Source organism: Bidens hawaiensis, unplaced genomic scaffold, assembly GCF_021521415.1.
Source record: "Bidens hawaiensis isolate Kalapana, Puna unplaced genomic scaffold, B.hawaiensis_p1.1 tig00021674_1, whole genome shotgun sequence".
NCBI classification, from domain to species: Eukaryota; Viridiplantae; Streptophyta; class Magnoliopsida; order Asterales; family Asteraceae; genus Bidens; species Bidens hawaiensis.
This window is the reverse complement of record NW_027493365.1, coordinates 193450-265538: the sequence shown is the minus strand read 5'-3', so window position 1 is coordinate 265538 and position 72089 is coordinate 193450. Positions and strand designations below refer to the sequence as shown.

Below are 72089 nucleotides of genomic sequence, written 5' to 3'. Positions count from 1 at the left end.
TGACTGACCTATTTAGCGATTGATGGTATCGGATAGAATGATGTACGAAAATTGTAGGTTAAATCAGAATAAGGAAATTGATTATTACTGAAAAAATACTTCATGCGTAACTGAGATTAATCGATCTCTTCAACTACAAATAAAACATAGCTTTTATATGCCAAAGATTCGGACTAGCCTAACTACCAGGGACTAAGTCTTTTATATAAAAATTAAAAACTTAAAAGATAAGTACGCAACTAATCAACCAATTTCCAACTATGTGGACTTGAATTATATTTCTTCACACTCCCTTGATTCAAGCTCAGTGACACCAAGCCAATGTCTGTAATACATGAACTTCTCACAAATTAGCGCCTTTGTTAAAACATTAGCAAGTTGTTCATTTGTGTGTGCAGTACTCTAAGTGCACTTGATCTTGGTTAACTATCTCCCTTATGAAGTGATGCTTGAGCTCTATATGCTTGGGGCGACTGTGCATAACACAATTTTTGCTTAAATTGAATGTAGAACGATTGTCATAATATATAACAATGAATTTTTCTTGTAAGAGACCCAAATCCTTTAACACCCTTCCTAGTCATATTGTTAGGCAGGTAGCTGAGGTAGATGCTATGTATTTGGCCTCAATACTTGAAAGTGCCACTATAGATTGCTTCTTGGAGCTCCAAGTCACAACTCCATTTCCAAGTGAGAAAACACATACCACCCAATCACTATGCGTGTATCCAATAAGCTCCACACCTTTTCCTTTTGCATACCATAGACCAAAAGTAACAGTTCTACCACATATTTGAAAACTCGACGGGTTGCCTTAAAGCGCAACTTAGATGGAGCCTGCATAAACCGAGAAACCACGCAAACTGAATAGGCCAAGTCTGGCATTGGGCGAGTAAGGTAAATAAGTCCACCAACCGAACTTCTGTATGTAGTTTCATTCACTTTATTTGATTGATAATTAAGTAAGAGCTTTTCACATGTATTCGTGGGAGTCACCTTAGTTGTGCAGTTTAGTAAACTAAACTTGGTTAGAAGATTCCAAACCTAAGAACTACTTTACTAATCCCATATTAGTCATTTCAAAGACTTATCTCACTCTTTGTATAAAATCTGCAACAATATTAGGACAAGATCTTGTACGGATTATGTCATCCACATACAAACACACATATATCACATCATGACTTGCAATTAGGGGTGCAAACGAGCCGAGCCGAGCTGAGCCCGAGCTCGACTAGGCTCGTTTAACTTACACAGAGCTCGAGCTCGGCTCGTTTCGAGCTCTATTTTCAAAGCTCGAGCTCGGCTCATGAATGGATTTTGAAGCTCGAGCTCGGCTCGTTTACTATTTATCAATTATTTTTTTATATAATTATAATTATTTTATATATTTTTATATAATTATAATTTAATGTATAAAAGAATATATATTATTTAGTTATTTTTATTTATTTTTACATAACATTATATCAATTAATTAATAATTATTAAATATATATTTTAAAAAATATATATAATTGGCAGGCTCGTTTAGGCTTGCGAGCCGGCTCGAGCTCGATAAGTAAAGCTCGGGCTCGGGCTCGTTTATTAAACGAGCTTAGTTTTAGGCTTGAGCTCGGGCTCAGGCTCGATAAAGCTCGGCTCGAACGAGCTTTTTAACGATGTAAGGCCCCGTTCCCGGTAGCCCTACTTTAGCGTCGGATTTACTCATAAACACAGTTCTTACAAATCAGAGTTAATTAAAACTTTTCGCGGAATATAAAACATCAACCATTCGTTACAAAACATTAAATCTTTTCTTTGATACCATAACACAAACATTATATTTAAAACATCTTTACTTCTATCTTCAGATGCCAGCCGTTCAATCCATGCCATGTGCCGTCCTCCTGCTAACTCTATAATCAGCTCACCTGCGTGCATACTAAAAGCCAGCTACGCTGAGTGAGTTCTAGTTAATCAAGCAACTTATCATACAACCACTACATGCAATATATACGTATCCGAAGACATGTAGTCCACTATCTGACCTGCTCACCTTACCACTTAACCTCTTATTTATCCCTACCACTTAACCACTTTAATAACTAGTTAACGTTATGCCACTTTGCCACTTTAATAACGTATAACGTTATGCCACTTTGCCACTTTAATAACGAAGTCACGTATAGGCTTACCCTACCACGTACTACCGTCATGCCACTAATACTCTTACTAGACTCTTGCCACTTCTAGCACACTCTACCTCTACTTGTCTACAACACACTTCATATCATTACATCATTTACAAAATAAACAAGTCACATCATGGCATTTATACACACTAACAACCTCTTGGAAATCACTATCCTTGGCGATACGTGCAATATCCGAAGACCGTTCACGCACCGACAAGCATTATATAATAACTACCTCGTATGACTTCTATAGCATACGCTTACCACTTAAGGTAAGTGTATTCAGACTTCACATCAAGTATACACACAGCCCCGAAAACATAATAAGGACATGGGACTAGAAACTCACCTAATTTCGGTTACTTCTTTTGCTACTGGTTATTCCTTCTCGAGCTATGCGCGTCTAACTGTTTAATAATTACAATATCAATTACTATTGCTAATCATATCGTCTTTCTAGTCTCAATTATTACCCACAACGAACGGGGGTTCGGGGGCAGCGCCCCTGACAACAAAGTTCTAGGGGCAGCAGCCCCTAGCGGGGCAGAGCCCCTGGCTGGGGTCGAGCTGCCAGGTCAGCTTGGAAAAATTTTATTTACATTATCTGTCTTATCACATTTTCCACTACGATTTAAATTATTATTTAATTCGCCCATTTGTTTGCTATAACGAATTAAGCCTAATTCGTTATTATAACACTGTGTAATTCGTTATAAAAACACCGCCTAGTTCGTTAGCTTGACTTAGCGAACTTAGTGGGCTAATTCGTTATCTTGCCATGACAAATGGACGAGTAACGAATCAGCTAACATGGTCTGATTCGCTATCCTCATACGTTATTTATCCTTAACGAATCACTTAGCAAGCTGCTTCTAGTTCGTCCTCCCATCTTAACGAATTGTCATAACGAACTGGCTACCCTTCCGTTAACGAATCACTGGTAATTCGTTAGAATTCCGTAACGAATTAGGGTTAGGGTTTTGTCAGACGTCAGACGTCACATCTGATGTGACACAACCTCCGGCGCCGCCTTTCTAGCGCCGCCGTTGCCGGAAAAACGTGAATCTCGCCGGAAAAGCGAGATCTCATTTGTTTGGCCACCGTTTTCACCGTTTTTCGTCCCGTTCGATCCAGATCTGAGCTAGGGTGATCCCTAAGCTCATCTTAGGTTTGGTTTATACCCGATTCCACCCGGATCTCGTGACTTCAACGGTTTAACGGTGTCGGCTCGTTGTTTCGTGACTAAATCTAACGTGCTTGTATCTCTACAATATCATACTATCATTACCTCGGGTTGATGCTCGGTTTCTTCTTCTATTTCGGCTAGAGAGAAAGTAGGATGAGAGAGAGCTAAGTGTGTGTTTTGTGTGGTGTATGGAATATGTGAAAATGAAAATGATTAAAGGGTGATTTAAGGCTTAAATATTATGGATCATGGGCTTGAGCCCATGGTCCATCTTCCTTCCTTAATAACCCAAGTCCATAACCCATGTCCATTACCAAACACTAGTCCGACTCATGCTAACTCCTACTCTATTTATTATTTCTCCGCTAACCCGAGTAAACTTTCTCACCAAAAATAAATAGTATAATTAATATTAATTTAGAAATTTCGGGATGTTACAAACGAGCCGATCTCGAGTAGCTCGCGAGCAGCTCGGCTCATTTGCACCCCTACTTGCAATCTTCTTGACATACAAGGTGGGCTCATTATCACTTCGAATGTATCCATTATTGTTGAAAAAAACTATAAATCTTGGAGTACCAAGCCCTTGGTGCATGTTTTAGCCCATAGAGAGCTTTCTTTAACTTATACACCATGTATTCTTTCCATTGAACTTCAAACCCTCTTAGTTGTTCTACATAAATCTCCTAAGTTAAGTCTCCATCAAGAAACGCATACTTAACATCAAGCAGATAAATCTTCCATCCTCTTTAGGCTGCAACATTTAAGACAACCCTAATAGTTTCAAAATGAGCCAATGGAGCAAAAGTTTCCACATAATCAATCCATATGGTTGTGAATATCCCTTAGCAACAAGCCTTGATTTAGGACTAAGGATGTTCCCACCAACCCCCAATTTGGTTTTGTATAGCCATTTTACACCAACCATGTTCTTTCCAAGAAGCATCTTCACTAACTCCCATGCATTGTTTCTTTCTATAGCCCTTAATTATTTCACCATGGCATATTTCCATTATTCTTTGCCAAAAGCATCATTATACGTAGTGCGCAGGGTCTGTAACATTTAAGGCAAAATGGTTGGAGTAATATCTTTATCCACGTCTGTTATTTTGGATTTGTCAAAAACATCTTGAAGGTCCTTTGTTCTAGGTGGAGGTGAGAACGATAAGTGTAACGGTATGCATCTTGTTGGGAAGAGGAAGATGCAGTGTGGCTTGTAGGCTATGGTGTAGCTTATGGAGTATTGGTGTGTCGTGAAGAGCTGGTTCGGCTTGGTGTTTATATGGGAGAGGAGAGAGTTGGCAAGGCTCATTTTGGATAGGTGATTGAATTAGTTCATTAGGATGATTGGGAAAAGAATCAATATAGGTTGCAACATAGGCTTGGAGAGCATTTGCACTACTTGAGTGCTGTAACACCATGACTTTGGGCGGAATACGCCGGGCGGTACTTACAAGTTGCTAATAAGCTCGTAACACTATTTAAATTGACAATAATTTTATTTATTTCATTTCAAAAGTTGCAAGTACACTATAGTCTAAAAGGGCAATTAACATTACATCGGAAAAACAAATAAAGTTCAAAATTTTAACTTCTAAGGTCAACTAGTTGTATTCATCCTTAGCACTTCGTCGAATTAACTTCTAGCACGTTTAAAATAATATATATTTATCAACAATAATGTTGGTAAGAATTCATAAGTTTGAAAACATGTATAATAGATAAACTAAATCACAATATGTAACTCTTAACCATAAAGTAAATGAATAACAAATAGATAGATCATCTCGTTTTCCCAGCGGAAGTCAAAATACTAGGGGAATGAGAACGGCCATGCATTCCAACAAAAGTTGAAGAATAGGCGGGTGTGAGTACGTCCCGTCGGACCCTCCCACTCAAGTTTGTGTACCAATCACCATAAAAACAATAAACGTTTTGCATATAACTCACATAGTTCATAAACAATTATGTATAGATGAAACATGCGTGACAAATATGTGAATTGGTTTATAAACATGACTCAATAAATAACAATGAAATCGTAACGTGCTACACTCCCCCCCCCCAACCACCCACCAAACATTGTAAAAAAAATACGGAAATAAGGTTATGAAAACTAACTTCTAAAATACAAGTAAATAATTGTAATATGAGTTAATTGTAAGCACTAGTCAAAATACTAGCCTTTAGCCATAATAATGATGAAAACAATTGGTTTGATCTCAATTGATGATATTATAATATTTGAATATGGTATAGGTACAAAATACATGAAATAAAGTTTGCAAACGAAAATGTTACATCATAAATATAAATCATAACTACAAACCATTGACACGAACTATAAATGACATGTAGTTCAATAGTTTTGAATAATAAATGAAAATGTAACATCATAAAAATGTGTTATTAGTAGCAAAGATAATTATTTAATTACTAAAGTGTTTAGGTACAAAATTTTAATAATTATTTAGTTGCTATATTATTAACAAAATCATTTAATTACTTAAATAATTATTTGAGTATTTGAGAAGTGAAATAAGGTTGTATGTGATAGAGATGGTATAGTAGCGTTGGGATAAATGTGCATGTTGGATAATGAGTGGAAAGATTATATGACATGTCTTCATGTGTATACTAGGGTTGTTAGATTTGCGAATGGTATTATATTATAATTATAAATATGCTAAAAAGAACAATGGCTTGGTGTCACAGTCGTTATAATTGGTCAATGTGACCAAATCCCATGTTTCCACGTCATAATTTTTTTATTATTCTTTTAGGGCTTATTAATTATGTTTACGATTAGTGCTGTAACCGTAGATAGCAGTCAAATTATATGTTTATTGTTTAATGTTGTTGCCATCGATACCGGTTGAATTCGCATCCATTCACCGACGCAAAGTGCGGTTTGTTTTTGTTACCGTCGATACCATCTAATTTTGGTTTGGCACCACAACGTGCGAATTCTTTTTGTTTTAAAAAGTATATTTATGATTTAGTTCCATGCCGTCGATAATGGCCAAATTTGCGTTTGTTTGCCGACGTAAAGAGCGAGGTCTTTTTTTATAGCTGATAGGTCTAATTCCTGTTTGATTGACACGACAACTAACTGATTTATATTTTGTTGTTTTAAATATGATATTTTGTTGTATACGAGTGTTGATAAACTTTAACTTTTTTATTTAGTTATGATGAAATAACACGATATCGATTAAATTCGCATCGGCTCGTTTAATATTGAGTATTTTGGGGGCATACTTATTTTAATTTCATGATTTGTTGTCGGTAACGATGATTCTGATCGAATTCTATATTTGCAATGAAGTAAATGTACCGTCAATACTAGGGGTGGCAATCTTGACCCATGAGTTGAATGAGTTGTATCAAAATGTATGAGATGGGTCAGAATGGGTCAAACTAAAAAAAGAAAATGATTGAAACGGGTCAAAACGGGTTGACATTTCTCGAGTTTTATTTATTTATTTATTTTTTATGAAACGAGAAAAACAGAGAAAACTTTTTGGTATTTTACTTTTTAAGTTTTTGATTTATATTTCGAGTTATAATTTTTTAATTATTTTTTTGAATTTTTTTAGTGAGGGGTTTTGAAATGGGATTTCAAACCCTCACCAAAAAATTCAAAAAAAATAATTAAAAAATTATAACTCTAAATATAAATCAAACTTAAAAAGAAAAAAACACCAAAAAGTTTCATCCGTTTTTCTCGTTACACAAAAAAAAACCTTTAGAAATGTCAACCTGTTTTGACCCGTTTCAATCATTTTTTTTTTTTATTTTGACACAGTCTGACCCATCTTATATATTTTAATACAACTCATTCAACCCATGGGTCAAGATTGCCACCCCTAGTCAATACCAACCAAGCATGCATTGATCGATGGGACAACTCGGCGAATTACTTATAAGTACTCTATTGGGATAGCTCCAATTAACCAAATCAACTTACAAATATGGACATGAAAATTATGGGTTTACAATTTAGGGGATGTTTGGGATTCTTTATTTTATCTTCTTATAACTTTTCATTAAGTTAATAAGTTACAACATTGTAATTTATGAAACTTTCCTTTCACAATATAAGCAATCTCAAACACCTTATTACTATTTAAAAAATTTATAAGTTATAAGTTGGTAGATATAAGCAATCCCAAACACCCCTTAATTTCACAAATAACATTCATCAAGTGTAATATTTACGCTTATATGACGTGATAAACAGAGAATTTCACACCAAAAATATAAGAGGAAAAAAAATGATATTTTAATAGATTCACATTGTCCAAACTTGAAATTATGGGTGTTTCAGGCTTATAAAAAACTATTATATTATTGTTTAACGCTTTATTTAAAAAAAATCAAAATGATTGTTTTTCAATTTTAAAAAATTAAAAATCTTAATTATAAATAAAAAAATGATATTTAAAAATTTTAAAATTGGCTAAAATAATGTTTTAAAAAATAGTTTTAAATTTCGTATAAGGTTATTAAAAATATAACTCTTTTTTTAAAAGGTAATATATATTTATTAAAACATATCTTTAATACTTTTAAAAAATATATAACAAAAATTAGAAATTATTAAAACTTTCCGAAGGAAATGCATTAGTCTCACGATGTAGTTAGTTTTAAATCTTTAAAAAAATAAACATTTATATTAACAATTTTAACTTGATAAACATTAAGATATATCTTGCTGAAAAAATAGTACACAAATAAATAAAAATGGAAAAATAAGATTACGGGTTCACGTCCAAGCGTGAAAGTGTATGCCAAGTGAGCTTGAAAATTATGGGCTTTCACAGATTTCTATTTTCTTTTTCTAAAAAAAAAAGAGAAAAAAAACGCAACGACCATTTTGGGGGTTCGGTCAAAATGTAATTTACCCTATCAAACTTTTTAAAAACTTTTCTATTCCATCCAACGAGGCAAAATCACACTTTTCGAATAGCAAATCCTTCTTGTCGTCTGAGGGTTTTCACATTTTCAGCAGCCATGTTAACCGAACGACTCACCATCCAAAACCATCATCAACCCTTACGGCATCGAACTGCACTCCAAAACAACCCAACCCAGAGACCAATCCATGATGGACATGGAGTATTCTGTTGCAGCAGTCGAGTCCATAATAAAGTACACGTTTAAAGATAAGAAGCTTCTAGAACAAGCCCTCACACATCCTACTTTCACTGACGGTCCGTCGTACGTACGGCTCGAGTTCCTTGGCGACTCTGCTCTCGGACTTGCGATCTCTAGTTTCTTCTTCTTGACGTACCCTGACATTGACTCGGGTAAACTGTCTGATCTCCGAGCTGCTAATGTTAGCAATGAGAAACTTGTTGGGGTTGCGGTTCATCATGGGCTTTATAAATACATCCGTCATAGCAACTTGACTAATAAGGTATTACGTTACATTATATTATATTCCTATTTTTTATTTTTAATATTTATTAATTTTTTAAAATATTTTAATTTGATTTTTTATTGGTTGTTGTTATTATTATTTATTATGTAATATACATTTTGTGACATGGGATGAACAAATGGTGCCAGATACATGTAGTACCGAATATCGTACCGTCGGTCCCAAATCGGTATTGATATTTTGAGGTTTCGGGAACGGTATAGTATTGTCTCGGTTTGGTAGTACCGGTATTTTCCCAAATTTGGCCTCCGGTGTGCTGGGTATTTTTGTTACCGGTATTGGTACTCATTTTTGGGGATTTTCGGTACCGATGCAGAACTCATCCCTAGTTTTGACATACCATCACTAATGCACCGGATAACCTCATACTCTTGGTAATTTCACTCCAAGTTATAATGCGGTTGAAGAGGTAGGTCCCAGCAGAGCCCAGTTGGACCCGCAAGACTCACCTTGAACAGGGACGTCTGCGCAATGACCAATTGCTCCAGCAGGACCCACCATGCTCAAAGAACCTTACGCGCAGTACGCCAGCTGTACCCGCAGGGAAAGCCTCCCAATGGTGAAGTACCCCGCCTGTTCCCGCAGCTGCGGATACAAGCCATCAGGGAAGGCTACCCGCACTAACAGCAAGGCTACACGCACAAGGCATTAGCTACTTCAGTAGTCACATGAAGGAATGAGCAAGGCGGGAATACTCCCGCCTAAATGAGCCAGTCCGTATGCTTCTTGAAGGTCTTTCGTACTATACCTACTAAGGTATGGGCGGAACAGACAATTTGACCAGAGCAGCCCATGAACCAATCACAGGGTGACAGCTCACCGACAACAATACGAGGAGGAGCACCCTCTAGTACTGTTTGTCACTATTAGCCGCTGCCTACTCACCAACCCTTACGATGGGACGTGCACAGCCTATAGTTGGTGGAACAGTGCGTAGCCGGCAGTAACGGAACAGTATACAGCCGACCTTTACTGTTGGCCGTAGCCTATCCACCAACCAGCATGGCCTGTGCGTAGTCCACTGTTGGTGGAACAGGAATACTATTCAGCCGGCTGTACCTTCTAGGAAACCTACCTTCGGCTATAAATACTCCAACACCTTGGAATGGTAAGGACATCATCTGATATCTCAATCTTATCTAGCAATCTCTTAATATACACTTATATTCAGAGCAATCTAGTCTGATTCTCACGCCGGAGGGTGATCACAAGGAGGAACCCCCCTTCTCAGTGACGAGCTTACGGTGTCTGTTTTGCAGGTCCCCTGAAGAACAACTCTCTGCTAGACCTCATCCTCGTGGGAAACATTACTTAACCCCCAGATTATCTATAATCTGTCCAGGGTTCACTTAGTGTTTCTTCATTGGCGCCATCCGTGGGACAAAAGCTAGAACTAATTCTTAGTTTTTTCAAAGTTTCTGAAGAAATGGTTAACGTTACTCCGGTCCCAAGACCAGTAAGTGACCAAGAAACCCCGGTGACCACAACCCCAGTAACTGGGAACACCGGCGGTTATACAAATCTTACGAACACTACCCCGGCTACCCAAGCAGGGGCAAGTGCAGTAAATATTCCACTGGGGTTCACTGATGCCCAGTTGGAAAAACGAACGAGGGTCCCTCGCCAAACACTAGATCAAGTGAAGGCGTAGGCCGAAGCACGTCAGAGAGAGTTCCAAGCAAAATTGGATGAACGCTTGCGTTCAGTTCAACAGGCTGACGAATTCGGCAGTACTCGCCAACATCTCAATATGAACAGTGAGTGCGAGTACTCAGACGACGAGAGGGAAGAATCCGATACCGACGCAAACCCTCGCCATAAGGCGAAAGGGAAGCGTAAGGAAACGGACTTCCAACCAAAAAGGAATTTTGGGGAAGCTTTTAAACCAACAAATGCGGAGTGAAACCCTCGTGACTTCTCCAAAACCTTTAGACCAACTGCTACAAATGCAGGAAAGTCAAAGTTCGCAAGGGACATTGCGGAAGCAATCGCCCCGAGAAGTGCCAAACAAATGTCCAACATTGGCACTTATGATGGTCTATCCGACCCGGACGACCACTTGAACAGATTTATTGCGGGGGCAACCGTCAGTAACTGGACGGAACCCACGTGGTGTTATATGTTCCAGATGACTCTGGTTGGAGCGGCCAGGGTATGGTTCGACCGTTTACCGGTCCACCACATTTATGATTGGGCGGACTTTCAGAATAAGTTCAGCCAGCACTTCAGCCAGCAGAGAAAATATACTGAAGAACAGTGGACGATCCTCAACTGCGTTAGAGAGGAGGATGAATCTTTACTAGACTTCATCACCCGCTTCAACTCCAAAAAGCTAAGTCTCGGCAACATAAGTGAAGATCTTGTTCGCGCCGCTTTCATCCAAGGCGCCGAATACCCAGAGCTTATCCGCACATTGACGGGTAAGGATGGCATGCCATCAACATGGGATGCCATCATGATGGCGGCAAAGCGCTTTGCCGAGACGGAGAAGCAACTGGGAAGGGATCTTCCCCAGAGTACACACCTCTACACGCAGAGGACAAGAGAGAACAATGTTCGGATCGCCCGACAGAACAAAAAGAGGAAGCTAGGTATCTGGCAGTCAAGGGTAAACTTTGACACCTCATCCAGCTCTCACCCTCTTGTTGGTGGAAGAAATCAAACACACCCTTCAAGCCAAAAGCACCGGTGGACGCCACTCACCAAAAGTGTCAGGGAGATATTTGCCACTGAAAAGCTACCATGGCCAAAGGCTCCAATGATCCGGCAGCGACCTAATGCGGATCAGAGTAAATCCTGTGACTTCCACGGGACAAAAGGTCATAGTACGGAAGAGTGTACATCCTTGAAGGATATTATTGAAGCATTCGTCAAGGATGGAAGACTGGCACACCTGGTGGCATCAATCAAGAAGGGAGGAAGAAACGACAACCGGTACCGAGGCAACGGACGAAAGCCCGTTGACATCAGCATCAACATGGTTCATGGTAAGATCAGAGGAAGAAAAAGGAGAACGACAGAACCATGTGCGTGGAAGGAAGCTGAGGTGCGCTTCCCGCGAGTGCCAGGAGGACCCAGCAAAGAAGGCCCTATCGTCATCAAAAGCCAGCTGGGGCACTACATCACTTCTCGCACTCTTGCTGACAACGGCGCCTCGTCAACGGTGATGTACAGGCAGTTCTTTGACAAGCTAGATGACGAAGACAAGGAACGCCTGGAAACGATCTGCGCCTCGATGGAAGGGTTTGATGGCAGCACAAACACCCCCTGGGTATCCTATCGTTCCCCGTCACTCTTACAGATGGGAAACACTCCCGCACAGAAGATGTGGACTTTGTCGTGATGAGGAAGCCACACCACACATACGACATTCTCTTCGGGAGAGACGGGATGGCAAGATTCAACGCCGTGGTATCCTCAGTCCACGGCATGATGGGATGGCCAACAGCTGAGGGTGTAGCGATGATCACCGGCATTCCCCAGGTATGCATCGCATCTGTCTCATCTAAACCCAAACCAAAGATGGCTAAACCAACCATCACTGAACCAGAAAGATGGGCCTTCAATGGCAAGTACCCTGACCAGGCCGTCACCATTGGCCCGACAATTGTTGATCCCACACGCACCCTACTCAAGCGCTTATTACAAAAAAACGCTGACATCTTCGCGTGGACACCAGCTGACATGACTGGTGTACCCCGAAGTAAGGCAGAGCATAAGCTCAAATGCGATCCGGCTGTTACGCCGATCGTACAAAAGCGCAGAGTAATGGGGCCAAAACAAACTAACGCGTGTAGAACCCAAGTCAAGGAACTCCTTGACGCAGGCATCGTACGCGTTAGTAGATATCAAACTTGGGTTGCAAATCCCGTTATGGTACCGAAGAATAACAAACAATGGCGCATGTGCATAGATTTCAAGGACTTGAACAAAGCATGCCCCAAAGATTGTTATCCGTTACCCGAAATTGATCTTAAGGTGGACTCATTGGCACCGTTCCGCCTTAAATGCTTCCTGGACGCGTATAAGGGGTACCATCAAATCCACATGGCCGTTGATGATCAGGACAAAACCGCATTTCGGACGCCCGATGGCACATTTTGTTACCAAATGATGCCATTCGGACTTAAGAATGCCGGGTCCAAATACCAACGCCTGATGGACAACCAGTTTCATGCCCAAATTGGGAGGAACTTGGAAGTCTACATGGATGACTTGGTCATCAAAAGCCCTGACCCAGAAGCGATGTTGAAAGACATCGAAGAGACTTTCAACACGCTCAGGAAGATAAACATGAAGCTCAACCCGAGCAAGTGTGCCTTTGGAATGGAAGAAGGGAAGTTCTTGGGGGTCATCGTCACTAAAGATGGCTTTAGAGCGAACCCTGAAAAGGTCGAAGCCATTATCAAAATGGAATCACCTACTACCATCAAACAGGCTCAGACACTGAATGGACGACTAGTGGCACTTAATCGCTTTTTGGCAAACCACGCAGAAAAGTCGTTTCCTTTCGTGTCAACGTTGAAAAACTGTTTAAAGAAAACGCACTTCCGCTGGACACCAGAAGCGGAAGCAGCTTTTCAGGAGATTCGGTCACGCTTGATCGAACTCCCAACGCTCACAGCGCCTAAAGCGGGAGAGGAGTTAATCCTATACCTTTCCGCAACAGATAGAGCAACCGGGGCAGTACTGCTAGTAGAGCGAAAAGGCATCCAGATGCCAATCTATTATGTCAGCCGTATCCTAACAGACGTAGAAACCCGGTACTCTACCCTCGAAAAATTAGTCTTAGCACTTATACATGCTTCACGCAGGTTAAGACGATATTTCCAGGGTCACCCAATCACCATTCTCTCCAACTTCAAACTTGCAAACGTCCTAGGCAAACCTGAGTTATCGGGACGCCTAGCCAAATGGGCAATCGAGTTGGGGGAATACGCGATAAAGTATAAGCCAAGACCAGCCATGAAAGGCCAGGTTCTGGCCGACTTTATTGCAGAAGTGCCTGCATCGCGGGAAAAAGATTGCCAGGAAGAGGCTCAACCCTCTCCAGCACAAGGCATCAATGACGTCTGGCGACTCTACACTGATGGAGCAGCCAGTAACGAGGGTTCAGGCGCAGGGCTGAAACTAACCAACCCAGCAGGCCAAGAATACACTTACGCTATTCGACTGAATTTTCCAAGTACGAATAACGAAGCCGAGTATGAGGCATTCTTGGCTGCGCTGAGAATTGCGCGTAAGATGGGTGTGAAAAACTTGGAAGCCCACGTGGATTCCATGTTGGTAGCCAATCAAATCAACGGGACGTACACGGCCGTGAACGACACAATGGCCCTGTACCTAGCACAAGCAAAATCCCTTATGCGCGATTTCAACGACTGCAAAGTCATACACGTCAAGCGAAGTGAAAACAAATCTGCGGATGCGTTAAGCAAGCTTGCATCATTAGCCTTCACCCACTTAGGAAAAGATATCCGCATTGAACTCCTCGAGGCACCTTCGGTCCCGCACAAGGAAATTTGTGTCATCCAAACCGGCACGGAAACGTGGATGACACCAATAATAAAATACCTTGCGACAGGTACACTACCAGAATCAAAAGCACAGGCAAGAAAACTACGCTGTAAAGCACTAAATTATCAACTCATCAATGACATCCTTTACAAACGTAACTTTCTTGGCCCACTCTTAAGATGCGTGGACAACCAAGATGCTGACTACCTCCTAAGGGAAGTACACGAAGGCATCTGTGGAGTACACGCAGGTCCCCGTGCTGTCGTAGCTAAGCTAAACAACGCGGGATACTTTTGGCCGGGGATGCATACGGATGCACTGGCGTACATCAGAAAATGCAGGTCTTGCCAGCTTTACGCACCCAACACGCACCGCCCGAAGAATGAACTTGTTCCAGTCACTTCTTCATGGCCATTTCATAAGTGGGCCATCGATGTGACAGGTCCATTTCCTACAGCAGCAGGAAATGTTCAGTTCTTAGTAGTAGCCATCGACTACTTCACCAAGTGGATAGAAGCAAAACCCTTAGCCCAAACAACCGCAAAACATATCAAAAAATTTATTTGGGAATTTATTATTTGTCTTTTTGGACTTCCACAGAATTTGGTGAGCGATAACGGCACCAACTTTGCTGACAAGAAGCTACAACAGTGGCTCAAAGAACTTCAAATCACCCACACCTTTACCTCAGTGGCACACCCGCAAGGTAATGGTGAGGTGGAAAGATCAAATAAGAGCATCGTCGAAGGCATCAAGAGAAGACTCTTGGAACACAGATCCGGCTGGGTGGACGAGCTTCCGCACGTCCTTTGGGCAAACAGAACGCTAAAGAAGGCCAGTACAGGAGAAACCCCGTTCAGTCTCACTTATGGCACTGAAGCCATGGTCCCGGTCGAAATTGGTTTACCCTCACCAAGGGTTTTGATTCAGCCAGAAGACAATGATGCGGAAAGACGGTTAGACCTTAGCTAATCGAGGAACGCAGAGACTTAGCCGCAGTGCGTGAAGAGAACTACAAGCGACAAATGCAAAAGTACTACAACACGCGGGTAAAACTCTGCAACTTCAAAGTAGGAGACTACATACTGCGTAACAACGAGGCTTCGAACCAAGAACGCCCAGGAAAGTTGGCCCCGGTCTGGGAAGGGCCATACATCATCAAAGAAGTCCTGGGAAAGGGCGCATACCGGCTCGAAAGGCTCGATGGCACTCCCATCCCAAGAACATGGAATGGAGCTCAATTACGCAAATGTTATATGTAGATCAATTCCAAACTTGTAAAGAAAAGGCCTAGAGCCACTTCTAATGGAAATGATTCTCCTTTCACAATGTGTGATAGCCTTACCTTTATACTTATGAACTTCCCACACTATTGTGCCGGTATTCACCGCATAAATGGGGGAAGAAGTAAGTCGTTACGTGTGGAAGGCGGCAAAACCCGCATAAACACAACGCTAAAAATGTTAAAAGTTTTAAGGAAAACCTACACGCAGGTCAGATGTAAGTAAAGTTTAGCCATCCTTGTAAGTGCAAGTGACGGTCTTACCCGCACAATCACGAACAAGGAAGCAAAACTTCAACCTATCATCTACCACGTTCAAAGGTTAACTTATTCTGAACACTTAGAAAATTTCAAAGGAAAAGATGAGGAAAACTTCCACGCAGGTCAGATATAAGTAAAGTTAAGCCATCCTACTAAGTGTAAGTGACGGTCATACCCGCACAATCATGAAGGAGGAAGCGAAACAAACTTATAATTTACCACGTTAAAAAGTTAACTTATCTAAGTACTAAAGAAATTGCTAAGATAGATCAAAACATGCGTAAAATAAACAAGGCAAAGAACAAACACAATCTTTATTTCATCAAAATTCAAATATTACAAAGAGCTATACAAAAGCAAAAATCTACGCTAGTGGTGGAAAGGGATCTTCAGAATCAAGCTTCAGGACCACTTCCACTAGGACCCGCTCCATCAGTAGAGCGTGGTGTTTCAAGGAAAGCTCTAAGGATAGCAAGCCCATCATCAGCAGCAGCGACTTCGTTCACCTTCTCCACCACCGGATGCGGGAAGGCGGCATACTGATTCACTGCTTGGTCGTAAACAGCTTCAGTATCAACATTGTACAAAGGAAAGTTGGAAGGCGGGATGCCTTTCTCAACGAACCCTAGACCAAGCAGGAAGCCGGCCTTTTCCCCATCCTCATGAGAAGCGTTGAGGCTGCGCTCATAGCATCGTCATAAGACGTCTCTGAGAAGACCCGATGCACAACCTACAAGAAAATATACAAGTATCAGAACCCTTTCTATTTACAAAGAAAAGCGTAAAGACATGAAAGCTTACCTGAGACAACGCTTCTCGAATAAGCCATTCCTTGGCAACCAGAGCTTCTTGGAGGGCAGCTTGAGTTTCGTTACGGGCGCGTTCGGCTTCACTCTTGTTGAGGTTGGCAAGCAACACTTCCTTTGCAGCAGCCTCTTCGACGCCCTTTAACTTCCGCTCAGTATGGTCAAGCAACCCCCTCTGGTCCAAGATCTCCTGGAGCTTTTTGGCGTCTTCCATCGCCAAGGCATCATGAGCCTGCTGGAGAGCCTCTAATTTGGCTTTAAGCTCTTCATTCTCCACGCGTAGAGGCTCAGCAACGGCTTCAGCCTTGGTGGCCCTCTCAGTTGCGTTCCTCGCAGTTTCCTTAGCCAGCCGAAGCTGTTCATTAACAGCTTGGGCAGCCTTGGAACGGGCCTCGAGTCGAGCCTGAACTTCAACCTCGAGGGCCTTGAAGGCCTTCTCCTTTTCCGCAGCCACTGCGGAAAGCCTTTGGTTCTCCTCCCGGACAGCCCGCGCCTGAGCCACTTCTTTAAGGCGAGCTGCTTTTAACTTGTCGTTTTCACGACAAAGCAGCTCGACGCGCGGCTGCATCCGGGCCAGGAGAACCCGAAGCTCATTGGTTAGCCTACCCTCCTGGTAGCTAGCCATGGCTTCCCCCAACGCACCACTGGGAGCAGCGTGACGAGCCCATTCCACGCACTCCACAGGGGTGCGAAGGGTTGTTCCTCGGCGAATGTTCCATCGTGGAACATACACTTCATTGGAATCCGACACTGCAAAAAACATAAAGCAGTTAGGAAAAGATGATAAAATATATATATATATATATATGAAAAGGGCCAAAAGAACCCTACGCAGGTGTAGGGTCAATAACAGGCCGATAGCCGCCGAACCCATCACCTGAACCCAAGGGAAATCCATCCAAGAGGTCAGGCAGATGGGAAGGTGGCAGAGATTGGCGAGAAACCCCATGCGTACCTGATGGATCGGCCGTCGTTGCCGATGACGGGGGCATGGTAGCAGCCGCCGCGGTCGCCGCCGCGGAATCCGCAACAATACTAACCGCCGGCTCGGTGAAAGATGCTGTAAAAATCGCACTCACAGCCGGCGGTGACGTCATCTCAGCTGGAACAGTCGGCTCAAAGGAGTGAGCAACTGAACCAGCGGAAGCAGGCGCAGGCGCCTGGGTCGACGCCTCAGGTAGGCTGACCAAGCCTACCTTCATTGGCGGAGAGGTACTCCTCTACGCTCCACCCTGGAATGCGTCAACATTCACGCCTGCGTAAAGAAGATAAGTGTTAAATGATAAAGCTATGAAGTTAAAAAACAAGAAGTTTGTACTTACGGGTTTTCTTGAGCCTAAAGGTACGGAGAGGCGGGGACGAACCCGATGGAGCCGGCCTCTTTGCGCCGGTTACCGTCGTCTTCTTGGGCTCTCCGGAGGTGACAGTCGCAGCCTCCGGAGCGGTGGTCTTATCACCACCGGGATTCCCCGCCACCTCTTCGCTCTTGGTCTCCGAATCAGACCGACGCGCCGGATCGGCAGTGGAGGCCACCTCCTTTCCCTTCCCGCCGGCAGCCTTCTTCTTCCGCACCAACGGAGGACCATCTGCGGATTCCTCATCAGAACATACGATTAGAGGAATTCCAGCAGAGGTTTCAACATTGAGGGGTCGAGGGTTGAAGAGCGCCTTACCTGGCCGCCTGGCGCTCAGGATCTCATGGCCTAGCGGGTAGACCTCCACGAACCGATCCGCAGTTTGTTCTAGGATGGGCAACTCGTTCTCGTCTAGAGCGCGAGTACCCATCCGAGCGGGACCGTCAGCCTCCCGCGGGTTCAGGAGCGACTGCAGGTCGTTCCCCTCTGAAATAAACAGGAAAAAAGTTAGAAGAAATTCAGAATCAACAAAAAGAAACAAAGCATACCGTAAGGAACAGAGTTCGAACCGTATTCGAGGACGATCGGAACCTTTTGCGCATCCGCCGCCTTCCACACCCGGCTCATCCCCAACATCACCATCCCGGACTCCGCAAACCGGTAAACCGGAGATTGGACCCGGGAAATCCTCGAAAACCATTCCGCCTCCTCGTAGTTGGAGGCGTGAAGGCTGGGAAGAGCTTGCCCGTTCTTAAACTTCATGGCAAGGGGGATGGCGCGAGCGGATATGAAGAAGAACTCCCGCTTCCACGCGCGAAGACTGCGCTCGGTCGGGCAAATCTTCAAACCCTTGATTCGGGTTATCAGGGTATACCACCCCTGGATGCACCTCCAAGTGTAGAAGGTCATCAGGCGGTCAACATAGGGCTCAATGCCCAAAATCCGGCACACCCACTCAAAGTGGCGAATCTTGGCGATCGCCATGGGGTGCAACTCGGTCAAATGAACACCGTGCCTCTCAAGGACACGGTAAACAAACTTTGTCAATGGGAACCTAAGATTCCCATAAACAAAGAATGCAGCATAAACCCCGATCTTGCCTCTGGGGGCATCGTACATCGTCTGATGGGGTTCAGGAAACTCAGGCTCGAGAGACTCGAGCATGAACTTCCTGACGACGTACCGATACAGATCGCCAGGCAGAGCACACTGGCACTCGCCAGCAGTACTCTTGTCATCAGCTGTAGAATCGAGATCACGAGACATCTTGTAAAAGAAGAAGAAAACGATTTCGGGAGAATGCTTGCCTGAAAAGGTGAGTATTCGCCGGAAATCGCTTAGAAGATGAAGAGATGAGTGAAAGTGTGGATTACAAAGAACCCTCTCCCCCTTTATATACTAATCGCAATTAATGCGATGCATTTAATGCGGAAGAGAGAGAAATCGAAGGTGCAATGAAACTATGACACGTGGCAAAAAGCAAGCTGGCAACAGCTGTTTACAGGACGCATACCATTAATTTCGCGGCTACGCGCCCGAAAAATCAGGCCCACGCGCCTGAAAAAGCGTCTGGAATGACCATGTACTGTCACGTCACCATAACTTCCTGCACGTCCTGACATAGTCAGAAGAAACCGTCGCACGACGTTTCAGAGGTTTGGACTGTTCTTATCCTTCCACCAACTCTTCGAATTTCAAAATTCAAAATTCAAAAAGATTCAAAAGTAAGCGGGAAAATACCCCTTACCTTGGCAACCAAGTAACCATAAGACAGGTGCGGGTACAGTGTCAAGGCAAAACCCTTCACATACTTAGCACCCGCAGGGAATTGACGCCAGGAATACCTTGGAAGTAAAGTAACCGTAAGACAAGTGCGGGTACAGTGTCAAGGCAAAACCCTTCACATACTTAGCTCTCTGCAGGGAATTCAAACCAAGAAGGATCTTCTGGGCCATGCTTGCGGAAACGGGAATAACACCCCCGCATGACGGGAACGTCGAGAACTGTATTGTTTGAAACTCCAAGATGGAATTGGTGGTTTTAGCATAATTGATCGCTATGTTGAAAACTACCAAGACCCCATGGAGAATCCACACAAGTGGGACTCAACGCTCCTGACGTGCGAGGAGGTTACAAACCTACCCGCTTCACACCCAAAGATCAAGCAGAAAAGTCGGGAATTTCTGCGTGACATCAGGAAAACCGCGGGAAGAATCACCACGGAAAACCTAAAAACTAAACCCTTTTCAAAACCCCTTGCTAAGTCCAAAAGTTCACCTCACTTATTAATAATTCATGAGAAGAACATTGGACTGGGGGACTTGAAGAGGTAGGTCCCAGCAGAGCCCAGTTGGACCCGCAAGACTCACCTTGAACAGGGACGTCTGCGCAATGACCAATTGCTCCAGCAGGACCCACCATGCTCAAAGAACCTTACGCGCAGTACGCCAGCTGTACCCGCAGGGAAAGCCTCCCAATGGTGAAGTACCTCGCCTGTTCCCGCAGCTGCGGATACAAGCCATCAGGGAAGGCTACCCGCACTAACAGCAAGGCTACACGCACAAGGCATTAGCTACTTCAGTAGTCACATGAAGGAATGAGCAAGGCGGGAATACTCCCGCCTAAATGAGCCAGTCCGTATGCTTCTGGAAGGTCTTTCGTACTATACCTACTAAGGTATGGGCGGAACAGACAATTTGACCAGAGCAGCCCATGAACCAATCACAGGGTGACAGCTCACCGACAACAATACGAGGAGGAGCACCCTCTAGTACTGTTTGTCACTATTAGCCGCTGCCTACTCACCAACCCTTACGATGGGACGTGCACAGCCTACAGTTGGTGGAACAGTGCGTAGCCGGCAGTAACGTAACAGTATACAGCCGACCTTTACTTTTGGCCGTAGCCTATCCACCAACCAGCATGGCATGTGCGTAGTCCACTGTTGGTGGAACAGGAATACTATTCAGCCGGCTGTACCTTCTATGAAACCTACCTTCGGCTATAAATACTCCAACACCTTGGAATGGTAAGGACATCATCTGATATCTCAATCTTATCTAGCAATCTCTTAATATACACTTATATTCAGAGCAATCTAGTCTGATTCTCACGCCTGAGGGTGGTCACAAGGAGGAACCCCCCCCCCCTTCTCAGTGACGAGCTTACGGTGTCTGTTTTGCAGGTCCCCTGAAGAACAACTCTCTGCTAGACCTCATCCTCGTGGGAAACATTACTTAACCCCCAGATTATCTATAATCTGTCCAGGGTTCACTTAGTGTTTCTTCAGCGGTGAACTTGAGGGACCGGTATTGACAACTAGGTTATGTTTTCTAAGTCTAACTGCATTGTAATTGAAAATGGTAATGTCGTGGACTATTGGCTAGCAAATTAGGGTTGGTCTATATAAACGGAGTTATGGTTAGACATTATAGAATAAATAATAAGAGGGATACATCACACGAGTTATATGTAATAATAGATATTTTTGAGTTCCTCTAAAATATATTGAGATTTATTTAATATTTGTTTCATGCGTGCTTATTTTGGTGAGATATATTAATTCGTCCTTAAGGAACTATGCGGTAAAGCGTGACTGATATACATGCCAATCATAAACTATGGCTTGCGGTTGATATTTGAGATTTTTGGTGTTTCATTTTGTTAGGTTTGGGAATTTTTTGGTAAAGTTGAGGAAGAAGAAAAGATGGCTGTGTATGGTGGACAGATGACAGCACCAAAAGTACTTGCAGATGTTGTGGAATCAATGGCTGGAGCAGTATTCATTGATTGCGGGTTTGACTTACAGTTGATTTGGATGGTGAGATCCTATGAGTTTGTTTATGTTTATATTTTGATTAATGTGTTTAATATGATGATTTATACAGATATTCAGAAGCCTACTTGAACCGTTAGTAATGCTTGATGTCATTTTGACTCAACCGCAACCTATTACAGCGCTGTACGGTGCGTGTGGAAAGGATGGAAAGCAGGTTGATATAAGATACTCGAAGAATGGTGAGTGCTTGTTTTTAAGAATGCAACTTTGGATTTGTGTAATTTTATATTGATTGTATATGCATACATCGAAAGAGATTCTAATATGGATATTACCATATCTAACCGATTTTAAACTCTTAGGTGGTAGAAACATTGCAAGTGTGTTTGTGGATAATACATTTATTGCATCCGGCTCTTCAGATTCCCCAAAGAATGCAAAGCTTCATGCAGCCGAGGCTGCTTTGTTGAAAATAACCAAATCTAGAAGTGGTTCACAAAACGATCTTGATTTCAACGAATTAATGGAAATTGAAGATGCCAAACAGAAACTACTTGAACTCTGTAAGAAGAAGAAGTGGCCAAAGCCAACTTACAAGTATGATTCTATTACTGAATACTGATTATTAATTATGAATTATCATTACCGAATCTTTTAATCTGACTGCTTTAGTTTTAATATAGAATTGAGCAAGCACTGGGTCCCAAACATGATAAAAGATACGTATCATCTGTTCAAGTCGAGCTTTATGGTACGATATTATCTGTAAAAGGAAGTGAGAGAGCTACGGTAAAGGATACTGACAATTCTGCAGCTTCATTGATGTTTTGTGCTTTGCGAGAGGCGGGATACACCTAACTATCTGAGTGTGGACATTTAAGGAACTAGTGTTTAACCTGGTAAGTCTAGCAAGTAATGAACTTAGTGTGTGGAAATTTTAGGAACTAGTGTTTAACATGGTAAAATTAGCAAGTAATGACTTTAGTGCTAATGCTGAAAAGTGGTATTGTTATTGTTCTGCCTGTAAACAATCTAATTAGTGATTTTTCTTGTCTTGCATCTAGTTGAACCAGTGTCTTGATTTGATCACATGACTGAAGATAGGCTTATAGGTTATTTGGCTTGATTCTTGTTGATTTGCCACACAAACAAGTGAACAACCAAGTTATTTGCTACACAAAACTAGAATTAACTTTTGTCTTTGGACCTGAATGAACAAAGGGATAGGAGTGATTAAGGTTGTAGACGAGATGTAGTTTTATCGAGTTAAGAGTAACTCGTGTGTGTCAAGTTTTATTAAGTTTGGAGCAATGAGTTGAGCTTGAAGCGTAGAAGGGTGGTAAAGAAGTTCGGTTTATCAAGTTACTAGTAACTAAGCTTTGTTTATGGGTTGGTTTGAAATTACGGAACCAATGCTTGGTTTGGTTTTGCGACTAGTTTTTGTAAACTTCTTTTAAGTGCAGTTTAGGAATATTCAAATCATAGCGATTGGTTTGCTTTGATGTTTTTACTTGAAACCGGCAGTAAAAATTTGAACCGGAATGTAGGTTTTTCCCCTATGTAAATTAGTATATTATTATTAAAGCTGAACAATACTCGTGATTTAAGTTTTTCTTAACAATAATATCCTCTAAGCCGGTTTTTTAAGTTTTAAATGTGAGGCATTAACGATTGTTTCTCTTATTAGTATGTTATTTGTTTTTTCAATATATAATGACCTGTCGGTAACAGTTTGATTTGGTTTAATTTTCAAATATTTGGTTTTAGTTTATGATGGTTAACAATTTGGCTTATGGTTTCATCTAAAAACTGTCCAAATCAGACCGTAAACAACTAAACAAGTAAGTTTTATATATATATATATAGGATCGGGACAATGAGAGAACCTTTTTGAAATTGAGAACTATGAGAACCATTTTGGGCCACAAAAAACCCAAAAATAAAAAAAAACATAAAATAAAAAAAACACAAAAATAAAAAAAGTAAAAAAAATCAAAATTCTTATTTTATCATTCCGGTTTCATAAAAAAAACTTTGTTTAGCTAAATTATATACACATATGTATAATATATACATATATGTACATTTACATGTTTTTTTGTACACATGTGTATAATTTAAGATAAATGATTCTGTACATATGTGTATATTACGTAACTAAAGATTATATAAAATTATACATATGTGTATAATACGACGTTTTTTTTATTTTTTTTAATGAAACCGGAATGAAATATAAGAATTTTGGTTTTTTTACTTTTTTAAAATTTTTATTATTTTTTGTTTTATGATTTTTTAAAGGTGGTTTAAGTGGTCTAAAATGGTTCTCAAAGTTCCCAATTTGCAAAAGGTTCTCTTATGATCCTTACCCTATATATATAGGTATTGGATCATTTCAGAAGTTTTTTTACAACGAGAAGTGCGAGAAGTAAATGTGTAACTCCATTAATCCTTAATTTCACTCCCTTTCTTATGTGTAGGTGGGTTGTGTAGGTTCATATGTATGTGTACGTATGTTTGTATATGTGTAGGTACATAGGTTTGAATGTGGCTCGATACATATATATGTTTGTAGGTATGTTTGAATGTGCAATTAAGACATAAATACAACTAACCTACATATATGTATGTAACATCATATGAAAGGGAGTGAAATTAGGGATTAATGGAGTTATACCTTCACTTCTCGTACTTCTCGCTTTAATATCACTTCTCGTAAGATCCATCCCCTATATATATATACTTCTTCAATAATAATCAGCAATTGATTGCTAAGAATTAAGCTTTATGTGAGTCATTTAAGCTTAAATATGAGAAATAGGAATGGTTCCCACCTTTTTAAGTACTACAAGTCTAGAATTATTCTATTACAAATAAAAATATAAGTATTTAATGATGAAGTAGTGCAAAGTAGAGGTGCACGATATCGGGTATTATTAAAACCCGAAACTGGTTTTTTTCACACCGAGTTAAAAATGAGACCGGTTCCAGTCAGGAATCGGGTCATTTCTGGACCCGACCCGATGGCCTAAAATGTCAACTAAGTGGAACTAGTTAGAGTAGGAACCGGGACCGGGATTTACGTAAAAACCGGTTCCACCGTTTTTTTTTAAATTTAAATAATATAGCCGTTAGAAACTGGTTCCAATGGCTATCTAGCCGTTTTTTATCGATGGAACCGGTTTTTTTACTATATAAAGGTTATAGTAAAGGCTACCAACATACTATAAATAGCAAGATGTTGTGTGTTCTTAGTTAAACCACTTTCAAAACTATAAAACACACTCTAAATCACAATTAAGCTTAAATCGACAAAAAATGGCAACTAACGAAGACATTGTTATGGTGATCGAAACAACACGATGCCTAAATGTTTGGTTTATTACGATTTGCGTGTCATGATCGGCTTACAAGAGATGGCTCGGTGCAAGTACTGCTCGAAGTTTCTGAAAGCGGGGTCGAACTCCACCTTACGCAAACATACAAATAAGTATTTTCGTGAGAAAAAAAGCTTGGATGCCAAGAAAGCGGAAGCAGGAGAGTCGTCCGGCTCTACAACTCAAGCATCTACCGCCGGTAACAACGCTTAATCGTTGTAAAATGCCGTATTAAAACGACAGACGTTGTTTTTTAGTTTAAGTTGTTATATTTAGTATCGTCATGTTTTAATAATGTTTGTAATATTTGTTGTTTAAATAAATAAAATATTCGTCGTTATTAAAAAAATAACAAAAAATTAATCACTACTAATAAGAAATAAACCTTTATTAGTAATAACAAAACAAAAGTAGTTATTAAACAAATCAAAACTAAATATTAGTTGAACTTTGATCGTGTTACAAATGATTTTACTAAAACAAATAAAAATTACAACTCTTCTTCGTCTTCACCCTCGTCTTCTTCACCACCCGAATTATCGAAAGAAAGCCCATCCTCCGCCTCCTCATCATGAATAGGATGCTCTACTGGTATTTCGTCTTCAAAGTTTGCCTTGTGTTGTATACTATTTATCGCATCCAAATGGTCCTTTAGAAAAATGCAAACCTCTAGAGACTCGGGAGTTAATTTTGTTCTTCTCATTGATAATACCCTCCCACTAAGAGAAAAAACCGATTCGGAAGCAACCGTTGAGGCTTGTACGACAAGCAAATCACGAGCCATGGCGGATAGAATAGGAAATTTGTTTTGTTTTCCTTTCCACCAAGCCAACAAATCAATATTGTGAATTTCGTCGGCCGTTGCGCCCTCAACATAGTTTGCTCCACTATATCGACTTGATGTGCAAAAAAACCTGTTTCGGAACCCAACCGATGTAACCGACCCGGAACCGGTTCTAGTTCGTACCCGGTTGACCTAATACCCGGTTTGGGTATTTTTATACCTGAAATCCGTACCCGGTTCCACATATTATATTCCCAATCAGTTCCTAACTGGTTCCTACCCGGTTCCAAATTGTATCCTGTTCCGGTTGCTACTCGGAATAACCGGTTCCGGCGGGTTTTTTTTAAATAAGTCAGTTGCAGGTCAAACTAGCCATTGGAACCGGTTCCAACGGTAATATAGCCGTTGGAACCGGTTTTTGATGCCCGAAACCTCTATATAAATTGTTTTCCACCCCTTGTTTCACCACCAAACTCAAAAACAAACTAAAATACTTCTCGTTTAGCAAACCCGACCATCCGGCTCAATAATATTATGGCACCCACAAAAAAAACTAACAACAAGGAAAAGAAGAGCGTTTTTATTGAACCAGTTCGTGCTATAGATGACCCACAAGTTCTTGCGGTCGTCGACCATAACCGCAACCAAGACGTATGGAAGAATTGGGATTTGGTTGTCAATATCGAATGTGATCAAAAGGCTCGTTGCAAACTATGTGGAACACAGTTAAAGCACGATTCCAACTCGACTCTGAGAAAGCACATCGAGAAGCCATATTGCAAGGCCCTAAAAGTCATTGGCGCAACCGACCAAGTTGACTTAGGTAAAGATGGTACACTATTTCGTTACAACACGAATTAAGTTCAAGATAGAATGGCAAAGTTTGTTATTCAACGAGGTTTGCCGTTTAACCAATTTGACGACCCGGATTTGACGCGATACACACATGTATGTCGTACTACCTTAAGACATCATTGAATCAAGTTGTGGGAGTGTGTTAAATAAGAGTTAATCGAGTTTTTTCATTCTTTACAAGCGATGGTTAGTTTAACTACCGACGTTTGGCCGGCACCACATGGGTTACCGAATCATACGTATGTGTTACCGCTCATTGGATTGATCCATTGGCATGGCAATTGATGAAACACACCATCGTTTTTGAATATTTCTCGTTCCCACATACCGTCGATAAATTGTTTGAATTGTTTGATGAAGTTATAACGACTTACAACTTGAAAAATAAAATATTTTCGATTTCGTTTGACAACGCATCAAACAATACAAAGGCGGCCAAAAAATTTATCATTAAATATTCACCACCTTGTTACGGGAATTTTTTTCATGTTAGATGTGTTGCACATATCATCAACTTGTTGTTCAAAATGGTCTCGACAATGAAAACATTTGTCAAGATTTAAAATTCGGTAGACTTATGTTACAAAATGTTTTCAAAGTGGTAAAAGAAGACATCTTGAATATAAGAACTATTGCAAGTCGGTTGAAAGAAAGTATTTGGGGCCGAATTGGGACGTTCCAACCCGTTGGAACTCAACTTGTCATATGCTCAAGTGTGCTTTTGCCCAACGCCAAACTCTACAAAGATTTCATAGAAATCTTGTTGATGTACGCGAGGCCGATATGGTTCCTGAAAATGTTTGGGTCAATGTCGGTTTTTTGTTGGAGTATCTTGACGTGTTCAAAACCTCAACAACAAAGTTATCGGGAGTTTATTATCCTACTAGTTGTTGGGTTTTGATAGAATTGTACTACATGTCTTGTACTTTTAAAGAGTTTGAGGAGAAGAACAAACTATTCAAGAATATTGTTGCGTAATGAAGGAAAAGTTCTTAAAAAATTTTGAAAACATACCGCCGGTCTTTACTTGTGCCGCCGCTTTAAAGCCCTAATGGAATGATCATGGGGTTGAGACAACGATCGAGGAAATATTCGACATGGGTATGCACGAGATCGACCCCAAGTTGTCGACGGAAGCGAAGGAAAAGTTTAACAAAAACCTTCAAGACCTTTATGACCATTATTTTTAAATTTATGGTCCAAGCACGAGATCGTCTTTTGTTAAAAAAACAACGACTAGTAGGCCGTGCAAGGTCAGACTTATAAACTTGATGAATGTGGAGGCAAAGAGGAAACACACCAACTAGCTAACTTGGTTGATATAGTGGAGCAAACTATGTTGATGGCACAACGGTCGACGAAATTCGCAGTATTGATTTGTTGGCTTGGTGGAAAGGAAAACAAAACGAATTTCCTATTCTATCCGCCATGGCTCGTGATTTGCTTGCTGTACAAGCCTCAACGGTTGCTTCCGAATCAGTTTTTTCTCTTAGTGGGAGGGTATTATCAATGCGAAGAACAAAATTAACTCCTGAGTCTCTAGAGGTTTGCATTTGCCTAAAGGACCATTGGATGCGGTGGATCGTGTACAACACAAGGCAAACTTTGAAGACGAAATACCAATAGCGCGTCCTGTTCATGATGAGGAGGCGGAGGACGGGCTTTCTTCCGATAATTCGGGTGGTGAAGAAGACGAGGGTGAAGACGAAGAAGAGTTGTAATTTTTATTTGTTTTAGTAAAATCATTTGTAACACGATCAAAGTTCAACTAATATTTAGTTTTGATTTGTTTAATAACTACTTTTGTTTTGTTTATTACTAGTAAAGGTTTATTTCTTATTAGTCATGATTAATTTTTTGTTACTTTTTTAATAACGACGAACATTTTATTTATTTAAACAACAAATATTACAAACATTATTAAAACATGACGATACTAAACATAACAACTTAAACTAAGAAACAACGTTCGTATTTTTAATCCGGCGTTTTACAACGAATAAGCGTTGTTATCGGCGGTAGATGCTTGGTTGTAGAGCCTGACGACTCTTCCGCTTCCGTTTTCTTGGAATCCAAACTTTTTTTTCTCACGACAATACTTATTTGTATGCTTGCGTAAGGTGGAGTTCGACCCCGCTTTCAGAAATTCGAGCAGTACTTGCACCGAGCCATCTCTTGTGAGTCGGTCATGACACACAAATCGTAATGAACCCAAACATCGGGGCATCGTGTTGTTTCCATCACCATAACAACGTCGTCGTTAATTGCCATTTTTTGTCGGTTTAAGCTTAATTGTGATTTAGAGTGTGTTTTATAGTTTTGAAAGTGGTTTAACTAAGAACACACAACACCTCGCTATTTATTGTATGTTGGCAATCTTTATATAATAAAAATACCGGTTCCAACGGTCAAAAACGGCTATATAGCCGTTGGAACCGCTTTCTAACGCTATATTATATGAATTTCAAAAAAAACCGGTGGAACCGGTTTTTACGTAAATCCCGGTCCCGGGTCCTACCCCTAACCGGTTCCACTAAGTTGACATTTTAGGCCATCGGGTCGGGTCCGGAACCGGTTCAGGGTTTTAAAAATACCCGATATTGTGCACCTCTAATATCGACCAAGTTCGCTAGTTGACGTGTTTCCTCTTTGCCTCTTAGATGCCGATTCACGAACCACATTCATCAAGTTTATAAGTCTGACTTTGCACGGCCTACTAGTCGTCTTTTTTTTTTTTCACAAAAGACAATCTCGTGCTTGGACCATAAATTTGAAAATCATGGTCATAAAGGTCTTGAAGGTTTTTGTTAAACTTTTCCTTCGCTTCCGTCGACAACTTGGGGTCGATCTCGTGCATACCCATGTCGTCGAATATTTTCTCGATCGTTGTCTCAACCCATGAACATTCCAATAGGGGTTTAAAGCGACGACACATGTAAAGACCGGCGATATTTTTTCAAAATATTTTAAGAACTTTTCTTTCATTACCGCAAAAATATTCTTGAATAATTTGTGCTTCTCCTCAAACTCTTTAAAAGTACAAGACATGTAGTACAATTCTTGCAAAACCCAACAACTAGTAGGATAATAAATTCTCGATAACTTTGTTGTTGAGGTTTTGAACACGTCAAGATACTCTAACAAAAAACGACATTGACCCAAACACTTTCGGAAACCATATCGGCCTAGCGTACATCAACAAGATTGTTATGAAATCTTTGTAGAGTTTGGCGTTAGGCAAAAGTACACTTGAGCATATGATAAGTTGAGTTCCAACGGGTTGGAACGTCCCAATTCAGCCCCAAATACTTTCTTCCATGGACTTGCAATAGTTCTTATATTTAAGATGTCTTATTTTACCACTTTTGAAAACATCTTGTAGCATAAGTCTAAAGAATTTTAAATATTGACAAATGTTTTCATTGGCGAGACCTTTTTGAACAACCAAGTTGATGATATGTGCAACACATCGAACATGAAAAAAATCCCCGTAACAAGGTGGTGAATATTTAATGATAAATTTTCGACCGCCTTTGTATTGTTTGATGCGTTGTCAAACGGAGTCGAAAATATTTTATTTTTCAAGTTGTAAGTCTTATAACTTAATCAACCAGTTCAAACAATTTTTCGACGGTATGTGGGAACAAGAAGTTTTCAAAAGCGATGGTGCGTTTTATCAATTGCCATGTCACCGGATCAACCCAATGAGCGGTGACACATATGTATGATTCGGGTAACCCGTGTGGTGCCGACCAAACGTCGGTAGTTAAACTAACCATTGCTTGTAAAGAATGAAAAAACTCGATTAACTCTTTTTTAGCATACTCTCACAACTTGATACAATGACGTCTTAAGGTATTACGACTTACATGTGTGTATCGCGGTTGTAGAGTTTCTCGAATCAACGACGTCAAATCCGGGTCATCAAAGTGGTTAAGCGGCAAACCTCGTTGAATAACAAACATTGCCGTTTTATCTTGAACTTGATTCGTGCTGTAACGAAATAGTGTACTATCTTTACTCAAGTCAACTTGGTCGGTTGCGCCAATGCCTTTCAAGGCCTTGCAATATGGCATCTCGATGTGATTTCTCAAAGTCGAGTTGGAATCGTGCTTTAATAGTATTCCACATATTTTGCAACGAGCCTTTTGATCACCTTTGATATTGACAACCAAATCCCAATCCCAATTCTTTCATACGTCTTGGTTGCGGTTATGGTCGACGACCGCAAGAACTTGTGGGTCATCTATAGCACGGACCGGTTCAATAAAAACGCTCTTCTTAGCCTTGTTAGTTTTTTTGGTGGGTGCCATAATATTATTGATTCGGATGGTCGGGTTTGCTAAACGAGAAGTATTTTAGTTTGTTTTTGAGTTTGGTGGTGAAACAAGGGGTGGAAAACAATTTATATAGAGGTTTCGGGCATCAGAATCCGGTTCCAACGGCTATATTACCGTTGGAACCGGTTACAACGGCTATAATTCTCTCAAAAACCTGTTCCAACGGCTATATTGCCGTTGAAAACAGTTCCAACGGCTAGTTTGACCTGCAGCTGACTTATTTAAAAAAAACCCGCCGGAACCGTTATTCCGAGTAGGAACCGGAACTGGGTACAATTTGGAACCAGGTAGGAATCGATTGGGAATATAATATGTGAAACCGGGTACGGATTTCGGGTATAAAAATACCCAAACCGGGTACGAACTGGAACTGATTCCGGGTCGGGTACATCGGTTCGGTTCTGGAACCGGTTTTTTTTGTGCACGTCTAGTGCAAAGGTTGTGGCTATTTCTACTTTGGTGAGGTGATAAGGTGATTAAGGTTAAGATATGAAATAAGAGTTCATGGGTTCGAACCCTATAAAATGCAAAAGTTTAGTTAAAAGAAATTGCAAAGGTTGAGACATTTTATAAAATAAAATGGTGTATTAGTCTATATAGTATTAGGAGAGTAGCCCAAACCTTGAGAATATGGTGGCTGTTAGTCTTAATAGACAAAGTTGTGTAAGAAATTTAATGAAGGAAACTAGAGGGGCAAGTTGTAAATGCTTGAAAGACGTTGAGTTAGTGGAAAAAAGTTGATAAAGGTTATATCGACGCCAAGAGAAAGGAGAGAAAAACGAAGACGGTGAGTTAGTGGAAAGACTGGAAAAAAAGCTTATAAAGGTTATATCGACGCCAAGAGTAAGGAGAGAAAAACGAAGACGGTGAATTTAATGGAGTTGAAGGCTTAATCAGGATTCAAACATGCACGCTTCTAAGGCGAACCTTGGATGAAAACAATAGGAGAGGGATCTCGGGTCACAACAATACTTCACTGATCCTATGTCATGAGGAAAAAAAGTGTTAAGTATTCTATATATGAATGTGGAAAACTAGAACCCATATATGGTGAAAGTGTGAGTGACATTCTAGATCCTCTATTTGGCTCTAACTCTTCATATTCAGACACACGAGTTCTGGAGATTAAGTTGGGTATCTTGTCATGTCTACCGACTTCTTTCTACATTCATCGTTTTGTAATTTGCAAGCACTTAGAAGCTTAGATTCATGAGGGATCAACGATAACATTCCATTTGAAGTTTTGTTAGAGCGTTAGAGCAGTTGGGTTTTATTCACTCCTTTTCTTCAGCGACTAAACATTCATTGTAGAGGTGTTGTACATTTTTTCACCTCTAATATCCACTTCTCGATTTCACTCTCTGATTAGTATGTTTATACAAGGACTCTAAAATCTTGTGAAGCTAATGTGGTTAAATCTTTCTCATTTTCTTCACAGTTTTCTTCATTTCTCAAGGCAAATGATCGATCAAACACTTTATTATTGTAAGAGAAAACGACTCAAAATCTTGCTACAATAATTCTTTATTGATCTTCCATCTAAAACCTTTAACCAAAACCTATATTAATAATCAAACTCTAACTTGATGGCCAAGACATTATCATAATATCATATTACAACTAGGAAACTAATTAACCAACTTAGGTCCTTCTATATTCACCGACTTGTAAATACTATTTGGAATTACCAACAATTTCTTTTCATGTCAGCTTTCCATAAAAGAAATTGGTTGATTTAAACTCAATCTTAGTACAACTATAGTGCAATTCGAATTTTTTTTCTTTTGCAAAGAGAATTGTCATTGAGGGTTTTGAGAATATTAAGTGTTTCATATGTTTCAAAACATCACGAGGAGAATATCGGAATCAGTGTATGTGTTACTGAAATAATATTCTTGGGTCCTGAGTAATCATAATTCGGAGGATATAATTTTAAGAGTTTGTACACAAAATATAAAATAATATAACAAACTAGGTTTAGAGTCCGTGTAGCACACAAGATGATCAAAATAATTAAGTTACTGATAAAGCAATACATAATGTATATGAAAAAATGTATCACGTCTATGCTTGTAACATTATACATAAATTGATTTTATTTATATCACAAAATGATTTTTTTAAATAAACTTAATAAAAAAAATACTGCACCTACAAAAACATACCCAAGAACACTTCATCTATTGAAAATTTATTACGAACCAATCTTGGAGAATACTTCTCATATAATAATATTTTTGACCTACACTATGAAAATTTTTTTGATAAGTTTGAGGGGTTTCTCGACTTTGCAAATTGACAAAAAAATAGCTGATTAACTCGTTCAAATTTGTGAATGTTTTGCTTCACTTGAGCATAATTTTGTAAGATATGTTTCACATACAACATTCTAATCACTATTCAAGGAAAAATCAATGCTGACATAAATGTTCTAATTTGTTAAAAGTTAGAAGCATTGATAGGTCTGGAGGTGGTATGTCGGAAGTATTTGTTATTTTTTATTAAATTTTAATAGTCATGAAAAATATTCAATGTGCAAAATCCTGAATTGTTTGATTATTTCCAAAAAGCGTCCTTAAAAATAAATTCGAAGCCCAGTCACAATTAAAATTCTAAATTTCATTTGTTTTACATTTTTAAATCAAAAGTTTGACTCCGTAACAAGTTTGATGATAAATGTATTCGCACTCTCAAATTTTTAAAAATATTCAGATTGCCCCTATTTTACCCGTAACAAATTTGAGTCAAATGTAATTAATTTGTACCAAACGATATATTTACCAACTTTTAACCCGTAGCATCAAATCTAAGTTTCACAAAAAACCCTAAGCAATCCTAGATAAAAAAAACCTAAGAAGCTAAATATGATAAACTTTATTATATTTGAAATTTATTGGTATATACTATATTTACAATTTAGCACATATATGTATAGTTTACTAAAGTAATTGAAAAAATAAATAGATAGATTTAAATCATAGTAAAATATAATTTATAAATTTTTATGATAATGTAATAAAAAACCAATAGATAAATGGATTTATTTTTAAAAAATGGATCAACTTTTAAACATATATTTATAATTTAATAATTAAAAAATTTACTTCGTAAATTGAAAACATATTAGAATTTTTTATATTTATTTACAATCTTCAATGATAAACATAGTATAATATGTTAATGACAACATTTAAAGTTATATTATTTTCAAAGTTTGTTGTTGATTTTTGGATTCACCAAGTATGTTGTGTATGTTCTATTAATGTATAGAAGTATAACATGTAAATGCCTTTTTTATAAAATTTTATAAAAGTGTATAAATATAATATAAATATAGTTTAAAGAAAAATGAATAATTTTATCATGTTATAGATACAATATAAACGTAATGTAAAAAGAATATAATATAAACGTAGTGTAAAAGAAAAGTGAATAATTATTGATATATGACACGCATTAGTTTTGAAGGGGAAAAAATTTGTGAGGATTAACCACAAACTGACACGTATCACAATTATTTTATTTTATTTGAACGGATAGATAATACACACTTGCGTCCCCATAACCACCATGCCCGTCCCTTAATTAACCACGTACTCTCTCACATGCATATTTCACGCCACACACACTATCATCCCATAACATGTCACAAATCATGGATTTAACACTCAAAATACCCAAACCTTTATGATGTAACCCAAACGTTTATACAATCAAAAAGAACTACACAAAACAAACACGAACAAATCAGACATGAATACTGATGTAGCCTTTTTTAGTAGGCAAACACTCCAAGAATTAGATAGAAGAAACTAAGAATTTGGGGCAATTTTCTGTATATTTCATTCAATGCAAAAACCAGAATTTAAACATGCTTGGAGACTTGGTTATAACCCACGTCCCTTATTCAATGGGAAACATGCACCACTACTTCTAAAATGTAGAAACAAAATCCTAAAGACTAGGTAAACAATGCATAAAAATAGGAAAACATGGAAACATGAAACTTGAAGCTCAATCTTCAAATCTGTTGGGTTTTTGGGTTTCTCTTTTGGGCCTGCCTTCCATAGCAGCTTGCTGTTGGGCCTGACTGGATCGTATCATCATCCCCCACTGAAGAACTGGCATCGTCCTCGATGCCTGGTAGATGTGGAAATCGCTCTTTCATGTCTTGTAAGTCTTCCCAAGTTGCCTCATCTAAGGGTTGTTGTGTCCACTTGATAAGTACTTGCTGAGTATTGTGATTGTTGACACGATGATCCAAGACGACTTCTGGGTATTTCTCAAAATTATCTTCAGTTAAGAACTCTTCCAAAGTATCCTTTGATGTTGTTAAGTTGCCATGACTTTGCTTCAATAATGATACGTGGAAGACCGGATGAATTTTTGATGTTGATGGCAGCTCCAACTTGTATGCTACCTGGCCGATCCGTTCTAAAACTTTATACGAGCCAAAAAATCGTTTTGAAAGTTTGTTGCTTTTGCGATCTTGAACTGACTTTTGCCGGTATTGTTGAAGCTTTAAGTAAACCATATCGCCAACGTTGAACTCTTTTTCTACCCACTTCTTGTTAGCCTGCTTGACCATACGAGCATGTTCGGTTGCTAGTGACTTCTTTAAAGTAGCAACAATGGATTGATGATCCGTAAGAGAAGCATCGATAGAGGCATTGTTGTTAGACCCCGGAGTGTAATCATGAATTGTAGCAGCTTCTCGGCCATACAGCGCCTTAAACGGTATCATCTGAATCGAAGAATGGTAACTTGTATTATGTGAAAATTCAGCAAGAAATAAGTACCTCTTCCATGTGGATGGTTTGTCAAAAACGAAGGTGCGAAGATAATTCTCAAGGCAACGATTAACCACTTCGGTTTGGCCGTCCGTTTGCGGATGATAAGCGCTCGAGTGTAACAATTTGGTGCCCATTTGCTTGAAAAATTCTTCCCAAAAACGACTGAGGAACAACGGATCACGATCGGAAACAATTGTTTTTGGAAGACCGTGAACTCGATAAATCTCTCGCATAAAAATGGTGGCTAATGATACGGTTGTAAAGTGTTGTGGTAGTGAAATAAAATGGGTAAACTTTGAGAGCCTATCCACAATGACCCATACGGCAGTTTTCCCCTTGGAAGATGGCAAGTTAGTTATGAAGTCCATGGAAAGATCTTGCCAAGTTGAGTCTGGAACGGGCAGCGGCTGGAGTAAACCATAGGGATAGTGGTTCGGTGTTTTGACGGATTGACATATTGATCATTCTTTGACGAACCGTGTGACATCCTTTTTTAACCCTAACCACGTAAAAGATGAGGAGATCCGTTTGTAAGTTGCATAGCATGTCCTCCCATGAATGAAGAATGAAATTCTTGTAGTAGGCTGTCCCTCAACGAGGCGATTGGAGGGACCATGATTTTACCGTGCAAATACAGTAAACCTTCACGAAAAAGGTGGTGGGGAAAAGATGTAGGATCATCCGTGACCTGTTGTACCAACTGCCAGCCTAGTGGGTTTGATTTGAAATAGGTTTTAACTTCCTCCAACCAAGAAGCTGTGGGATGTGAGATGGCTAGCATGGATGGTGTGTCAACCCGACTAAGAGCATCCGCCACAATATTGTCCTTACCGGGTTTAAAATGTATTTCAAAGTCGTAACCGATAAGCTTCGTGTAAGGATGTGTTTAAGGCTATGGTGATCGGTAAAGATGCGGAATTTGCTGCCCAAAAGATATTGACGCCACTTGCGTATGGACTCGGTAATAGCATAAAGTTCTTTAGTGTAGGTTGATTCATTTTGCATGGTTGGACATAATTTCTTGGAGAAAAAGGCAATGGGACGGTTGTGTTGTGAAAGGACCGCTCCAATGGCTTGACCGGAGGCGTCCGTTGTGAGATCAAATGGTTGAGTAAAGTCGGGTAAGGCTAAGGTGACCAATTGTTGCATGTGTTCCTTCAATGTGGTGAAAGCCGTGGATGCTTGGGCGGACCATGAGAACTGTTTTTGCTTTAGGATGTCGGTAAGTGGGGTAGCTATCTTAGCATATTCAGGAACAAAACGTTGATAGTAACCGGTAAGTCCAAGGAAGGCCCGTAAGGTTGTGAAAGAAGTGGGTGTAGGCCACTGTTTAATGGAGTCAATTTTGTCCGGTTCAGGAGCGACACCGCGAACTGAAATTCGATGACCCAGGAATGAGATTTCCGAAACGCCAAAAACACACTTTGAAGCCTTTGCGTAAAAGTGATTCTGTGAAAGAACGTCAAAGACGTATTTCAAATGATTATAGTGTTCCTATTTGGTGGCACTATAGATGAGAATATCATCGAAAAATACCAAAACGAATCGACGTAGGACTGAACGGAATGAGTCATTCATAGCCGACTGGAATGTGGATGGCGCGTTTGTAAGGCCAAACGACATAACGAGGAATTCGTAGTGACAGTCGGATGTACGAAACGCTGTTTTATGAATGTCCAGTCAGCTACTCAGATTTGATGGTAACCCGAGCGGAGGTCGATTTTCGAAAAGATGGTCGAGCCATGCAATTCGTCCAACAGTTCGTCGATCGTGGGAATAGGAAAACGGTCGCGAACCGTGGCTGCATTAAGTGCACGATAATCAACACAAAAGCGCCATGTTCCGTCTTTCTTTTTTACCAATAAAACCAGAGAAGAAAACGGGCTTTGTGATGGACGAATAATACCATCTTTTAGCATTTCCTCAATCAATTGAGTCATGATTTTTTTTCTAGAAAATGGGGGTATCGATACGGTTTAATGTTAACAGTTTGGTTAAGGTCCAATAATGGAATGTGGTGGTCATGTAGGCGAGTGGGTGGCAGGTTATATGGGGTATCAAATACGGTTTGGTAAGTGGTTAAGAGGGAAGTGATATGTGGGTCGGACGTTGGTAAAGGTTTCTGTTTGTCATGCGGTTCGGGTTCCATGATCAACGTATGGATGGATGCTACTGAATCATGACGAATGAGAGCGGAAAGTGAGCTTGGGGATACGAGACGGCTGATAGGTTCACCACGTAGGGTAGTATGTGACCCATTTTGAACAAAGGAAATATTTGGTACGGAGAAATCTGCTGTGATAGAACCCAATGTACGAAGCCACCCTAACACAACATCCGCACCTTAAACCGGAAAGATAAAAAATGGAATGATAAAATTGACCTTTTGAAGTTGGATTGGTACCTCTGGGCAATGGCCTTGGCAGTGAATAAAATCTCCATTACCAACCATGATGGCAAATGGATTGAGTGGTTTGGTGTCGAGGTGAAGATTGGCGGCAATGTGTGGTTGAATGATATTATGGGTGCTGCCACAATCTATAAGGACGGTGACCGGTGTACCGTTGATGTATCCCGTAACACGAAGTGTTTGGATGGAAGACATACCAAAGAATGCGGCGTCCGAAAGGGACATGAATTGAGGCGGTTGAGCGACGGTATGTGGGTCAGGTGTGGGGTTAGATTAGTCAGTGAGAAATTCGTCGTTGTCCACGATTAGAAGGAATTGAGGTGGAGAGCATTTGTGACCGGGAAAATACTTTTTCGGGCAACGGAAAAATAAGCCTTCTCTGCGACGTTGCTGGATCGCGTCTGGGAAAAGTTTGGTGAAGGGGAGGGGTTTTGGTGGGGTCGGTAGAAGAGCTGGGTTGGAGGATGAAGCTGGTTTATCAGTTGTAGGTGGTGGTGGTTTAGGGAATGGTTGAGAAGCAGGTAGGTTAATGGAGGGTGCTGGGGTAAAAGGTTTAAATTGGTAAGTGGGTTTTGGTTTAGTGGGTTGGTGCAGTTTATCTTCCAAAAGGCGGGCTAGGCCGCACGCGTTATGGTAAGATGTGGGTTTATGGACAGCTAACTCAGCCTGGATATCCGGTTTAAGGCCGGAAATATAGCAGTTCATGAGTTTTTGCTGGGAAAGACCATTAACGCGATTAGCAATTCTTTCGAAGTCCGTTTGATAGTCGGGAACGGAGGTGGTTTGTTGGAGTTTGAAAAGGATAGCCTCATGGTTTTCATATGTGGACGGCCCGAAACGGAGTTCGACCTCACGTTTGAATTCTGCCCAGGTGCCTAACAAGTTGTTGGTCTGTTGGTGTTGGTACCATGATAGGGCATCACCCACGAAATGGAAGGCTGAGAGCTGAACCCGGTCGGCCGGTGGAATGGCGAAATAGGTGAAGTAATTGTCTGCTTGGAAAATCAATCCGAGGGGATTTGTGCCGTCGAACATCGGAAGGTTGATCTTAGGGTGGTGTGGTGGGCGGTGATTCTGGTGGGCCGGTGGTTGCTGGCGTTCAAGGTTTTGGTGGTTTGGATCGGGGTGGAGGTTGTCATTGATTGAATTGGATATGTCGGACATTTGGTTAACGAGATTGGTAGTGAGATTTTCGGTGGCTTGAACAAGAGCAACTAATTGAGTCTTGATCTCGGTTTGGGAGGAAGAAGCGACAGTGGAGATAGCAATTAATTGTGCCAATTGATCGGTAACGGACGGAGGGAATTCGTCGGAGGAGGAAGTGTCTTTGCGAGGAGCCATGGCGGAGGGGAGAACGTGAATGAAAGCACCAGTTGATGTAGCCTTTTTGGTAGGCAAACACTCCAAGAATTAGATAGAAGAAACTAAGAATTTGGGGCAATTTTCTGTATATTTCATTCAATGCAAAACCCAGAATTTAAACATGCTTGGAGACTTGGTTATAACCCACGTCCCTAATTCAATGGGAAACATGCACCACTACTTCTAAAATGCAGAAACGAAATCCTAAAGACTAGGTAAACAATGCATAAAAATAGGAAAACATGGAACCATGAAACTTGCAACTCAATCTTCAAATCTGATGGGTTTTCGGGTTTCTCTTTTGGGCCTGCCTTCCATAGTAGCTTGCTGTTGGGCCTGAGATGTTGCTGGGCCTGACTGGATCGTATCAAATACACAATGATGTTGAGCAAGATTGGTGACGAACATCTGATGTAGACCAAAATTTAGTATTTAGGGTTTGAACCCAAGAGATATTGAAGAAGACGACGTATATGCAAGCTGATGATCCATTCACACACCCAAATTAGTCTCCTAACAAAGATATTTTCTGGACCTTTATTTAATCATACAACAATCAATAGTGGGCCGGCACACATGAGGCCCAAGCTATAACATATAACAGATGAATGATGAAGTCATGAAACAACTACATTAATACAACCAACAATTAGAACTAACAATTGCATTTGTGTATTTAATATGATTTTGCTATTGAATTAAAATATTTATATATTTCAACATAAATCACAACTCCACATTTTATCACCCTTAACCTCCCGTAATGCCCTTCAAGCTGGATTACTCAATTACTACGTTTTCTGCTATTCATTCGAAGCTGCGCGTGGTTCCAAATGTCTTAATTTTGGGACATATTTTAAATACAATATATTACCATAGTTTGGAGATAACCTAGCACCATCATCTACCATCCAATATTGTAATGCTTAGGTCATTAAAACTTATTCTTTGCGAGCTTGACGTTTGTGAAGTATCTTGAACCTCTCCAACGTAAAAACCGGGTTCTTTAGGCGATGGCAATGGACTCTCACCCCCTAACATCAAGATCACGGAAGTCATATTCGGTCTATCTTTTGGGTGACGTTGAACACACAACAAACCAACATGGATCGATCGTTGAACCTGAGAAACATTGACTGATTCACCCAGACACTTAGCAACCAAATCTAATGATCTACCTTCATTATAGAGTGCCCATGCCTGCCAAGATCAAATAGCACAAGTTATGTTTTAGTGTCATTTTAATATTAACTTTCTTTTACGAAAACTAAATTATATTCATATTACGACACTGAGTAATATTAATTTAATATGTATACATACAATTCGCATTTCAATTAAATATATTTTGAAATATAGACAAAGCTGTTATATATTTTGTTAGACACTGAATACAAAAAATAATTACAGAAAATATCAATATAACTTAAATAAAAGTTGTTAAAAGGAAAATAAATGAGGAAAACTGAGGGCAAAGACTATAAAAAAGGATGCCTTCTACCCTTTATATATATATATATATATATATATATATATATATATATATATATATATATATATGGAAATGTTCATGTGCATTTTAATCTTAACATGAGAACGTAGGAAATAATAATAATTTATAAAAAAATGAGAACGTAAGAAACAATACCAATCTACATAAACAATGATTTATAATAACAAAGAAAAAAACCTAAAAAATACAACAAAATAATCAAAATCAAGAACAAAATAATAACAGCAAATACCAACAAATACTTATAACAACAAAAGAAAAAATCTAATAATAACAACAAAATATAAATCAGCAAATACTTATAACATATCATAATCGAAAACTAGCAAATACGAACAAAAAATAACAACAAACACCTATAAAAATAAACCTAATAATACCAAATAATTGGTTCTCACTATTTTCATGTTAAGAATAAAATGTATTTGATCATGTTTCTATATATATATATATATATATATATATTAATTGCAATTTCAAAATTACCATGACAAAACTTACGTATCCAATAAGATTGTTGCCGTATTGTTGATGGACAAATCCTCTGTTTTTCGCTCCACATATAATTTCTAGCACTACTACACCGAAGCTATATACGTCTGATTTTGTCGAAAAGACACCATCTCCTGCATACTCTGGCGCCATGTATCCACTGTGAAGAACCAAAGTTAATGCAAGTGATTCACAAAATAAACTAGATCGAAGTTAGGGTACAGTATTCTTACTATGTTCCAACCACTCTACGTGTGCTTGCTTCTAATTGTTTTTCTACAAAAGTTCTAGCTGTGCCGAAATCTGATATCTTTGGATTCATGTCTGCGTCAAGCAAAATATTGCTTACTTTGAGATCTCTATGTATGATTCTAAGCCGAGAATCTTGGTGAAGATAAAGAAGACCGCGAGCAATTCCATTGATAATGTGGGTACGTGCAGGCCAATCAAGGAGTTTGCTTCGAGTTTTTTCTGTGAATAGTTTGAACTAATTTAGTGGTTTAATTGATACCTTTATATGTTTATTCTTATCATTTTATTTACCAAATATGAAGGAATCAAGGCCTTTGTTTGGCATATATTCATAAATCAACAGCTTTTCGGCTCCCTCTATGCAACAACCCAAAAGCTTGACAAGATTGCGGTGTTGTAGTTTAGATATTGAGATGACTTCATTCTTGAACTCATGAAGTCCTTGAGAAGATGTTGTTGCTAGCCTCTTCACTGCTATTTCCTTCCCATCTTTAAGTATACCCTGGAATATAACAATTTAAATGTAAGGGAGAAAATACCTTATATACGTAACATCTCCAAAGATTGCATGTTTTATGATTTCTTCCATCTAATCACAATGCGCACTTTTGATCATAAATTCATAAGAATACCACCCGGAATTCATATCGAATGTGGTAACCGCTAGGTGGCAACAATCATTCGTCATCATGTTAGTTGTTTGTAACATTTATTCTTTAAAAATAAGACAAGATTCAAGAAAGAAATGAGATATACTAATTGAAAGATTCGATTTTATTTGAAGATGATGTCATTATATTTTATAAGTGGGGTAGCTAGGGATTAATCAGAACTAGAGATTAACTTGGAAAATTACTCGGTGATCAATCAGGATTAAACGATGATTAATTGACGTCTAATCGGAATTTTTACAACCATGATTATATAGGTTCTCTAATCTCCTTTGATGTCCAACTTATTGTGGAGATATTATGTATACGATGTTCTTCTTCTCTCTTATATACTTGAAAAGGAGAACTATATGTATGTATGTTGTATAACCGAAAATTGAGAATAACAAGATCTAACAACAAAACAACTTATAAGATTCGCCATTTCAAATGACGGATCACTTACAAACATAAAAATTTAAAATGAAAAAAATCTCTCCTATAAACCACTTAGTACTTTTCCTATTTTGAAAAAAAAAATATGTATATTATACCTAGTGATTAGAAATATATGTGATCCATAGTAAAAAAAAAACGGTGCGCCCAATCGCCTAGGCGACTTTTAAGGGCGAGGCGCAATTACAACGCTTAGGTTGACTAAAGTCGACATTTTAGGATTATAAGGGCACGTGCATAACTTTTTTATTTTTTTATTTACCTTGATTTTATGTGATTAATACTTAAACAACTTACCCAAAATATAAGGGATTAACATAATTAACTGTTAGTCTCTATCCTTATAATGAAAGATATTAAGCTTAGTATTATCACATATCAACAGCTACAAAGCCTACCAGCCAGCCGCTACCATAAGCAACATATTTATATTCTTTTAATTTTTGTTTTAGATTATGAGGTTATTAATATTCTGTGTTGTTATAATTTTTGTTTTTGATTATGAAGTTAGTTATATTCTGTTTGGTTAATTTAGTCCACCTTGTTAATGGTTTTTTGTTTCCGATTATGAGTATAGTAAAATTCTGGTTTGTTTTAATTTTTGTTTTCGATTATGAGGTTAGTAATATATGGTTTTGTTAATTTAGTCCACCTTGTGACTGGTTTCTGTTTTGTTTTTTGTTTTCGATTATAAGGTTAGTAAAATTTTGTTTTGTTCTATTTTTTGTTTTCGATTATTAGATTAGTAATAGACTAAATGAGGTATTGTTTGTCATTATAATTTTTTTTTATTTAAGTACGCTTTGTTTTGTCTCAGGCCAACGCTTTTTTTGCGCCTAGCACCTGCAACATGCATGTTCGCCTATCACATTTAATAACTATGATGTGATCATAGTACTCTCATGTGGTGTAGCTGTGTAGGAGGTGTAGTTTGACGTATACTATCTCCTAACTGAAAATGCATGGGCGCGTTTCATTATCGTTGAATACGGTTTGTTAGTTATATTCTTCTTATGCATTAAATACAACGATGTAAAAACGTGATAACATTAAAATCACCAACATAAACACTATACGTACAGCATAGAAGGTAATGAAATCATAGAATACCTTGTAAACAGGACCAAAACCGCCCTCTCCAAGTTTGTTGCTCATTGAAAAGTTGTTTGTAGCTTTAAGTAACGTAGATAAGCCAAATAATGGTAGCTCTAGATCTTCTCTGCCATTTCTATTTTCAGGATCATGTTCAAACTTGTTTTTAGATTTCCCTGTGAAGTGGATAATTCATTTAATTCAACTAGTAACACGAGGAGTATATAGGATTTATGTGATTTAAATACATTTTAGGCATTCAAACTTCATACCTTGCTGATGTTGCTTCTTCATATCGAAACGATAAAATAAGCATATCAAAGCTAGGATGACCAAAACCAAAAATGCTACGGGTACTATAACTCGTAATCTTATCCTTGCACTTGAGTTGCTCGTGTTTTCTGTACCAAACATGATATTCATATCAATATTGTTGTGCCAACAAAAAAAAAGACATGAATTGTTTTGATTTACCTAACTCTGAAGATGGCATTCGTATATAAAGAGTGTCCCCGTTTTCAGCAAACGTTCTAATATCAGTTAGGTTACCGAACCATTGCAAGCAACCACTCCCAGCCCCTGAGATATTCGAATGTGTGTAAGCACTACACGAACAATTGCTTTTGCACTTCATCTCACATTCCTCAAGGGTCATGGTCTGGTTATACCATGACCTCTGAGTGTCGGGTAACTTCAAGTTAGAATATTTGTTGAACCCTTCCCCCGGTCCACAATCCAAAGGGATGGTACGTCGACACCCTTGTGACGAATCTGCATCCCTCCACTGAATAGGAGATTTGGGCTCAAACCCCTTCAAACATTCACAAACTGGGGAGTTAACAATGTTGCATCTCCCGAATGGCCCGCAAACATCATACAAATCACATTGATCGTGTTCTGGGGCCATATAAAAGGTCCATTGTTGTTTGTGATCACTCCATAACAAGCGCTCTACATGACCATTTGGGTGTAACACCGCCCGCGTTAAAGATGAAGTATTTGTAAGATCATAGCGGTAGTAAACTTCTCTTGGATTAATAACAAAGGTGAAATTGTAAAAATGGTTTGGTCTCAAGTTAGGGTATCCGGTATACCTGAGTCCATTCCATGGACCACCGCGGATTTTTATCTCCGGGCCTTCCGATAGGATCACTTGAGGATAACCTCTGGTATCAATCCAATAAGAAAAATTGCCCATAGCCGGATCATCGTCGGATTTCCATGACGTGATGCGGCTTTCAACCCCGGTAACCAAATTCTTGCCTAACTTCATTCCGGAAAGTAAAGTGTCTGTTGGAAAGTCGAAACTTTGCCATATGGGATTTTCTTGATTAATGTTGTCACGTTCTTCATAAATTATAAAGTTGCCTGTATCTAGAAGCCGACCAGTAGGATTGCTGACTGGTGTCATGCCGGATGAGTTCCATAGGACCGTGCCCGTGGTGGTGTCCTGGAGACTTAAAACTCCCTGAAGGGTGAGACTTAGCTCACCCGAGGTATGCGCAAGTGGTGCATCCCGGTTGGCTACCCATACGACGGTTCGGTACGATGTTTTCTTGTACCAAATTCCGACATAATGGTTTGTGGAGCTGCCGGGGCTAAAGAAACCAAGTTCGAAGATTTCTTGTGGCGAAACGATGGTATCATTATATCTAATGATTTGGTTTGCAGATATGGTGTCTGCAGACTCTGCACCAAAGGAAAAAGATATTGATGCATAAAATAAAACAAATAAGCCGAAGATCAACCTGCTGTTAGTCACTCTTCTAATTTCAGCCATTAACGTACTAGTAATCATGCTTTTGCAATTCAGAAATAAGAACATCTTTGACGGTCCCGTGGACTTGTGGAGCATCAATCAATTGCAAGCATGTATTTTCTCTTTGAAAGGGAATATATAATAGCATATATTATATATTGGGACGATATATGTAACTATGATTATGATAATATTTGTATATTATTAAAAGATATTGTTCTTGACCCTATATAGGGGAATTATTATAATGAGAATGGGAACCAAAATTTTATACAATCCATCAGTTTAAATACAAAACTCCGATTTAGATTTTAGTAGTTTCTGCTCAGATGTCATCAAAAAATTGACAGATTCAAAGGAAGGTCATCTATTGGTTTTTATTAGTCCATAAAAATAATACTTGAGGAATATAAAAAGAAGATTACAATATATGTCAACTCCTAAAATAAACAAAAGCATAAAAGGAAATATACATCTCATAAAATTATAAGGACACAATTATTAATTTTAATGTTAAGTGCATATTTTCTTTCTTTGAAAGGGAATTTTATTTTATTTATAAGATCTAAGTCATACGTGTTAATGATATAATTCAAACTAACAAAAAAACTAATCATGTTTAGTCACGAATGAGCAATTGAGTTGTTAGTGTCAAAAATTAATTCAAAGTTGGAGAAAGACTTGGGCATTTATCTTTCATAGAAGGCTATAACATTGGCTATATTTTGATTTAGTCATCAGTACTGTTACCAGTCGAACAAGTAACACTTTGGTTATCAAAGTGGTGGTCTTATTTCTTTACTATTTTTTTAGCATTTAATCATTTGTAACAAGGGTGGCAATCTATGAAACGTTTACTAGCTTAAACATGTCAAAAAAGAATAAAGCTTTTGTCGGCCTTAATTATCAACCAAGTTTGAATGAAAATTGTGGGTCACATTTAAGTATAGAGGAGTGCTAGCAGGGGTGCAAACGAGCTGAGCCGAGTCCGAGCCCGAGCTCTAGCTCGGCTCGTTTAACTTATACAGAGCTCGAGGTCGAGCTCGGCTCGTTTTGAGCTCCATTTTCAAAGCTTGAAATCGGCTCGTGAGTAGATTTTTAAGCTAGAGCTCGACTCGGGCTCGGCTCGGTTACTATTTATTAATTAGTTTTTATATAATTATAATTACTTTTATATATTTTTTCTATTATAATACTTTATGTATAAAATAATATATGTTATTTAGTTATATTTATTTAATTTTTCATAACATTAGATATATTAATTAATAAGAGTTAATTGCTATTTTAGTACATGTGCTTTGGTCAACTACGCAACTTTAATACATATTCTTTATTTTATGCCAATGGCTACCCCAGTTTCAAAATACTTGCATTTTTATTACTTTTTTTTAACCCGTTAATTTTTTCCGTTAAGTCAGGGATTATTTGGTAACTTCGTTATTTTCTTTGTTTTTTTCTTTTATTTTAAACGCTTATATCTTGTAAACCTTAAATCCACAATCATAACATCAAAATCCAAATCCTAAATCCCTAAACTCTTTCTCCATATCATCATAGGGTTTGAATTTTTACGATATTTGATTATTTAGGATTTGGATTTTGATGTTTTGATAAAGGGGATTTAGGGTTTACAAGATATAAGTGTTTAAAAGTAAAGAAAAAAACAAAGAAAATAACGAAGTTACCAAATAATCCCTGACTTAACGGAAAAAATTAACGGGGTTAGAAAAAAAGTACTAAAAATGCAAGTATTTTGAAACTGGGGTAGCCATTTGCATAAAATAAAGAATAGGTACTAAAGTTGCGTAGTTGACCAAACCACATGTACTAAAATTGCACTTAACTCTAATTAATAATTATTAAATATATAATTTTTAAAAAATTTTAAAAATGTCAGGCTCGTTTAGGCTCACGAGCCAGCTCGAGCTCAATAAGTGAAGCTCAGGCTCGGGCTCGTTTATTAAACGAGCGTACTTCTAGGCTCAAGCTCGGGCTCGGGCTCGATTAAGCTCGGCTCGATCGAACTTTTTAACGAGCCGATCTAAAGTAGCTCGCGAGCAGCTCGGCTCGTTTGCACCCCAAAGTGCTAGTAGTGTGTAGGCTTTGTAAGTTAAAAACTGCTTAGTATCTAGGGTTGTGTCTTCATGAAACGTGTTGCTTAGTTTGTATATGTATATGCTAGCTTTCATTACCCGAATTTTTCAAATGACAAAAATTATTAGGTCTGTTATTTTAAATATAGACACACAATTAAAGGTAAAAAAATCTATACTATATACTCTCTAATAAAAGGCTACAAGTTTTGTCACTTGTCACTCATACATTAAAATTCACTATTTTTAACAAATTTATAATATAAAAATAATAGTTACCATTCTTAAAAAGTATGCTTCAAAATTTGTTAATATAATATTTATTTCCTATCTTTTTTTTTTCAAACATTTGATATCTATAATTATCTTTTACTTTAAAGACTATTGTGCAATGACTGTATTAATAGTGTTTAACGAGTTTATTGTTTCTTGTATACTGATTATTTATTAAATATTGTATTTTCAAAAACTACTCATGTAATACATGGGCCTCAACAAAGTGAAATATATAGTACAATGTATGTATGTGTATTCTAATTAACTCGATTAATAAAATTCGTCTCTAAGGGTTTCATCCCAATTTCTTGTTCTTCACTTTTATCTTCTTCACTAATACAAAAAGACAAAACTCCATAGAAGCCGCTTAATTTTTTTTTTGATCAATTATATATGAGACTGCTACGAGATACACGAGAAACCACTCCAAATAGTACATGCATCACGCCAATCACACAAGATCAGCGTAAATAATCCTCATTTAAGGCAGTTAAATCTTAACCGGTATAAATATTTATCATTTAAAGTGGTTTGAATAAAACACCTTATCTATCTTTCACAAAATTTAGTACGAACCACTTTTTTTATACATCACCTACAACAATTCAAGGAACAATTGTATTTTGTTTAAGTTTTTACAACAGTTATACCTTACCCGCCTTATTTGATATTATCTTTTTTTTCTCAAATATAATGTACACTTCTCGCTATAAGAATAACATCTAGCATGAACCCAATCATATATGTGTGTGTTTATTTTATTTATATATATATATAGAGGAGTTAGAATAAAAATCTGTGAAGAACTAAAATACTTGAGGGCATTATGGTGTTTTTATTTAATATTATATATGATAATTATTTGGTGGTTAATCAACCACTATTTTTTTAAACCTAGCAAAAAATACATCGAACTTAGTCTATTTCTGAACATTGCACAATCAAAAACACTGAATCAATGTTAGTTTTGGGGGTATGAAATCGACAATTCGTGCTCGATCATCCTCATGCCCTAGCTTAATAGTTGGAAAGATCGGCGATTGAAGAACGATGACGACCGTTCACATGTTGATTGTTAAATTCGACTACCGGATAAGGTAATGGAGATGGGTTAGGTACGTAGCCTCCGGTGGTTGTTCCCAGAAGAGTGTTGAGGGTTTTTCGAATTTGGCATAATATGACTTCTTGTACGTGAGGACAATTTTGCATCTCATGTATGTAGGGGCCAGATCCAAGAAACGCTAAAAAAATTTGGGCCGAAGGCAAGTCTAAATTCGGGCCTTAAGACTTAAGTAAAATATAAACTCGATAAGTCATAAATAAAAAGTAAGTCATACGATGATAAAGTAAGTTCAATACACAAAACATAAATATTATAGCAAAATAATCTATTTTAAATACCTAAACGAAACACGATGCTCTCCTTGCATTTTTTGAAGCAAAACTCTCGATCAATTCTTGATAATTTATTATTTCCAACACATCGCTCTGAATATATATCATAGTCAAGCCGTTAAGTCTTTCTTTGGACATTGTGCATGTAAGTCTTCAATAACTTCAATTTTGAAAAGCTTCTTTCAGCCGAAGCCACGGTTATCGGAATAGTCAACAACACTCGATATGCATTACCCCGTTAGGAGAAAAATCATGTTGCACCTACATTGTTTGAAGCATCTAAAGGAGTGAAAATATCACTAACTAAATATCTCAGACAACTTCAACTCCAAAACAAGTTCCTTGGCATCAATATCGGACTCTTCTCAATGCTTCAATGCTTCTTGAAGAGTATAACAACACGACTTAAGTTTTGTTTCATCAAGCGCCTTCAACTTTTTAGGAAACAAAAAACCAAATAGTTTTTCGTATTGTTCGAATCTTGTTTCAAGAGAAGAAATCGATTGGTAAACAATACATAAAAAGTATATGCCTTTAAAGTTTTCCTCGGGTGAAAATAAAACGTCTTGTTCACGAGACTCGTCAAATTGTTTTTTCCTAATAATCAGACGACTTTGAGAGAATACCGGATCAACACCCATTTCAATGGCAATTTTTCAGCATCAAAAATTGCGTTAGGGAGCCCCCCATCTCTATAATTCTTGAAGTATTTAATCAATTTCTTCACTTGCTTAATAGAAACATCTCAATGCTTCAATACTTCTTGAAGAGTATAACAACACGACTTAAGTTTTGTTTCATCAAGCGCCTTCAACTTTTTAGGAAATAAAAAACCAAATAGTTTTTCGTATTGTTCAAATCTTGTTTCAAGAGAAGAAATCGATTGGTCAACAATATATAAAAAGTAGATGACTTTAAAGTTTTCCTCGGGTGAAAATAAAACGTTTTGCTCACGAGACTCGTCAAATTGTTTTTTCCTAATAATCAGGCGGCTTTGAGAGAATACCGATCAACACCCATTTCAATGGCAATCTTTTTAGCATCAACAATTGCGTTAGGGAGCCCCCCATCTCTATAATTCTTGAAGTATTTAATCAATTTCTTCACTTGTTTAATAGAAACATCTCAAATGCTTCAATGCTTCTTGAGGAGTATACAACACGACTTAAGTTTTGTTTCATCAAGCGCCTTCAACTTTTTAGGAAACAAAAAACCAAATAGCTTTTTGTATTGTTCAAATCTTGTTTCAAGAGAAGAAATCGATTGGTCACCAATAAATAAAGTAGATGACTTTAAAGTTTTCCTCGTGTGAAAATAAAACGTCTTGCTCATGAGACTCGTCAAATTGTTTTTTCCTAATAATCAGACGACTTTGAGAGAATACCGAATCAACACCAATTTCAATGGCAATTCTTTTAGAATCAACAATTGCGTTAGGGAGCCCCCCATCTCTATAATTCTTGAAGTATTTAATCAATTTCTTCACTTGTTTAATAGAAACATCGAGAATCATATCTTTGCATTGCAATCTTTTGCTCACGACATTCACCGTTGATAATATTTCATACTAAATGAAAATTTCTAAACAAAATTCAAACTCACAAAATTCATTCTTTGATAGCGAACAAGCATCGCTTTGAGTTTTATTATCGTTATCGGTTTCCCTAACTTCATACAAAGCTTCTCTTACATCCAAAAGTTGAAATCTAATCGGTTTAACGCTATCCATGCGACTTTCCCAACGAGTGGGACACGATGACTTAAGAGTGAATCCTTTAACATGGTCTTTTAAAACCACCCACCTCTTCATAGAATTAGCTTAGATGCTATAAATCTGTTGTATGACACCAAAGAATTCTCTGGATTTAGTGCAAGCGTTAGCCATGCTACATAGTACAAGGTTAACACTATGACAACCACATGCAACATAAAAAGCTTTAGGATTTATATCTAAGAATCTCTTTTGAACTCCTTGATGTTTTCCTTTCATGTTCGATCCATTATCATAGCCTTGACCACACATATTATTGGCATCAAGACCAAGATACTTTAATCCCTCAAGTGTAACATCGAGAATTCCTTTACCGGTGGTATGATCAACAACTACGATACCTAAAAAATATTCCTTAACGATATTGACATACCTCAAAATTATAGATATTTGTTCTTGGTGACTTATATCTGGGGTGCAATCGAGGATGATAGAATAATACTTTGCTTGCTTTATCTTCTTGGTGAATCCTGATCTAATCCGATGTGCTAGTAAATCGATTAACTCGTTTTGGATATTGTGACCAAGATAATGTACGTTGAGTTCATCACTCATAATACGTTGTACATGTTCTTTTATGATTGGGTCGAACTCTTCCAACATCTCAATCATCCCTAAAAGTTTCCATTATATTTTTGGTATAACTTCTCGAAGGATCCCCGAAATACTAAACCATTTTTAGCAAGAAAGTTTACAAGTGCAATAATCCTAAAAATAACTTCTCTCCGATAATCTCTTTCTTTCTTGAACTGTTTGTATTTTACTTTGTCGATGGCTTCCTTGCAATTCAACATTTTAAGCATTTTAAACCATTGTTTCATATTCTTTAAATGTCTGATGCTAAGCTCATGTTCTTTAAGTCTAAAGGAAGAGTTCTTCCAAGTCGCAAAACCATCACTATTTAACCCACCTTTCGGATGCCCTTTTCTAAAAAGTTTACAACAAAAACAAACTATTTTGTCAACCTCCTTTGAATACACTAGCCATACTATATCACAAGCAGTGTTGCAAAAATCGCTAGTCGCTAGTCGGTCGGCGAGGTGGGGACTAGCGATTAATCGGGATTACTCGAGATTAATCGGGATTAATTGGATTGGAAATTTATATGTATATTTTTCAAAATTATATATATATATGTGTACATCAATATCAATATAAAACTTAAAAATAACTTAGAAATTAACTAAACATAAACACAAGTCATAAGTCACATGTCAAAAATCAAAAGTCATAACTAATCAACTGCTTGAAAATATAAACATACTACATTAGCATATTAGTTCAGGTCATTTAAAGACGAACAGTTCAAAATCCATCACCATCTTGCCCGTATTGTTCAATGATTTCAACCCCATCCGACTCAAATTCATCCTCCTTATCTATTTCCTCATCCATTTCCTCCTCATCCTCCGACTCAAATTCTTCATCATTAAGTTCTCTCGATACGCTTTTTCTAGTACCTGTGCGATTAGACGATTCTTCATCAACACTCGCCTCAACTTCGTTTTCTTCTTCTTCTTCTTCTTCTTCTTCTACATCAACAATCCATTCTCTTGCCCCACAACCATCATCCGCTTTAAGCACTTCACGATTTCTTAACTTTCTTCTTTTGTTTTTCTCTATCAAATTTGCATTGAATGGAACAAAAACAAGATCACTCATTTTACTCGCCTCTAGTCTATTTCGTTTTTTTGAGTGTACCTAAGAAGTTTAGAATAAACAATAAATTTAAGAAAATACAACATATATTTATTAATTGTTTAGCAATGAAAGTCACTAACCCCTTCAAATGTGCTCCAGTTTCTTTCACATCCCGAAGAACTGGTAGTCAAGGAAAGTATCCTCATAGCAATCTTTTTCAAATTTGGAGTTGAGTTGCCATATGTTTCCCACCAGTTTGCTATAATATTAATAATTCAAACATATTATAGTGACATGACAAATATTGTAACCTTTTGTTACTAAAATAATGTTAATTATTAGATTACCTGGATCAAAATAATCGTTGTTGACCTCACATGCTTTAAGTGCGATGGGACGAGCAAACTTCTCTTGCTTACGCTTGTAGATTGGCAACTCAACCGACAAGATTTGGGCTTGCAAAGGATAATCTTTGTGAAATAAAACACCAATTAAATCAAGTACCGCATCATTGGCTTCTAAAGAATCTCGGACCTCCGGATTATTATAGAAATAATATGGGTTTAAAATGTAAGCTGTCATATGTAGGCATGTATCAAGCCTATTGGATGAATTTTTTGAGATAATATCAATGATAGGCTCGTATGCATTTTTATTATTGTTCAAAGAATTGATAATTTCTTTTTTTGCCTTTTAAGCTCACCATATATAAAACCCATTGAAGGCTTCCAATCTGCATCAACCATTCGGAGGACTTTGACTAATGGTGCAAACACTTTCAAACATGTTGTCACACCACTCCAAAATGCAGGAGATGTGACTGTTGCATAGGCGGCTCTCCCTTTAACCTTGTTAGCAAGCTTACATTTGTCCCATTTTTCACTAGAAAACATTTGTCTAAGTTGACTCTTTTTATCCAACAAACTTTGTAAAGTAAGAAATGCGGAAGCAAATCTTGTAACTCCCGGTCTCACAATGTTCCTTTTCTTTGTATATTTTCTCATCAAAGCCAGTGTTTTGTGATGAGAATAAATAAACACCGTTAACTTTTTGCTTCATCGATAGTTTTCTTATACCTTGGTAAACCACCAATAGCTATAATTAAATAAATAAAGTTAAAAATTTAGAGTTTAAGAAACGAGAAAGTTCGTAACAATATATAATTAAATACATTTGAGAAAATAAACATAGTTAAACTAATATATTACCTTCAAGCATTAGATTTATGGTATGTGTTGCACATGATGTCCAAAAAACCGTTGGTCTTTTCACCTTCAACAATTTTGAAGCACCCATATTATTAGATGCATTATCCGTCACAACTTAAACGACATTTTCAGGACCAACTTCTTCAATGCATTTATCTACATACTCAAATATGTTTTCACTTGTGTGCGCTTCATTCGAACATTATTTAGACGACAAAAAAACAGTACCCAACTTTGAATTGACACACAAATTCATGATGCTTCTTCTTGTTCTATCAGTCCATGCATCAGTCATGATAGAGCATCCTATATATTTCCATTCTTCTTCAAACTTTTTCAAAGACGCTTTAGTGCTTTCGACCTCTCTTTTCAAAAATATATTTCCCATCTCATATCTAGTAGGAGGTATAAAATTAGGACCAAATTGACCAAGTCCCTCAACAAATGTTATAAAGCTATCTTTCTCAAAAGCATTATGTGGAATTGCACATTGATATGCCCACGTACAAAGGTATCCTTTTACACGGGTTAATTGTTCTTTTCGAACAACATTGCTAAGATTACTTTGTTTTCCTTTGACACCTTGGCTAGTTCCAAACCTATGAGGTTTCTTCAACTCTCCATAAAAATCATCAAGGTCAATTGTTTCATTGTCAATTTTGACCTGCGCTCTCAAAGACTCATCCTTATCTTGCTTAGCCATTTTTTTGTTTTTAGCCTCATTAAGAGCATTTCGAACCCTCAACTGATCATCTTTTGTGGCTTTTATACAAGCCGAAACATTTCTTGTTATGCCCACAATATGTTGTTTCAACCTATAAACTCCCCCAGACATTTCCTTTTCACATAATTTACATTTAGTTCTATCTAATTGAGTTGCATCCACCAAATTTACATATTCCTATCCGATATCATCCGAGTTTCTTTTAAGTGTTGTTTTACTTTTACTACCCTCAGTTGATTCCATAGATGCAATATAATATAACTATATAAGATATCTGTTACTACTTACTAATCTGTCAAATGAAAAAAAAATCTAAGTTAAAAAACAAACTATTACATAACTGAGTTGGTGAATTTGAACAAGCAAAGTATAAAATTAAACAAAGTAAAAAATCCTTATTTTTAACAATTTATGTTGTAAACAACTAAACAAGCAAGCAAAATCAAATAAGCAACACAAGAATATGAACCTTTTAACTTCATGAGTTGATTTTGTGGTCGAACAACAAGCAGTGAAGCAACAAACACTTTAATCAATTGATGTCTTCAATTTTCTTGTTCATCAGTTTTGAATTTTGGTGTTCACAATTCATCTCAATTATTGACTGACGGCAATATAGGTTAACCAAGGGCTTTAATTAAGTAAATGTTGTCAATTCTCCATGGGCCATATAAAACGGACAACATTTTGTTGTATTTTGGGCCAATCTAATTTAAATTTTTTTTTGGGCCGACTAGAACTGATTAGAGCCGATTTGGGCCGACTTGACCACCTAGGCCCGGCTTGGACCGATTCCGATTAATAAACCCGAGTAGCCTAAAATTACTCAGTAAGTGTCCGACTAGCGACTAGCTAGTCGCTGATTAGTCGCCGACTAGTCCCGATTTTTACAACACTGATCACAAGTGTCCCCATTAGATAGATGTCTAGTATACATGCTTGAAGAAAACCGTCTTCCAATTGAATTCACCGGCCCTTATCAATAGACAAATCTCGTTTTGGACCTTTCTCAACCAAAATATTGATCATGTAAGGATTAAGGCATCCCAATTTCTAGGATCAAAAATATCAATTGTTGTATTTTTATTAGCTCCATCCACATTAGCACCTTCCATATTAGCATCAACATCATCTTCATCCACATCATCTTTATCCACATCAATATCTTATTTCTCAACATGAACATCCACATCAATATCATCTTCGTCCACATTGACATTACCATCAACATTAGCTTCGACATTAATCATAATAACTTCATCAACATAAACACGTTCTTGTTCTTCATTAACATTAGAATTTTCAGGTTGTTTTGTAAAAAACTTAAATATATCCGCAGCGTGAGACTTTCTTAATTCTTCCTCACGTTTCCTCTTTTTACATTTTCATTACCTGATAGGTATTCGTATTTAGGAGGCATTTTCCCTGAAAAAAAATTATCTATATTAGTTATTTAGTTCAGACATTCAGTTAGTGAGATGTGTTATTATGTTACTCTTATTACGTTATTCAATAAACAAATTGATTATTAACTGAAAATCTGAAACATTCAAACATATTGTTGTTGACATAAACAACAAATCAACATAGTTTAATAAACAATCAAAACATAAAATTATAAACAATTAACGCTAAGTCGCTTAATTTTATAAAACTAAACAAATAAATAACTAACCTCAGGAGTCAGTAGAGAACTAGAGGCTAGAGTAGGGCTGGACTTTGGATAATTGGGGTGGCTGGAGCCTGGGCTAAGAATCGGCACGGCTGAAGGCTGGAAGCAGAGCTGGTGGTAGTGTAGGCCGGAGGAGAACGGTGGTGATTGTGGTTGTTCCCTTTCGACATTCAGACATTCTTTCTTTCTGCCTCCTGATCTCCTAAACAATAAAACAAAATTGTAATTGGGTTATGGGCCGACAAATAATTTGGGCAATTCAAAATTTGGGGTTATGGATTGTGGACAAGATTGTAGATGAGCCTAAACAAAATTGAAGATTGTAACATCCGAAAATTTCTAAAAATAATAGTAAACATAATATTTTATTTACGGTAGGAAAGTTTACTTGGATTAATAGATAAATAATTAAAGAGATATGAGTAATGGACTTGGATTAGAAAGGAAGGAAGATACACCATGGGCTCAAGCCCATGACCCATAGTATATAAACCGTAATCACCCATTAATCCATTCATTTTCACATATTCCATACACCACCCAAAACACACACTTAAGCTCTCTCTCATATTTCTCTCTTTCTCTAACCGAAACCAATAAGGAAATCCGAGCATCGACCCGAGGTAATAATAGTATGATATTGTATGAATCTAAACCCGCTAGATTTAGTCGCGAAACGACGAGCCGACACTCTTAAACCGTTAAAGTCACGAGGTCCGGGTGGAATCGGGTATAAACCGATCAATAGATGAGCTTATGGGTCACCCTAGCTCAGATCTGGATCGAACGAGACGAAAAATGATGGAAAATAACTGAGACCTTTCTTTTCCGGTGATGACTGCGCCAGAAAAGGTGGATATGAGGTAGGGAATGTCAGAGAATGTTTCTGACATTCTCTGACCTAACCCTAATTCGTTAGCAGGGAAATGACGAACTAGCAGTAGTTCGTTAAGGGGGAAAATGACGAACTAGCAGTAATTCGTTAATGAAGAATAACGAACTAGCTTCATTCGTTAAGCAATTCGTTATGTCAATTCTTTAAGGAAATAATGACGAACTAACCTCAGTTCGTTATGACCATTCGTTATGAATGCTATTTCGTTATAGAGATCAATTCGTTATATAGACCAGTTCGTTATAACGGCCAATTCGTTAAGAAATAACGAATTAGGAGCCTCATTCGTTAACGAACCGGATAACGAAGTAGACTTTGAAATAACGACAGAAAGGTCCCTGGACTTAGAATTACATAATAGCCCTTGGACTTTGTTAATTAACGAAAGATACCTTTAATGGTTAATGAGTAACCGGGTAAATATTCAATGAAGTAAAACCGGCTTAGACGCTTTATATTAATTAAGCAAACAGTAGGCATGGCTCGAGCGGTATTTAATATTGTGTTCATTAAACAGTTAGTCGCACACAGCTGAAGAAAGGGATAACCACTAACGGTGAACGTAACAGAAACCAGGTGAGTTTCTAGCCCCATTTCCTTGTTATGTTTTCGGGGCTATGTGCAAACTCGATGAGAAGTGTGAATACACTTACCTTAAGTGGTAAGTGTATGCAATAGATGATATACGAGTTATTTATGAATGCTTGTCGGTGCGTGAACGATATTCGGATATTGCACGTATCGCCATGGAGAGTGATTGCCATGTGGTTATTAGTGTGTATGAATGCTATGATGTGACTTGCTTATTGTGTAGATGATGAACTGATAGGAAGTGTGTTGTAGACAAGTAGAATAAAGTGTGATAGAAGTGGAGGGGAGTCTAGTAAGGGTGCTAGTGGCTTGACAATAGTACGTGGTAGGGTAAGCCTATACGTGCCTTTGTTATTAAAGTAGCATAACGTGAGTTCGTAGTAGGGAAAACCTATACGTGCCTTCGTTATAAAAGTGGCATAACGAGAGAACGTGGGAGGATAAGCCTCTACGGGCCTTCGTTAATTAGTGGCATAACGTGAGTACGTGGGAGGGCAAGCCTCCATATGCTTCCATAAACAAGTGGCTAAGTCATTAGGGGGCAGTTAAGTGGTTAAGCTGTAAGGTGAATAGGTTAGATAACGGACTATGTGTCTTCGGACACGTATATAATGCATGTAATGGTTGTATGGTAAGTTGCTTGATTAACTAAAGCTCACTCAGTGTAGCTGACTTTTAGTATGCGCGCAGGTAAACAGGTTTAAAGAGCTAGCACGAGGACGACACATGACATGGATTGAATGGCTGGCATCTAATGATAAAAGAAATGATTTCTTAACACGATATTTTATCTTATGATTTAAAGACAAGTTTGTAATGTTTTGTAAAGAGTGATTGAAGTTTTATTTATTCCGCGAAAGTTTTGATTAACCATGTTTATAGTTTTGTGTTTATGAGTAAATCCGATGTTAAAGTGAGGTACCGGGATCGGGGCCTTACAATTTGGTATCAGAGCAAAGTTCGAGAGATTTAAGCATCCTACATGCTTAGACTCGAACATTGAATGAGATTTAAGTAAGAAAAGAAAGAAGATGCCAATTCAAGATAGCCAGGTGTCACTCAAGCAAGCTTGGTAAAGGTAAAGTGTATGATTAAATAGTGTATGATAATGTTAGCTTAATATCTAAGATAGAACATGTGAATGATAGGGGTAGGGATTTATTGATTGTTTGATTGATTAAATGTTTAAAAGTAGAAACTAGCACAAGTGAAATCATAAAAGGAAGTATGTAGAACCAGATGAGTAATGCAAATAGTTAATTACACTTGGCCACTGTCATTAACTACTACCTTACGAATCATGTGTTAAATAATTTCTAGAGTGATAACGTTTGTGTTTCCTTATAGAATATGTATGGCTGGAGAAAGAAGGGTTGTTGGTCAAGGAGGTCACACGGGACGTCAAGGTAGGCCACACATTACCCGGGAACCTTCTGTAGAACCAGTTACTAACACAAGAGAGGAGAGAAGTGAAACTCTGCGAGGACCAAGCAACGATGAAGGGTATTAACTGGATCATTTTGTTCAAGCCGCCATTGCTCAAGCTATAGCTGTTACAGTGAATAAATTACGTCCTGGCAAGTCTGCTGAAAGCCATGCAAGGACCACTGAGAAGGCAGGGGAAGACGATAAGAAAGGGGATGATAATAAGGGAGGAGCGAAAGGAACCAAATAGTCTGCAGATGTCGTGGAGTATGCGGGAAAGAAGACACCAAAGATTGTGGATAAGGAGACATGCAAAGTGTGCAGGAAAATTCACCTGGGAGAATGCAGGACTAGGTCGGACAAGTGCTATCGGTGCGGAAAGAGTGGACATTACTCTCGAGAATGCACTGATCGCCCAAAATGCTTCAAATGCGGTAAAATAGATCACATGGCAAGGAGTGCAAGGGAATGGAGGCGGGAGGCGAGAAAGGGGTAGGAGCATAGGCCAAGGATAACTGCAAAGGGGAACGCTCGATGAAAGAATAACTGCTTACGTAATAGTTTTATTTTGTTTTAAGTATAATTTCCTAAGAACTTGTTTTGTGTTAAGACTTAAAACTTATGCTTATTTATGACGTGTAATATATTGATTTTGGTTATGAATGATTTTTTACGTTATGACAAAATGTCGTTTTAGACAATAATGTTAAATAAGTACGAAACTAAGCCCCTTGGAAGGACGAGACAAGACTTGGTACATCGAGGGCCTCATGGACAAGCTATCTTAATAGCTAAAACACATGAACACCACTCGATGATTGCAAAGTCAGGAGTAAGAAGGATAACCCAGAGAGCAAAGGCGATTCCATAAAGTGTGTGAATATAAGGAGTGTTCCTTTTACAAGAAATAAGCTAGGCATCGGTGACAAAACCTCTTTAAGAAGGGAAGACTTGTAACTTCCCAAAATTTCTAAAAATAATAGTAAATATAATATTTTATTTATGGTAGGAAAATTTACTTGGATTAGTAGATAAATAATTAAAGAGATATGGGTAATGGACTTGCATTAGAAAGGAAGGAAGATAGACCATGGGCTCAAGCCCATAACCCATAGTATATAAACCGTAATCACCCATTAATCCATTTATTTTCACATATTCCATACACCACCCAAAACACACACTTAAGTTCTCTCTCATATTTCTCTCTTTCTCTAACCGAAACCAAGAAGGAAAACCGAGCATCGACCCGAGGTAATGATAGTATGATATGATATGGATCCAAACCCGCTAGATTTAGTCGCGAAACGACGAGCCGACACCCTTAAACCATTAAAGTAATGAGATCCGGGTGGAATAGGGTATAAACCGATCAAAAGATGAGATTAGGGGTCCTCCTAGCTCAGATATGGATCGAACGGGACGAAAAACGATGGAAAATACCTGAGACCTCGCTTTTCCGGCGATGACGGCGCCGGAAAGGCGGCGCCGAAAAAGGTGGATACGGGGTAGGGAATGTCAGAGAATGTTTCTGACATTCTCTGACCTAACCCTAATTCGTTAACAGGGAAATGACGAACTAGCAGTAGTTCGTTAAGGGGGGAAATGACGAACTAGCAGTAATTCGTTAATAAAGAATAACAAACTAGCTTCATTCGTTAAGCAGTTCGTTATGTCAATTCGTTAAGGAAAGAATGACGAAATAACCTCAGTTCGTTATGACCGTTCATTATGAATGCCAGTTCGTTATAGAGATTAATTCGTTATATATACCAGTTCGTTATAACGATCAATTTGTTAAAAAATAACGAAGGAGCCTCCTTCGTTAACGAACTAGATAATGAAGTAGACTTTGAAAGAATGAAAGAAAGGTCCCTGGACTTATAATAACATAATAGCCCTTGGACTTTGTTAATTAACGAAAGATACCTTTAAAGGTTAATGAGTAACGATTAACTAACCGGGTAAAGATTCAATGAAGTAAAACCGGCTTAGACGCTTTATATTAATTAAGCAAACAGTAGGCATGGCTCGAGCGGGATTTAATATTGTGTTCATTAAACAGCTAGTCGCGCACAGCTAAAGAAAGGATAACCACTAACGGTGAACGTAACAGAAATCAGGTGTGTTTCTAGCCCCATTTCCTTGTTAAGTTTTCAGGGCTGTGTGAATACTCGATGTGAAGTGTGAATACACTTACCTTAAGTGGTAAGTGTATGCTATAGATGATATACGAGTTATTTATGAATGCTTGTCGGTGCGTGAATGATATTCGGATATTGCACATTCCTCCAAGGAGAGTGATTGCCAAGTGGTTATTAGTGTGTATGGATGCTATGATGTGACTTGCTTATTGTGTAGATGATGAACTGATAGGAAGTGTGTTGTAGACAAGTAGAATAAAGTGTGATAGAAGTGGATGGGAGTCTAGTAAGGGTGCTAGTGGCATGACAATAGTACGTGGTAGGGTAAGCCTATACGTTCCTTTGTTATCAAAGTGGCATAACGTGAGTTCGTGGTAGGGCAAGCCTATACGTGCCTTTGTTTTAAAAGTGGCATAATGAGAGAACGTGGGAGGACAAGCCTCTTAGTGCCTTCGTTAATAAGTGGCATAACATGAGTGCGTGGGAGGTTAAGCCTCCATGTGCTTCCGTAAACAAGTGGCTAAGTGGTTAAGGGGCAGTTAAGTGGTTATGTTGTAAGGTAAATAGGTTAGACATCGGACTATGTGTCTTCGGACACGTATATAATGCATGTAATGGTTGTATGGTAAGTTGCTTGATTAACTAGAACTCACTCAGCGTAGCTGACTTTTATTATGCACGCAGGTAAACAGGTTTAAAGAGCTAGCACGAGGACGGCACATGACATGGATTGAATGGCTGGCATCTAATGATAAAAGAAATGATGTTTTAACACAATGTTTTATGTTATGATTTAAAGACAAGTTTGTAATGTTTTGTAAATAATGATTGAAGTTTTATTTATTCCGCGAAAGTTTTGATTAACTCTGATTATAGAACTGTGTTTATGAGTAAATCTGACGTTAAAGTGAGGCACCGGGATTGGGGCCTTACAAAGATATAAGTTCAAATATATTTTTTTATAACAATGTGTATATATATAATAAAAAATTTTAAAAATTTTAAGGCCTAGCAGTTAGTCGGGCCTATGCCCGTCGACCACTCTACCATAGGCCGTGGTCGGCCCTGCATGTATGCCATAGTAATAAGTTTCATATATGAGAATCTTTTTAGCATGTTTATTTCTACAAATTGTAAATATGCATAGTTGTGTGTTTTTGTTCAACATATATGTATCAAATATTTAATGAATGTATGCTGTGTTATAGTTCATAATACTTTGAGTAATTGTCTTTTATTTCGTTTTATATATCCCAATGTTGTTGCGGTAAGACGAATAATAATTATTTTACCTCATTGTAATTATGTTATTTTTCATTGCAATTATGCTATTGTGTTTTAGTTCATTGTAATTATGTTACAGTGATTTAATTAAATCTATAAGGCTTTGTGAATGGTGACATATTGTGCTATAATTCATGATGTTCTACATAATGTTCGCTACATTAAAAAAATTGTGTTTCAGTTATTGATGTTCATGGATATTACATTGTGAATGAAACATATTGTGTTTCAGTTATTGATGTTCATGGATATTACATTGTGTTTAGTTCTATTGTGAAACTAGAATAGAAAATCATAAAGCACAAAATATGGAAGACGAGTACGATGATGTGATTTATTCTTTGATGTTCAACATGTTGTTCCCTATGTTGAACAAAGAAAATCAGCATGTTGTGTTTTACTTCACGACTCTTGTTATGTTTTGTTTCTTTTGCTTTGCATGCTTAATCCATTAATCGTGTGTGTGTTAACCCGTCACTACATATATATGTGTATTGATTTATTTTCAAGCAATATTTAAAATATGTCAGTTTAATTTTAACTTAAAATACTTTTGATAAAAAAATATCTTATATTACATAAACACGTTTAAATTTAAAAAAATGAATTAACAAGGTATTTTGCAAACCCGATGGGTTGATATAGACATGGTTGACTAAAGGTATCCTCAATGACACGAACATGCTTAGCTAAACATATCCACGGGTTTGACTCGAAAATGACGCGAACACATTAATACTAAACTTAAAGCCATATATTTCGTGTTAGATTTGTGTTTTCTCACAAATTTCTATTGTAGTTAAAATGGCTTGGTACCACAGTTATTTATTATCCCTGTTTTACTATGTATATATATTAGGTTACATTTGGATAACCAAATGTCTTATGTAACAGGTGACACACTGATGTGCGTGCGGTGTATATATGAATATTTGATTATTTTTTCCACGAAATTGGGTTTTAAAAATGGGTTTTCACCTAAACTTAATAACACACACAAAAATGGAAAGTGTACCAATCGTATACATAATATAGTCGTGGTAAGAACCGAGTATCAATCCTTGGACATGCAAATTTCAATATCAAATCTTTGCATTTAAAATAACCGTAAGAAATGATCTTAAAGGTTTTTGTTTTTAAAATTAATTTTTAAAGTAACTTATAACAATAATTTAAAGCTTGGAAAAGATGATAATGGAAAGATTCAAGATTTAAAAACTATCACCTTAACCTTAGAATTTGACTTTTAATGATGGTAAACTCAAATATGATAAGTTCACTATTTATTTTTTTTTTTATGAAAAAGAGTAGTTACTAAATATTCCCTTGATTTTTTGGAAAACTAGTATGAATTATAAAAACTAATCACCTCAAATCATAATTGTAAGTGAACCTTTATGTTAGAATTTAAGGATATAGATTATCATTCAATTACGAAACTCAGATCTAACAACTGGCCAAAAAGATCACATGAAAAACACCTAATCCACCTATGGTTGATTAAATTAGACAAAGTTTAAGTATTCCTTTGATTTATGAATTTTCAAAACGAGTGTACTATCAAAATAGTTGTGTTAACAAAATACTCATAATATTACTTGACAAAAATATCAATTCTTAACAAATGTTCAATCTTTTCAAATCTAAACATGAAGATATGTGTTTGACCAATTTTCATGTTAGCATACAAGAATTATTTTAATTACTATTTCTAAAATTAAAAGTTATAAAGTTGCATGAACAACATTTATAAATAAATGATAAAATCAAGAGTCTTTCAACATAACAAGACATACCATTTATAATTCTTGTATACTAAATTCAATTGTTTAAACACAATATTTCATCAAAAGATAACCAAGAACTAGTCATTCTTTCAACATAAAATTATCATATATTATTTCAAACCATCAAAAGTTATCAAGTTTCATCATAAGTTAAGGTGATATGAAGAGTTTAGCTCATAATAATAATAATGAAATATACATCAAAATAGAATAACATAGCATTCATAATTAAATTTAAGATAATCTAACCCAAGTACCAAGCTAGATGATTATGTGAATGCTTAGAACTCCTTTCTGATGTTGTATGGATCTTCAAGAGCTTCTTCTTGCCTTCAATCTTCTAGAATAATGGTGCAAGAGATTCATTTTTTGTATCAAGTTCGGTATATCCTCAAGTGAACACAAAAGGCCAACTTATAGGCAAAGTGCTACAGGAGGCATGGGGTATGTCAAATTAGGCATAGCCCATGCTGGTCACCAAATCTTTGACAAAATATCTATTGTACTTGAAGCATGTGCACATAGTTGACCATGGGGTTGTGCCAATTCAAGCATGGGCAGTGTGTATCCTTGTTAGCAGACGTTATGTAACACCCCTAAATTCTCGTAAACCGAATGACACGAGTGTAGAGTTTGTAAATTAATTTATCGGGTTTCGCTTGAGGGTTCGGGGACCCGTGGGCATGTACAAAAAATGTCTTATTTAGTTTAGGAGCAAGGAGGATTGAATTACAAAGTGCAAGGGCTAGGATGTAACCTTTTGTATATTATAACCCAACCCATCCCCCCCAAACCCTAGTAGCGGCCGCAACCATACAAGGCTCCAAGCCCTTCAATTTTGATCAAGCTAAATCGATTCCAAGCTCCTAGAGGTTGTTTTATGTGTGTACTACACTCCCGTATTCTTTAATTATATTACTGATGTCGCTACAATGGTCAATTAATCCGTTTATTGAACTAGGGACATATTCGGATTGATATCAATTGGCATGCTTCCCGAGGTCAAAAATTAGAGTTTTTGGTGTCAAAATATTACCAGGTATGTCTAATATATCATAATAAAATTTCATGACCATTGGAGTTGTTTTGATAGGTCAATGATAGAAACCAATTTCTAGGGTTCTTGAGCGTTGAAATAGTTAATTGTTGTCATTCGGGTATTATTTGAAGGAATTGTCCACCCGATCAGTTTGTGGGGTCTTATGTTAGTGTAAAAACAGTAGAAAAATTATTTTTTTGGTTATAGGGGATGGTTTGTTTGTTGATTCCTTAATCGGTTTGTAAGAGCGCGTAAAATCGATTAATTGTTATTTAATGTGGAAAATGATGAGATTTCAAACCCCATTAAGTTGGGTGGTTAAATATTGAGGATAAGGCTGTAATAATGTCAAATGTTATCAAAATGGGGCTGGTTTGGTTGATGGTTGGTTAATCAGTTCGTTAACATACGAATTCGACACAATTAACGTAAGACTGGCATAGATTGGGAACCATTGGTGGTGATTATACCGGAAGGGTGTTTTGGGTAATTTAAGGACTTCAGGGGCTGATGGAGATGAATATGAATGTTGGGTGAGGCCATGGGTCAATCCAATCCCGTCAGGACGCCTCGTAGAGTAAGCGAGTCGTTGCGGTCTAGTTACTGATTGCTGTGTGCTTTACTTGATAGGCTTGTGAATTGTAAGTGATTAGCTAGAGGATCCATTTGTGATATTTGTGTGATCCATTTTAGGTGAGTTTCATGATGCCTTTTTTGTAAATGTTTTATGTTTTGGGCTAGCATACACACTTTATGACGATTTTACCCTTTTGATCCGTTTGGATGATATTGCATAGTTTATGTTAATTTTGCTATCTATGCTTGGAAGTTTATATGATTTATGATCGTTTTATTTGGATGTGTGTGTGTGTGGCCACCACGAGGATGTTTTTGTTAAGCCATGATCGGGTCGAATTGATGTTTTAAAATTCCTTAATTTCCCTTTTGGGGGTTAAGGTGGATGTGTCCTAGGATAGTTTGACTTCCCTTGGGGTAAAAGGATGTTTATAAATCCCCTAATAGTTTATCTGTCCTTGGGATGAATGTTTATTCGGCCCCTTAATCTTGTGTTTTGGACTTGGAAGGATATGACTTGTGTTACGTGCTTAACGGAGGAAAGTTATTCATTCATCTATTTATTTTTATGGAAGGTGTATGTTACATGTCTTAGGCGTTCTTTGACAGCTTTCATTTATAAAAACATGAACTCACTCAGCTCAAACTGACTTTGTGTTTATGTTAGATTGATTTCAGGTTGAGTGTTGATTGGATTACTGCTTGGATGTGCTCAAGACTACCCGAGGGCCCGAGGCAGTTCTAGTCGATGTTCCTTACCAATTTAATAACTAAGACGATTATAAACTACCTTTTTGTTTTAAGAACAATGTTTGGATATTTTGTTAAGTTCCGCTGCAAGAATACCCTGTGTTGAATTTTTGAATTTTATGAAACTGGTTTACCTCTTATATATGATTTTGTTTGGAATGATTACCAACTATAGGACCCCTGGGTTTCAAGGTTTTACAAGTTGGTATCAGAGCCAACGTTCGAGAGATCGGGGCACCCGTCGGTGCTTGGACTAGAACAATTACAAGAGGGAGTAGACTTGCCAACTGCGGGTAGCTGCACTCCAAGAGATAACCTTTCATTTTATGAGTATTAGAAGTTATGTTAAGTGTTTACAATTTGCTTTAAGGTTTGGGTAGAATGCTGATATGAATAGGATGGGCAGGTAAAGTAAGCAACTAACCACACGTGATCAATGTTACTAGCAGTTACCATTTCTCTCCATATCCTAGACACTAATTGTGCTTCATTTTATTAAAGTTCTATCCTTGTAGGATAAGGCATGGCTAACACTCGATCGGCTAGAAGGGGTCGTCCTAGCGGATGTGGTCGTAGACCTCACGTTGAGGCTGGAAGGGAAAATACGAGTCCCGTGTGGGAAGAAACCCTAGTTCACGAAGTGGGGGATAATCCCGCCTAAGACCCGCCTATGTGCACGGCAATTGTGGACGAGGTCTACAAGGTTCTTCATAGAGATATTCACGAGATTGTTGATGAGGGGCCGAACGGAGGCCGAATTGATCGAGTCGAGTGATGACGAGGGCATGGTTCGAACTGCTTGAGATACTTCAAGGGGTTGTTCATATGGGAATTTTAAGAAATGTGACCCCCTACTTTTGATGGTACCAAGGATGCGTCTGCAACACACCAATGGGTGCGGGAAATGGAAGTAGTTTTGAAGATCTGTATGTGTAAGGGTGAGGATATGGTTACTTTTACTACAGCCTCATTCCATTCTGAGGCATTCTGCTGGTGGGATAATTTGACCCAGGCCATGGGAGATAGGGCAATTAGGAGGATGATTGGGGGGGGGGGGGTATTGAAGTAGCTGGTTACCGATTAGTTTTGTCCTCCACATGAACTGGATAAAATTGAGTAGGAATTCCTAACCCTGGAGGCGGGGCCCTTGAATCATCGAGAGTATACCACCAAGTTTAATCAAATGGCTCGATTGTGTCTGGATCTGGTCAGTCCTCAGAGCAAGAGAATTAAGAAGAACGTGAAGGGTCTTCCGATTGATATTCGGAGGGGAGTGATGACCACTGACATGAGCACCTTCCACTCGGTGGTTACCATGGCTGGTATGTTATATGATCAACGGGAGGCCGGAAAGCCGACCGAACGTAAAAGCCTGGGAACTCGAATGTTAACTCCAATGGCAAACGGTTTGGGGGCACTAGTTTTACGTCGTGGGAAAAGAAAGCAAAGACCGAGGGAGACAATCCTAAGGGGGAAGTGAAGGATGATAAATGTAAGAAGTGTGGGAAGTGGAATATGGGATAGTGCAAGATGAGGTCTTCGGCTTCTTTCCGTTGTGGGAAGACGGGACATTTTAACTATGAGTGTCCGTCCTTGACGTGCTTTCGGTGTAAGGGGTCTGGGCATTTGGCATCTGGTTGTCCTGAAGTGAAGGCAGAGGGTTCTGAAGGGGTAATTCTTCTAAAGCAAAGGTCGATGACAAACCGAGAGCCAAGGCTAGATCGTTTAATATTTCAATGAAGGAAGCAATGGAGGACGCGGACATTGTTTCAGGTACTCTAATTTTTACTTTTAAACATTTGAAACTTTTTAGTTACATTCCTATTCTCCCGTAAAGATTTATTTTGCGTGCTTGTTTAGTTAAGAATTAGTACACTACCTCTCCAGGTACCCTTTTACTTAAAGAACTACATGCTTTGGTCCTGTTCGACTGGGGTGCTAGTAGGAGTATCGTTTCTACCATGTTTTGTGCCTCATTAAATAAATCACCCGAGCGCATAAATGATGTGCTCGAAGTTGAAATTGCTGTAGGGAATTGTGTTACCATGTCTAGAGCCATTCAGGGTTGTCATATCGAGTTGTCCCGATATAGGTTTCATGTGCGGTTATATCTAATGCCTTTAGGTTGTTTTGATGTGGTTCTTCGGATGAACTGGCTCTCCAGTGTGGATGCTCATATAGGTTGTTTTGATGTGGTTCTTCGGATGAACCGGCTCTCCAGTGTGGATGCTCATATTGTCTGAGGTCAGAAATTCATACGTCTCAGGGCTCCGGATGGGAGTTAGATCACTGTTCATGGGGATAGGAGTGGTGCAACGCCACCCCTTATATCGATGTTAAAGGCGGCAAAGTGGATGCAGCGGGGTTCTAGGGCATATCTGGCCTATGCTTTGAAAGTGAAGGCCGATGTTATTAGTATAGGACACGTTTCTATTGTTCGAGACTACCCGGATGTAATTCCTGATGATTTGTCAGATGTGTCGCCGAGTCGCGAGGTCGAATTTTAGATCGACCTTGTGTCCAACGCCAAACCTGTTGCACGAGCTCCCTAGCACCTAGCTCCTAATGAAATGAAAGAAATCGTGGCTCAATTGGAAGACCTACTCGATAAGGGTTTCATCCGTCTGAGCATCTCACCTTGGGATGCCCCGGTCCTCTTCGTCAAAAACTAAGACGGTACTATGCGTATGTGTATCGATTACCGGGAGAGGAATAAGCTCACGATGAAGAATAGGTACCCCCTCCCAAGAATTGATGACTTATTTGATCAACTCTAGGGAGCTAGTTGGTTCTCGAAAATCGATCTTAGGTCGAGGTATCACCAATGAAGATTAGAGAAGAAGATATTCCGAAAACTGCGTTTCGCACACATTGCGGGCACTATGAGTTTCTTGTGATGTCTTTCAGGTTGACTAACGCACCGGCCACTTTCATGGATCTTATGAACCGAGTGTGTAGGCCGATTCTTGACCTTTCCATTATTGTTTTCATTGATGATCTTCTGGTGTATTCCAGGAGTGAGGATGGACATGATCGCCATCTTAGAGAAGTTTTGGAAGTCCTGAGCAAAGAAAAACTTTTTGCAAAGTTCTCTAAGTGTGCTTTTTGGTTACGTGAGGTGCAATTTTTGGGTCATGTCATAAACCCAAACGGTATTTTAGTAGATCCCGCAAAGGTGGAAGTAGTGATGAAGTGGGAACCTCCCAAATCTCCGACCGAGATTCACAACTTCTTGGGTATTACCAGTGGTTTATCCAGAACTTCTCTAGTATTGCGTCGTCATTGACTAAGTTGACTAAGAAGGGTGTTAATTGTGTTTGGGGAATTGACCAGGAGAAAGCTTTTCAGGAGTTAAAGGAGAGATTAACGCACGCCCAGGTACTTGATCTTCCAGATTATACCGATGATTTGGTTGTTTATTACGACGCGTCGTATCAGGGGTTGGGATGTGTTCTTATGCATCGTGGCCGGGTTATCGCGTATGCCTCTCGTCAGCTAAAGTCTAATGAGGCAAACTATCCCACCCACGATCTTGAGTTGGCGGCCGTCATTTTTTGCTCTAAAAATATGGCGGCATTACTTGTATGGGTTCCCTGCGTTATTTACATTGACTATAAGAGCTTGAAATACTTTCTTGAATAAAAATAGTTAAACATGAGGCAGCGACGTTGGCTAGAGTTGATCAAGGACTACGGTTTGGAGATTATGTATCACCGGGTAGGGAAAACGTAGTGGCAGATGCGCTAAGTAGGAAGGAGAGGCTGAAACCCACTCGTGTTAAGTCCTATAAGCTCATTCTCAAACCCGATATGTTGAAGCAAGTCTCGAGTTTTCGGAAAGAGGCTTTACAGGTGGAATGGATTATGTTAGAACGTATGTGGGGTCAGGTGAAGTTCTTGGAAGATGGGGGCGACGGAGTGAAGTACATAAACGGTCGATTGTGGGTACCTCGATACGGGGGACTTAGAGTCTTAATTATGGATGAGGCTCACAAGACACGCTATTCTATTCATCCGGGCGTGACAAAGATGTACAAAGATCTTAAGAAGAATTATTGGCGGCCAGTGATGAAGTATGATGTGACTCAGTACGTAAGTAAGTGTTTGACGTGTTTGCAGGTTAAGGATGAGCACCAGAGGCCATATGGAAAACTCTAACCTTTAGTTATTCCAGAATGGAAGTGGGAGCACATTACGATTTATTTTATAACAAAATTGCCTCGTACCGCTACGAGAGGGTATGATACTATTTGGGTGGTTATGGACAGATTGACTAAGTGTGCACATTTCATACCTATGAGGGAGGCTTGTAATTCAGTGTAGTTAGCCGGTTTGTTTGTTCCCGAGATAGTGGCTCGACACGAAGTTTCAGTGTCCATTGTGTCGGATAGAGATACGCGTTTTACTTCTATGTTTTGGGAAAAATTTCAAGAGGATATAGGGATCAAACTTCATATCAGCACGACTTATCACCCGTAGACCGATGGTCAATCTTAAAGGACCATTCAGACCCTGAAGGATATGTTGAGGGTATGCGTGATTGACTTTGGTGGTAGTTGGGATCTACATTTTCCTTTGGCTGAGTTCTCATATAATAAAAGCTACCATGCCACTATTGGGATGCCGCCATTTGAGATGTTATATGGGTGGAGGTGTAGGACTCCTGTTTGTTGGGGTTCGATTGGACAGAAACAACTGGGAAACTTGGATGTCGTGGTGGCTACCACGGAAAAGCTCGAAAAAATCAACGCTTTTATGAAGGCGGCGTAGGACAGACAAAAGTCCTATGTGGATTAAAGGCAGAGACCTTGATGTGCTAAAAGTAGTTATATTAAAACACGCTGATCTAGACACTAAGTAATAAATTCTAGAC

The 72089-nt window shown here is 38.4% G+C and overlaps 1 protein-coding gene and 1 pseudogene across 2 annotated transcripts; one reads left to right on the top strand and one right to left on the bottom strand.

The window, feature by feature from the left end:
- The first annotated feature begins 8379 nt into the window (after positions 1-8379).
- On the top strand, positions 8380-23515 carry LOC143563960 (ribonuclease 3-like protein 2). Its single transcript, XM_077051375.1, has 5 exons — positions 8380-8785; positions 21698-21850; positions 21918-22047; positions 22171-22405; positions 22492-23515. Exons 1-5 carry the CDS (start codon positions 8471-8473, stop codon positions 22664-22666), a joined length of 1008 nt encoding a protein of 335 aa, XP_076907490.1. The 5' UTR covers positions 8380-8470; the 3' UTR covers positions 22667-23515.
- A 17075-nt stretch (positions 23516-40590) lies between these two features.
- On the bottom strand, positions 40591-46249 carry LOC143563961 (G-type lectin S-receptor-like serine/threonine-protein kinase At4g27290; annotated as a pseudogene). The gene is made up of 6 exons (XR_013140754.1): positions 44659-46249; positions 44203-44585; positions 42278-42488; positions 41968-42205; positions 41744-41894; positions 40591-40929 (listed from the first exon to the last, which is right to left on the bottom strand). The product of XR_013140754.1 is annotated as a G-type lectin S-receptor-like serine/threonine-protein kinase At4g27290 (transcript).
- Between the last annotated feature and the right edge of the window lie 25840 nt (positions 46250-72089).

Coding starts and splice junctions, on each gene's coding strand:
- LOC143563960 (XM_077051375.1), top strand. CDS start 8,471: ATGATGGACATGGAGTATTCTGTTGCAGCAGTCGAGTCCATAATAAAG. Junction 22,048..22,170: donor TATAAGATACTCGAAGAATG/GTGAGTGCTTGT, acceptor TTAAACTCTTAG/GTGGTAGAAACATTGCAAGT. Junction 22,406..22,491: donor TGGCCAAAGCCAACTTACAA/GTATGATTCTAT, acceptor GTTTTAATATAG/AATTGAGCAAGCACTGGGTC.